This window comes from Humulus lupulus, chromosome 2, assembly GCF_963169125.1.
Source record: "Humulus lupulus chromosome 2, drHumLupu1.1, whole genome shotgun sequence".
NCBI classification, from domain to species: Eukaryota; Viridiplantae; Streptophyta; class Magnoliopsida; order Rosales; family Cannabaceae; genus Humulus; species Humulus lupulus.
The window spans coordinates 218984369-219056457 of record NC_084794.1 but is presented as its reverse complement, the minus strand read 5'-3'; the positions used below and the strand labels follow the sequence as shown (position 1 = coordinate 219056457).

The 72089-nt window shown below is 37.6% G+C and overlaps 2 protein-coding genes and 1 non-coding gene across 5 annotated transcripts; 1 reads left to right on the top strand and 2 right to left on the bottom strand.

The window, feature by feature from the left end:
• Positions 1-17888: 17888 nt before the first annotated feature.
• On the top strand, positions 17889-17994 carry LOC133820788 (small nucleolar RNA R71). Its single transcript, XR_009887187.1, has one exon. It is a non-coding gene; the product is annotated as a small nucleolar RNA R71 (small nucleolar RNA).
• Positions 17995-29254: 11260 nt separating this feature from the next.
• Positions 29255-58505, bottom strand: LOC133818975 (uncharacterized). 3 transcript variants are annotated; one of them, XM_062252112.1, is made up of 6 exons: positions 58317-58505; positions 31112-31255; positions 30810-31021; positions 30248-30529; positions 29974-30096; positions 29255-29748 (listed from the first exon to the last, which is right to left on the bottom strand). In XM_062252112.1, exons 1-6 carry the CDS (start codon positions 58369-58371, stop codon positions 29593-29595), a joined length of 972 nt encoding a protein of 323 aa, XP_062108096.1. In that variant the 5' UTR covers positions 58372-58505; the 3' UTR covers positions 29255-29592. The 3 variants fall into 3 exon arrangements, with proteins under 3 accessions (XP_062108096.1, XP_062108095.1, XP_062108097.1); XM_062252111.1 differs by having other exon boundaries at positions 31112-31258; positions 58317-58488; XM_062252113.1 differs by having other exon boundaries at positions 31112-31237; positions 58317-58488.
• Positions 31202-46888, bottom strand: LOC133818976 (uncharacterized). Its single transcript, XM_062252114.1, has 2 exons — positions 36302-46888; positions 31202-36125 (listed from the first exon to the last, which is right to left on the bottom strand). Exon 2 carries the CDS (start codon positions 32805-32807, stop codon positions 31851-31853), a length of 957 nt encoding a protein of 318 aa, XP_062108098.1. The 5' UTR covers positions 32808-36125; positions 36302-46888; the 3' UTR covers positions 31202-31850.
• Positions 58506-72089: the final 13584 nt, after the last annotated feature.

Here is a 72089-nt window from a genome sequence, read left to right as displayed (position 1 = left end):
AACGTTCGAGGCTCCTGACGGTCAGAGACTATGCTTTATGGGAAAGGTTTCAGGACTACGGACACCGCTTATTTCATCTCTCAAAGCTCAGAGGATGATAGAAAAAGGATGTCATGAATTCTTAGCCAGCGTCACGGATGTGGTAAAGGAAACACCACTAAAGGTTGCAGACGTCCGCATTATAAAGGAATTGCCAGAAGTATTTCTTGATGACTTGCTAGGGTTGCCGCCAACTTGGGAAATTGACTTCACAATCGAACTAGTACCAGGCACCGAGCCTATCTCAAAGGCACCATACTGGATGGCACCTACCGAACTCAAGGAGTTAAAGACGCACCTACAATAACTCTTAGACTTGGGTTTCATTAGACTGAGACATTCGCCATGGGGAGCACCGGTTCTATTTGTGAAGAAGAAGAAGGATGGAAGCATGCGGATGTGTATCGATTACCGCGAGCTGAATAAGGTGACAATTAAGAATAAGTACCCGCTACCCCGGATTGACGACTTGTTTGATCAATTCTGAGGAGCAACCGTGTTTTCAAAGATTGATTTATTGTTCGGGTATCACCAGCTCAAGGTACGGGAAGAGGATATTCCCAAGACAGCTTTTAGAACTCGTTATGGACATTACGAGTTTCTAGTTATGTCTTTTGGTCTTACCAATGCTCCAGCTGCATTTATGGATTTAATGAATAGGGTATTTAAGGATTACTTGGACAAATTCATTGTAGTGTTCATCGATGATATTTTGGTGTACTCAAAAGACGAAGTTGAGCACGAGGAGCATTTAAGAATGACCATGTTGTGACTGAAAGAGCATCAACCATACGCCAAGTTCAAGAAGTACGAATTTTGGCTTTCACAGGTAGCGTTCCTCGGCCAAATAGTATCCAAGGATGGATTTACAGTAGACCCAACTAAGGTAGAGGCTGTGAAGGATTAGCCAAGACCTAAGAACGCGTCAGAGGTAAGAAGTTTTCTGGGGCTAGCAGGTTATTATCGGATGTTTGTAAAGGGCTTTTCAACGATAGCCACTGTTAGATTAGCTTATACAGAATCTTTATTTATTTTCATGTATATCTAATATTAAACAAATTAATACGAGATAGCCTAAAACATGTTTCTAAAATTGAATTCAAAGAGAAACAAAGAATAGAATACTTACAGTATACGCAGCGGAATTAAAGAGTCATTCCTTCAGTTTCTCTAACTCTTGTATCCTCTCTGTCGCAGAGTATTACCAAGGAACTGAACCGATCTTCTATTTTCTTCACAATCTTCCAATGTATCCTTAGAACCACCTAGACAAGTTTGGGAAATTCTCAACAAATGAGATAGATACAGAGAAGAAGAAGAGAAAATAATCAAAGAGGCTTAGAAAATGACTTGTGTTTAGAGAGAATCTAAAACTATTAGAAAACCAGTGATTAAACTTATGTTATGACTTCTCTCTAAGCACTCCTTTTATAGACTCAATTAGGCCATTTAATTTAATTAAAAAATCAATAAAATAATAGCAAATTTGAAGCCCTAGGTCGAAATTATCATGGGCTTTAGGCCCGTGAAATTTCCCATTTGATTATAAGCCCATTGGACTTAAAATCAAGGCCTGTATTATTTTCTATTGATTTAATTAATTAAATAATTATTTAAATCCTTCATCAAATTAATTATTTATAATTTGAACCTTGATTTAAACTTATTTATTAATTTAGATACCAATTTATCTTAATTAATAAATCTGCCATAATTTCTCTTTTCTTCTCAAAATTACACAACTCTATGAAACTAACCAAAATTAACCTGGTCAACTTTGATAATTCTAATTGATAATTAAATCAATTAATTGAGACTATCTAGATGATTTTATCCAAGGTACAATGGGGACCATGGGCCTATGAAATCAAGCTCCAATAATTTATCATAAATCTAACAAATAAATTTACTAACTTATTAATTCCTCGTGACTCCACTATAGACTCGGAATTACACTCTTGAATTCATAGAACGCTCTATAACAAATATAGATACGCTATTAATTATCCATTGTTACAACCATATTTTTCACTCAATCCTCTATAGACGGTCTACAATGAGATAGGACTAAAATATCGTTTTACCCATCATTGTATTTTATCCTTAAAACACTTAGTTCCTTGCAAATGATATTTCAGTAAACTAATTTAATTACTGAAATGAGATCTCTATCATTTAACACCTTGAACCAAACTAAAAGGAAACCATCGTTTCACTTCTTCATCAGAAGTTATAGATGTTCATATCTATGATTAACACTCCCACTCAATTATACTACCGAGTTCCCAAGATGTAAGTATGGGCTAGTCCGTAGGGTAAGCTGGTAACGAACAAGTCAAAGAACTCAAATAATACAATCAGTTAGAATACTATCCACTCAGAATTGAGATTGAATTGACCTATGGTCAACTATATGATATGACTAGAATAGATAATAACGGTATGTTTACTTATCTTATCAACTGTCAATATCGGTCATGTCCGATGTAACAAATACATCCGATCTTATCTACTTTGCTAATGTTCTAGAAAGAACATAACACTGTAATGTGTAAGTAGATCATATCGTAGATTGGCAAGTCAGTGTAAATCATGTGCACTGACTAATCTTAGGACTAACTTATTTTGAACATATAATCGTATTTATATTCCACTGTGATTACGTCACTATAAATATGATTAGCTATATGCTCGGGATTTAATAGAAGTTTATACTAAACAAATAATCATGAAAATAAAACATGTGAGCAAAGTGATTAACCAAGTCAAAAAATTATTTCTATTCTTTTATTGATAATAAAATGAGATTACAAAGAATTTGGGTTTTAATTAGGGCATAAAACCCCAACAGCCACTCCACTGACCAACCTGACCCGGAAACAGGAAAGGTTCAACTGGACGGATAAGTGTGAAGAAAGTTTCCAGTTGCTTAAGGATAAGCTATGCTCAGCACCTGTACTTTGTGTACCGACCCCCAACGACAAGTTTGTAGTCTAATGTGATGCGTCAAAGCAAGGTTTGGGTTGTGTGATGATGCAGAATGACAAGGTAATAGCATATGCCTCAAGGCAGCTGAAGGAATACGAGCAACGCTATCCAACACACGATATGGAGTTGGCAGCGGTGGTCTTTGCATTGAAAATCTGGTGCCATTATCTTTATGGAGAACGGCGTGAGATTTATACGGATCACAAAAGCTTAAAGTATTTCTTCACACAAAAGGAGCTCAACATGAGGCAGCGCAGGTAGTTAGAATTAGTGAAAGATTATGACTGGAAAATCTTATACCACCCGGGAAAGGCAAACGTAGTTGATGATGCGCTAAGTAGGAAGAGTTATGGAAGTCTAGCAACGTTAGCTGGAATAGAAATGCCGCTACAGCAAGATTTGATCAATGCCAAAATAGAAGCAGTCATTGGTCAACTGGCTAAGTTTTCCATCTAGTCAAGTCTGTTAGAAGATATACGGATCGGACAAGGGCATGTGACACATTAGTATCTCACATAGATGCAGTTAAAGAAGGCAAGGCCACAGATTTCTCGATATCTGGACAGGGGTTCTTGAGATATAAGGACCGGGTATGCGTGCTGAATGATCAAGGGATTAAGATGAAGATTTTAGAAGAAGCGCACACTACCCCATACTCAGTTCACCCAGGGTCGAAAAATATGACTCACGACCTTAAGGCGTTGTATTGGTGGCTAGGAATGAATAAAGATGTAGCGGAGTATGTGTCTAAATGCTTAGTATGCCAGCAAGTAAAAACAGAACATCAGTGGCCTGTAGGCTTATTGCAACCGATAAGTATCCTAGAATGGAAGTGGGAAGACATAGCCATGGATTTCGTGATAGGACTACCACGAACGAATAAGCGGCACGACTCAGCTTAGGTAGTAATAGAAAGACTAACCAAGTCATCTCACTTCCTGCTTGTCAAGACTACGTACACAGCAGATCAGTACGCAGACGTGTATGTCCGAGAAATAGTAAGGCTGCATGGAATCTCTAAGACCATAGTATCTGATAGAGGATCGGTGTTTACATCGAGATTTTGGGGAAGCTTGCAGCAAGCTATGGGTACCAAGTTAAGTCTTAGTACGGCATTTCATCCTCAGACCGATGGTCAATCTGAGCGTACCATTCAGATTTTAGAGGATATGTTGCGCGCTTGTGTACTTGATTTCGGAGGATCATGGCATAAGTATTTGTCGCTGATAGAATTCTCCTACAACAATAGCTACCAGTCAACAATCAGGATGGCACCCTATGAGTTGTTATATGGAAGGAGGTGTCAATCGCCATTACATTGGGACGGGGTAGGAGAAAGGAAATTTCTTGGACCCGAAGCTGCTAGAGAAGCTCAGGATGAAGTAGTGCTGATTAGAATGCGTATGCTTGCTGCTCAGAGCCGACAGAAAAGTTATGCGGATGCCAAGCGGCGTGATGTGGAATTCAAAGTCGGAGATCAAGTCTTCTTAAAGATATCTCCTATGAAAGGTGTGAAGCGGTTTGGGAAGAAAGGCAAGCTTAGTCCCCGGTTTATAGGTCCTTTTAAGATATTGGACAAGGTGGGAGCAGATGCATATAGATTAGCCCTGCTGCCAGCTCTAGCAGATAGCCACAATGTGTTCCACATCTCGATGATGCTGCAAAAATTAGGTTATAAATCTTACCTCAATATTGATTTTGACCCCTGAACTGAACCCCAACCAATCCTAGCCTCCAGCCTTCAATTTCCTACGGGAGATACGTATGCCGATATATCGCAGCTATAGGGGTCGATATATCGCCTACGGGAGATACGGGAAACACGTCGACTTTGCACGAACACACGAATGGGGCTCGGGAATTTGGGGGAGGCAATATATCGGCTCCAAGGCATGATTTTGAATGTTGATGATTTTTAAATTTAAAAATACCCTTAACCACTTGGACTTGCTTTTGAACGATTTTGACCGAGTTCTGGGCGTTTGTTGAACGAAAATTCAAATCTTTCTCATTTTATATTCATTTATTTATTCAAATTAAAAGGGTTTAGTTTCACTCCTTGAACTCTATAAATAGGACCTACTACTCATCCATTTTCTTAATTCTTCAAGCAGTCTTCAGAGCCTCCAAGTTGCTAGTGTTACTATAGAGAGAAACACTTGGATTTTGGGTTAAAATTTTTATCATTCTAAGCTTTTCTAAACACTTGGGAAGTGAGATATAGTGTGATTTCGGTATTGAGGTTTAGATCAATCCATAAGATCATTCAAGGTGTTCTTATTCCTAAGTTCAGTTCTTTATGATTCTATAGTTTTCTTTAGTTTTCTTTTACTCAGATCCTAACTCTTGTTTATGATTCTTGATTAGGTATTTAAGTTTCTTGAAACTTAAGGTTCTTCCTGGTAAGTTTCTTCTTGATGGTTTAGTTCTCATTTCTTCTTTATTCTTTAGAGATACTCACCATTTTTACTGTTGGTTTATTGGAGTGTTCTAATCTCGTTCTTGTTCTCAAATATCCCGACTTTTGGTAAGGAAAATAGGATAGATTTTATGTGCTTTTATGTTATGATATGTTTATGTTACATTATGATATATATATGTATGAATATGTCTTGTAGTCCTTGGGGCTTATAGTTGCTTAGCAAGCAAACCCCAATGTTTTTATGTCACTTGGGGCTTATAGTTGCTTAGCTAGCAAACCCCAATGTTTTTATATTGCTTGGGGCTTATAGTTGCTTAGATAGCAAACCCCAAGATTGTCATTTTCATGGTTTAAAGTTATGATTTACCCTACCTCGACTAGTAGAGGACCTAGATGGGTTATCATATAATACCATGTGATCTAACCTACCTCAATTAGTAGACAAGGGACCTAGATGGTTTATCACATGCCATGTTAATGAGTAAATGGCCATTAATATTGTAAACCTATATGATATAAGTTTTTATATTCATATGTTTTATAGTGTATGCTTATATTATAGTCTTATGTTTATGATTTATGATGTATGCTTTTAGTAGATTTTTCCTTGCTGGGCATTAGGCTCACTCCTTTATTTTTAGCTTGATGCAGAAAAATGATTATGGAAGGCGGAAGGATTCTTGGCAGCTTGGCTTGTGTGTTAAGGATGAATGGATTCAATGGACTGCGTGTTGATCGAGGATGACGTTAACTTTTAGTCTTTTAAATTATGTTTTTTATGTAATTCTGCAATTAGTATTTTAAAGTTATGTTTTATGTTTTATAAAAAATGGGATCACATACCATATCTATCACATTTTATATTTTTATATTATCTTATATTTGATACAATATTTTGGGTTTTCAATAAAGAATGTTATTTCTTATGATTGTATCAAAATAGTAGTTATGTCTAGTAGTTTTAATGGTCCAAGGTCTTAGAAATAGTTGGGTCATTACAATTGATCCCTCGGTTGTGGCGGTCGAGCAGCTGCAAATGTACACGCCACCCCTAAACTCTCCAACTCACGGCTGGTCTAGCTTTCCATTTCCTGTACCTGCACCACATAGCACCCGTGAGCCAAGGCTCAGCAAGAAAACTTAAATCAACAAATTCAATAAGTAACAGAATATAAATCATAAGCATAGCAGTAATAATCTACTCAATCAAACACATAATCCAATCTCAACAATCAATACAGTTTGTTAAGTGTAATCAGCACTTCTATTTATTTAAGTGACGTTCAGGCCCGATGCACTTAGGCCGAGTCCTTTGGTCTTATGGTCGAGCCTGGCTCACTTAGATCGGGCTGCGTTCTGAATGCTTAATGTCTGCCCCAGCTCCCTTGGGATGAACTTTCAGATTAAATATAATCAAACGTATAGATAGCACAACACACAATCAAATGCAGCATATACAAGCATGCCTAACTGGATATTCTCAAATATAGTTATATTCATATTCTCACATATAGTCATAGTCATATTCTTTAAAAGGGGTCCAAGCCCCGATCATAACCAGGGTATAGTTTTCTTACCTTGAGTCCCGAGAAAATAAATTAGGGAGATCCCAAGCACGATCCCTATTCCCGAGCCCTAGCGCTATAACCTAGTCACAACGCAATAATAGTAATCATCAAGAAAAAACCAATTCAAAGCTTATAAATTACATACTAGCCTCCGAGACCTCGAATTCTACTAAACCAGGTAGTAGTATCCTTCCCGAGCCCTTAGGTTTAAGTTCCCGAGCTTAAAACCCCATTTAACCAAAAATTCCTCTATTTGATCCATGACGCCCTACCCCTAAAGTGTCGTGGCCCTCTACAAGTCAGAGAGCCTCCCAAGTCATTTCCCTAGACATGTGACGCGACGCAACCCACCTAGAGTCGCTGTGCTAAGGCAATTCAGCGAACCTCCTTAGGCCTCTGAGTTCATGCGGGTCGCAGCACTCCAAGAACAGAGTCGTGGCGCGACCCCGCGAACTCAGAAACCCCAACGTTTTTCTGTGTTTTCCCTTGAGCCATAATCACCAAAATTCACCCTAAACATGTACTAAAGCTAGAATTGAGTCTAAAACTCTCAAAACACAACATGGGCATCATTTATACCCCAAAAACCAACCAAAATCTTACCACAGCTCAATAACCAATGCTAGAATTAAAACTCAGTCAAAACCTAAACTAAACAGATAATTCACAGCAAAAATTAGGTTATAAATCTTACCTCAATATTGATTTTGACCCCTGAACTGAACCCCAACCAATCCTAGCCTCCAGCCTTCAATTTCCTAATCCAATTCCTCAAGAACTTCAAATGCTTCCCAAGGCTCAAGAGAGAGAGAGAGAGAGGGGGAGAATGTAAGTTGAGAGAGAGATTGGGGGTGTTATTTCTAGAAATTTCCCAAGGCTGCCCAAGCCTATCCCTTAACACCAAAAAGACTAAAGGGCCCCTAAATCAAAGCCTTACTCTTGAATGTCTCCAAGCGTGATACCGTCATTTGCCACATTTCCGGCTAATCATCAAATAGTCCTATAAATTCTTAATTAATCCCGACATACCCAAATAATCACCAAATAACTACCTGTTACTCGATAAATCCCGAATACGCACTAAGCTTCCCAAAATACCCCTAGGCTCACCCTGAGCCGGGTAGTTAACCTCGTTGTGACTTTCTAGCTAACCCGTTCACTAGGATCGCCTCGAACCGAATATCGCAAATATATACACATAATAATGTGGTCTCGAAAAACAATAAATAAGGCGTGAGGTTTCTCTCTAGCTTCTCCATGGTGAGGCACAAGAAAGTTCACCAGAAGCCTGCTATGATTGACAAGGGGAAGGAAGCACCAGGGACTGAGGAATTGGGTGGAGAAAAGTTAGCTATTGATGATGAAGAACCTTCGAATGAGATGGAGGAAATATTCAAAGACACTATGGCTGATTTTCCTGAGATTGGAGGATCGATAACTAGAGATCTGAATATGGATAGGACTGGGGTTTACGAATCTGGTCTGAAATGGAGTGAGCAAGAAGAGAGCAACAATGATTTTCTAAATCAGGCCAAAGATAAGTGGTCCTCATTTAGAGCATTGTTACTGAACCAAGGAGGTGCACGATTGCAATTTGAAGAACCATTAGTTCAAGATGGCCATCGAATTGGTCAGGTGGATTTGGAGGAAATTGCTGTTGAAGCATCTATCTGGAACTCAGCTGTGGTTTGTATGGTTTTAGGAGCCAACCCCCCTTTTGCAGTCTTTGAAGGTTTCATAAAGAGAATGTGGGGTAAACTGGGTATTGAGAGGATTGCGAGGTTAAATGCAGGCCATACACTTGTTAAATTCAAAGATGAAGTCACTAGAGACTTGGTGTTAGAGAATGGGGTTTTGCATTTTGATAGAAACCAGTCATTGTGAGACCGTGGACCACTGAATTAGATCACATGAGGTTAGTCAAATCTGTTCCTGTTTGGGTGAGATTACCTGGGTTGGGTTTACAATATTGGGGAACCAAATGTTTGAGTGCTTTGGTGAGTACTCTTGGGAAACCAATTCTTGTGGACAAGGTTACAAAGGATCGATCTATGATGCAATTTTCCAGGGTATTAGTGGAGATTGACGTATGAGATTCCTAAGTCTATTCAATTTTTGAATGAAAGAGGTCAATTAAGGGAGCAATTTGTTGAGTTTGAATGGCTGCCAACACAGTGTAAGAATTGCAAGGTTTATGGCCATACTGAGTCTTTATGTAACAGGAAAAAGGGGGAGATTTGGAGACCAAAAGAAAAGAAATCTGAAGGAGAAAATCTGGTCAATTCTTCTGAGATGCATAATGGCACAAATAATTCAGAGCCAACTGTTGAATCTGGTTCCAAGGCTAAACAGAAAGATGGCCCTATGGAGAGTTCTAGCGTTCAGTTGAAAACAGATGTTGTTGATGTGGTAACTGATCAAATGTCCAAGAAAGTTCAGGTAGATGGGGACAGGGAAACAGCTGACAGAAATACAGATCATGAGGAGGATTGGATCACACCTAAGAAAATGGGTGGGATGAAGATGTTGGCTACCAAGGGTCCAAATAAATGGAGAAACACTTATAGTGTTCTATAGGACAAGCGGTTGGAGGGTTCGAAATTGGCTATCATTGCAGAAAAAAAGTCAAATGGGGGAGTGCCACATTCTTAGCTGGAATGTTCGAGGTCTGAATAAGAGGGAAAAACAGAGATCCCTCAGTGCTTTCTGTAGGCTTAATAAAATTGGTTTGGGTGCTTTTCTTGAGACCAAATTAAGGGGAGCTAATTTGGAGGAGATGATGGGTAGATATTTTGATGGATGGAACTGTTATAAAGGGATTAATAGTGAGGGTAGAATCTTGCTGGTTTGGAAGAGTAATATTCTGTCAGTGGAAGTTTTGCAAGAGAGTGACCAATATATTCATACTTTTATTAAGGAGTTACTGTCGAATAGAGAGTGTTGTGTGACATTTGTTTATGGTAGAAACACAATTCTGGAAAGAGTTCAGTTGTGGCATGACTTATCTTGCCTTAAGTTTCCAGTTACACCTTGTTAATGGCAGGGGATTTTAACTCAGTTTTTTATTTTGATGATAGAATTGGGGGTCGTCCTGTTTCTGCAGCTGAAATTGTTGATGCTCAAAGGTGGAAATCTTTGGGTTTGGCTGATGAACTTTGGTCTATTGGCTCTCATTATACTTGGACTAATAACCAAGCTGATGGGGCAAGAATTTACTCTAAATTAGACCGTATTTTTAAGAATTAAGAGTGGATAGATCTTTTTCCTGATTCGGTAGCTGTTATAAATTGGGACATCTTTTTCAGATCACTGTTTTTGTCTTATTAAGGCAATGACTGAGGTGAATACTGGTTTTAAGCCTTTTAGATTCTTTAACATGTGGATTGAACATGAAGGGTTCAAAACTACTATTATGCAAAGTTGGAACAAACCAGTAGCTACTCATGGGTTAGACAGAGTTATGGTGAAGCTTAAGAGCCTAACCCATGTACTGAGGCAATTTAATAAGAACGAGATTGGTGATGTTGAACACAAGTTTCAAGTAGCTAAGGAAAGTTACAATCATGCTCATTTCCAGCTTCAGCAAGATCCTCACTCTGCTGAGTTTCAAGCTGAGGAACAAAAAGTGTTTGGTAATCTGGTTCAGCATTCCAGGTTCTATGACAGTTACCTTAGACAAAGAAGCAAAGTCAATTGGCTCAGATTTGGGGATGATAATACAGCATATTTTCATGCTTGTTTGAAACAGCGAAAGGAATTAAATCGAATAACCTCTTTTGTTACTAATAATGGTCAGATAGTTGATAAGTATGAGGATGTAGTGGCTCACTTTTTACATCATTTTCCGAGTGTTTTGGGCAGTCAAAGTAAGACTTTGGGTTCTATTCAAAAGGAGTGTTTTATGCATGGTAATATCCTTTCTTTAGAGCAACAGCTAGCGTTAATAAACCCATTTACTAAGAAGGATGTAAAAACTGCTATGTTTAGCATTGGTTCAATCAAGAGTCCGGGTCCGGATGGTTATGGTTTGGGTTTTTTCAAAGTAATGTGGAATGAGATTGGTGATGATATTTCAGATGCAATTTTGGGTTTTTTCAGCAGGGTACACTTCCTAAAGGCCTCAATAATGCTATGTTGTCATTGATTCCTAAAGTTGAAAATCTGACTAAGGCGGTGGATTCTAGGTCCATAGCTTGCTACAATACATTGTATAAATGTATTTCAAATATGATTTGTGGTAGATTGAATGTGATCCTTCCACTGTTAATCCACCAAAATCAAGGAGCTTTTGTTAGGGATAGACTTTTAGCTCATAACATCCTTATTTTTCAGGACATCCTTAAAGGGTATAAGAGGAAGCATATCTCTCCTAGATGTGTGATGAAAGTTGATCTAAGTAAGGCTTATGATTCAATTGATTGGCAATGTTTAGAGGATATTCTTGCAGCCTTCTATTTCCCGGGTTAGTTTATTAATTGGATTATGATTTGTTTAAAGGATTCGTCCTATTCAATCTTGATGAATGGAAGAGTGCAAGGTTGCTTTACTGGTAGGCAGGGACTTAGACAAGAGGACCTGATGTCTCCTCTGTTATTTGTTCTTGTTATGGAGTATTTTACTAGACTACTCATTCAAGCTACTCAGAATAAGGATTTTAGATTTCACCCTAGATGTAAGAAGCTGAATTTGGTGAGCCTGTGTTTTGCGGATGACTTGGTGCTTTTTTGTAAGGGCACTAATGCTTCAGTTCAGGTTATTCAAGATTGTTTTAAATCATTTAGTGGTGTTTCTGGTTTAACAGCCAATTTGGAGAAATCTCGAGTTTACTTTGGGGGTTTGACTGAGAAAGAGACCAACGAAATTATGAAGGATCTTCATTATACTGAAGGTGATTTCCCTCTAAAATACCTTGGAGTTCCTCTGAGACCTACAAAGTGGAAAGCAGGGGATTGTGCTACTATAATAAAGAAGATTCATTTGAAATTACATCATTGGTCTAGTAGACATTTATCCTTTACTGGAAAAGCTCAACTTATACACTCTGTTTTATTGGGAATTAGAGCTTTTTGGATGAGTATTTTCCTTCTCCCAAAGAGTGTTATTACTATCATATTTGCAGGAAGTTTATTTGGGGGACCAGCAGTCGAAATGAAAATAGAAGCAAACTTCACCTCATGGCTTGGGATCAAGTTTGCCTTCCTAAACACTTGGGGGGTATTGGGAAGGGGCCAAGTGGAATATGGTGCTACTAGCTAAATATATTTGGGCTATTTCCTCTAAACAGGATATTCTTTGGGTGAAATGGATAGATACCATTTATCTTAAAGGGCAAAATATTTGGGAGTACAAATTTCAGCCAGATGTGAGCTGGTATTGGCGTAAGCTAATTAACTTGAAATCTGTCATCAATGGTGAGATGTTGGAAAAAGCAGCTACGAACAACAAGATGAATATCAGCAAGCTTTATGTGCAGTTGCTTAACAAGGAAAGGGCTCCTTTTGCTCATGTGGTTTGGTGTAATCTGACTTTGCCCAAGCATCGATTTATCCTTTGGCAAGCTACTTTGAGGCATTTGTTAACCAGAGACAATTTATTAAAATGTCATATACAACTGCCATCTGACTTGTGTCCTACTTGCAAATTGCAGCAGGAGAGCCATGAACATCTGTTCTTTCAGTGCCAGTTCTCTCAACTGGTGAGATGCCGAGTTGCTGAATGGCTGGGCTGGGATATCTGGCCAGTTCACTTTAAAGACTGGGTTACTTGGATGGTGGGGAAGCGAAGGGTATGCAGCAAAAAGTGTTAGCAGCTGGTTTAGCTGCTTCAGTGTATATGATTTGGTGGAACATAAACCATTGCCTGTTTAATTTCTGTTCTTTATCGTTGTTTCTTTGTTGCAAAATTTCTTGAAAGCTAGAATTGATAATTTGTCTAGAGCTAAGTTGAAAAGCAAAGATGTAACTTTCCTTGAGAAAATTAATCTCATGTAATCCTCGGCTAGAGGGGCTCTTTTTGAGCTTGTTTTTGTAATTGGCTTGTGGTTCAATATATTTTTGGTTTCATCAAAAAAAAAAAATGTGGTCTCAATCATATAACACATGTAGTTACATTTATACCCTCAACGGGTCAAAATTACAAATATGTCCTTATTAACAAGAACGGACTCACATGCATATTTAATACACATAAACATGTATATATATATATTCATATCACTATATAAATCATGTATGCCACATAATCACACATATATTCAATTAATCTCACATACAATTCCAATTATACATTTCTGGCACACTAATCAAGACACTAAGCTTTATTAGCAATTCAGGACGTTACAGACATTGTCAATGTATCTTTGCCATAAACTATCATGTCCACAAAATGCTCATAGAACTTTGGTAAAGAACTGAGTAGAATGATGGTTGATCTTCCTCTTCAATTTTGTCTCCAATATTGTTCAAATCAATAAATTATTTATTAAAATCAACTAAATGCTTTCTCAACTCTTTGGTGTCATCTATTCTTAGCATATAGAGTTTCTTCTTTAGGTAAAGGTTATTGCCAAAAGATTTCTTCACGTAAATTGATGTTAATTTGCTCCACAACCCCAAAACAGTGTCCTCTTCTGAAACCTCCCTCAAAACCTTATCTCCCAAACGAAGTAATAAGGCATTGTGAGCCTTTGACTATGTATCCTTGAACTTTTTCTTGCCACCACTGAGTCCATCGAGTGCATCTTTATCTATTGCTTCTACAATTCCCTGAAGCTTCAAGAGTGCTTTCATTTTGATCCTCCACAAACTGAAGTCGATGGCCTCGTTACACTTGTTGACTTCGAATTTTGTCGATGCCATTCTTGAAAGATATCTTTAAACTTGAAGTTGTTCTTGAACACTAATTGAACCTGAGCTCTTAACACCACTTGTTGTGGAATGATCACCTTAACAAGAATAGAACAAAACAAGGAATCAATTCTCAAGAATTTTACAATACACGCACAAAAAAATTTAAATCAAAATAAAGAACAAAAAAACACACATGTGGTTCAACTCTTTTCAGAGTCTACGTCCACGACCAGAATAGCCACAAGTGCTTGAGCTTCTATTATTGATCAAATGATTGAATAGAAACACCACTGAATCAACGTAAGACCGGATGAGTCTCGCTCCTTTACAATATTGCTAATAAGTTGAAGAAAGGATAACTTTCTCTCACACTGAACAAGCCCAATCTCACAATTTGCTTCTCTCTGATTCACGTTAATATTCACAACTCAAAAAACTCATAGTTAAAAGTATCTAACTCCACCTATATATAGCTAGCATCAAGTAATGGAATAGAACTTTAACTAATGAAAGTAACTAATGTCCAATAGAGTGAATGCCACATGTAATGACCTGAACTTAAGTGATTCAACCAATTATAACACTGACTAATGGTCGTGTATTTATTTGATTGTGGTTACTAACCACTTTGATCATTTGGCTACTTTTACAATTGAACTAGCTCATCTAGTGTTGATAGATGAACTCCTAGATCGTGTGTACAAGAACAACAATATATTTGAAGCAAAGAGAGATTATCGCATTTTTTGCACTGGTGAGAATTTGATTTACTATGTGTTATACCTATTTTTGGAGTGTCACTACCCATCGGCCCAAATCATGCCTAAGGTTTAGTTACTGGTAAGTTTATATAATTTTTAGGCCAAGCCCAATAACTTAAGCCCACACTCAAATGTAACTCTAACTCTTCAATATAAATAAGAGAAGCAGGGACCAAGAAATCAGAGAGGAAAAAGAGGCGGCAACTTTTTACAGAGAGAGTTTTCCATCTTCAATAGAGCAAAATAGCTAAATACAAATGTAATCCATAGCTTGCAAGATCAATGATAGTGACTAAGTGGATGTAGGCCATTTTTTGGGGGCTGAACCACTATAAAACTCTCTCTCTCTCTCTCTCTCTCTCTATCCACTATTTATGGACACTAGAAACATCTCATATACTTTATTTAGCTCTCACACATCTTCTCAATATTATTCGTTGGGTATTGGACGAGTTAACGAAAAAACGAGTCAATATTTTGGTGCTTTCATTGAGAGATAGGCTCAGGGAAAAAGACATTGGTGTCACTGAAATTCACTCCAAAGACTAGCTTTCCCAAACCATCTCTGTTTGGCGATATCTCAGACATATCGCTAGAGTAGCGAACGGATCGACTCATCAGCTCCCACACATTGGTGAATAACCTCAGATATGCGCATATGAGGCAGGTCGGATATGGGAACCCATTTCCAAAGGTGTGCTCAGTTATTGGAACCTGCCTAAGGAAAAATATTGTTATTGCTTGATTCCTCGAGATCCTTAGAACCTTGAACATTCATCTTGCTTTGTTCCTAGAGGTCCTCGGAACCTTGAGCAATCGTCCTTGCTTGGTTCCTAAAGGTCCTCGGAACCTTTGAGCAATCGTCTTTGCTTGGTTCCTAGAGGTCCTCAGAGCCTGGAGAATTCATCTTGCTTGGTTTCTAGAGGTCCTCAGAACTTTGAGCTCGAAACCTGGATCAATCATCTTTCTTGGTTCCTAGAGTTCCTCATAACCTTGAGCAATCGTCCTTGCTCGGTTCCTAGAGGTCCTCGGAACCTTATTCCTAGAGGTCCTTGGAACCTTGAGCAATCGTCTTTGCTTGGTTCCTAGAGGTCCTCAGAACCTAAAGCATTAATCTTTCTTGTTGTGATTTAATTTGATCAAATATGTGCAAGTATACACATTCACAAAAAAAAAGTAATAAAGTGATTAAATATTCGAGATCGTCTCCACAGAGATTGCAAATTAAAACTAAATGCACAAATTAATTATCGAACAATTGCAAAAGTAACCAAATTCATTTATGATGATTTTGTAAACTAACACACTTGGAATCAATTAAAAGTGCTTAAAATAAACTGCAATGCCAATTTAAAAGTGAGGTAAAATTAATTGGTCGAAATAGGCTTGAATTATCAAATCCTCTATGTCAAATGACTTGTACGTTTTGCTACAGCAAAACCTCAACCAAAATTTCCCAGAGTTAACAAGAATTCCAAATTAGTTCATAGAATTTTTCCAAATCTTATGGTATTAATTCTTTCACTTAATTTAACCATATTCCTATGCCAATTAAGTTTAAGAACTCAGACTTAAACAGCAATTCATAATTGTTACACAAGGTAAATAACACATTCCTATGCTATTCACAAACATAACCTAACAAGATTATCCACTTGTGTCATTCAAATCTATCCATTATATTCAAACTTCCCAACACAAATATAACTCAATATCTTGCCATTGGTGTCCAATCAACAACAAGAAATCATCAATAAGCATATTTGAATGAACAAATGGTTAAATTGCTAAGATAAAGTGCTAGAAATTAAGAACTAAGACATAGAGTTCATTAATAATCCAAGCCTCAAAATATCTAATTCATGGCTAAAATAAGATAAAAAAATATAAAATGAAATCCGTCTATGGGAGTTCAAACACCAACTACTAAAAGAAAATAAGAAAGAATAACAAAGGAGAAGAAATAGCCCATAAATGATGATGGAATCACAAAGAGCTTTACCAACTTCTCATCCCCCAATAGAAATTGGAATTGTGAAACTGCCCGAATCCTTCAACTTAGGAGGGAATTTTATCTTCAAAATAGCACTACAACTTTTAGTCAAAGCTACCGTTTCAAATTCACCAAGCCTCCTCTTCTTTGTCAAAATATCCTTCAAGAACTTCACATAGTTGGACATTTGTTCCAAAGCTTCCACCAAAGGTATGTTGATGTGGAGTTGCTTCAAAACATCTAAAAATCTCTGAAATTGGCTATATTGTTGCTGCTTTTGAATCATTGAGGAAATGGTGGAGGTGGCTTGCTAATTAGCTTCTCTGATGCATTTTGTCGAGAAATTTGCTGCAGCATTTTCTTCTGGATCAGCTTTTGAAATATTCGAAATTCCAACTCTTTTCTCCTTTTCCACATTACTTTTGATTGAAGTGGGCTCATTCTTTCTCTTAGATTTCTCCTCATTCTACTCTAGATTTTTACCACTCCTCAAGGGTGACTGCCTTGCAATCTCTTCTTGGATTTTCGGTATCACTAGGCAAGGTGCCTTGTGGTCTATTCCTTAACTCATTGGCTAGTTGTCCCATTTGAATCTCTAGGTTCCTCAAAGATGTTGCTTGACTTTGAATCACTGCATCATTCTTGGCCATATACTCTTTCATCAAATTCTCCAAAGAGCTTGTTTGAGAAACTTGTGGAGGAGGAGTTTGAGCTCTTAGTTGTTGTTGTTGAGAAAAATATGGTGGATAAGTAGGCTTGTTTGGAATGGTTGCACCACTTGAACTAGCTTCTTGACCTCCCCAAGAAAAGTTTGGATGATTCCTCCAACTCGGATTGTAAGAGTTGGAATATGGATTGTTGCGATTGTCATTTTGATTCCCCAAGTAACAAATCAAAACGAGATTAGAAGGACAACTATCAAATGTGTGCCCTCCTCCACAATAAACACAAGAAACATTCGCTACTTGGCCCATAGGAGTTGGTTGTAAGTTACTCCCCATACCCATGGTCTTCAAAAGGTTGGTCATAGATGAAACTTGAGCGGTCAAAGCTGTCATAGCATCGACTTCATGAATACCTGCTACTTTCCTTCCCATTGGGGCTCTTGCATTAGACCATTGGTAATTATTTTTGGCAAACTGCTCCAAAATCTCAAATGCTTCATTGTAAGACTTAGAAAGAATAGCCCTATTTGTCGAAGCATCCAAAACGATGTGTGTGGAGGCATTGAGACCATTGTAAAAAGTCTCCATTTGAATGCAATGCGGAATACCATGATATGAGCACTTCCTCAATAACTCTTTGAACCTCTCCCAAGCATCACACACAGACTCATCCTCCAACTGTTGAAAAGAAATAATCTCATTCTGAAACTTAGCATTTTTTGTTGGAGGAAAATACTTCATAAAAAATTTCTCAACTAGCTCATTCCATGTAGATACCTAGTCAGAAGGAAGTGTATTGAGTCAAGCTCTAGCTCTGTCCCTTAGAAAAAAAGGGAACAATTTTAGTAACGCCTTGCAACTTGAAAGAATCGCTTACCTGCAAAAATGAACGAAGAAGGAGATGAGGATCCTCTGTACGCAACCCATTAAATTGATCTACTGTCTGCAACATTTGGAACATCACGGGCTTCAACTCAAATTGAGATGCTTGAATTTCAGGCCTAACAATACCAGGATTTAGCTCATTAAATATTGGGTTTGCGTACTCCCTTATGTCCCTCTCTCTATTATCGGCCATAACAATAGCATTAGCGACGTTCAAAGCATTGGCTGCTTCATTAATAACTCCAACAACCGCATTAAGCATAGGTTGAGCTCTAATTTCCTCAACCCCTTCACCTTCTTGAGCCATAGCAAGGTGAAGTTGATCCCGTTGTTCCCTTAGCCTTCTTCGAAATGTACGTTCAATCACAAGATCAATAGGAGCTAGCTCAAAGTCTTGATGTTCGTTCATGCAACGGAATCAATCTGGCAAAGCACAAGATCAAGCAAACAAAATTAGTCCAAACTAAAAAAAAAACAAATATCAAAGTAATTAATAATACACAAAATTTTAATTTCAGTGCAACGGCGCCAAAAACTTGTGATATTTTTCGATCAATTATGTGCAAGTATACACAATCACAAAACAAGTAATAAAGTGATAAATATTTGAGATCATCTCCACCAACATTGCAAATTAAAAATAAATGTGCAAATTAATTACCAAACAATTACAAAAGTAACCAAATTAATTTGTATTGATTTTGTAAACTAACACTACTTGGAATCAATTAAAAGTGCTTATAAATAAAATGCAATGCCAATTTAAAAGTGAGGTGAAATCAATTGGTTGAAATAGGCATGAATTATTAAATCTCACTATGTCAAATGACTTGTACGTTTTGCTACAGCAAATTCTCACCAAAATTGCCCAGAGTTAACAAGAATTCCAAATTAGTTTATAGAACTTTTCCAAACCCTACAGTATTAATTCTTTAACCTAATTTAACATATTCTTATGCCAATCAAGTTTAAGAACCCAAAATTAAACATTAATTCATAATTGTTACACAAGGTAAATAACACATTCTTATGCTATTCACAAACATAACCTAACAAGATTATCCATTTGTGTCATTCAAATCTATCCATTATATTCAAACTTCCCAGCACAAATATAACGCAATATCTTACCATTGGTGGCCAATTAACAACAAGAAATCCTCAATAAGCACATTTGAATGAACAAATGGGTAAAATGCTAAGATAAAGTGCTAGAAATTAAGAACTAAGACATAGAGTTCATTAATAATCCAGGCTTCAAAATATCTAATCCATGGCTAAAATAAGAAACACAAAAACAAAAATAAATCTATCCATGGGAGTTCAAACACCAAATACTAAAGGAAAATAGGAAAGAAATAACAAAGGAGAAGAAATAGCCCAAAAATGATGATGGAATCAATCTTCTCTTCTTTTCCTCTTCTTCCTTCTTCTTTTTCGTTCTTTGTACTGATGATCTCTCTTGTAGTTTGTGCTTCTCTCTCTAATAGATGGCTCCCTTGGGTAATGGAGGTTGTCCTTGCTTTTTCTTTAGCTAGGGTACACAACCCTCTTTTCTCATGTGCCAAAAATGCCCTCCAAGCCTCCCACGTGAGACACACTATTCTTCCATAATTTTCTCCTCTAAAAAGCACCCCAAAACTCTGGTTTTTTCCACCTCACCACCCTTTGATAAGTCAATTAATGACATGCCACATGTCTCCCCCTAATAAGTTGAATTCTCTTCTTTGAATCCTGCTGAAAATGCTCCAACAAAACTTCTTTTGCTCCAGCAAAACCTGATATTTCAGCACAAAATAAACAATTAAGAGCCATTTCACTTTATATTGTTTTCTTTGGACAAATTCATGCATAAACTTCTTATTTGCTACTTTCAGCTCTAAAACACCAAAAGGGACACAAGAACACAAAAGGAAAGAAATTAACTAAAAATAACAATAATAAACAAACATCACTCAACCTAATTCTATATTTATAAGCTTAAAAGTATGAAAAAAAAATCTATATTCAAGAGTTATCACACCCCCAAACTTATGACATTACTCGTCCTCAAGCGATGAATCTAAAAAATATAACAAAAGACACACAAATTGAACAACAAAAGAAAAAGGAAAACCAACAAGGACAAGACACAACAAGAGAGGATAAACTTTGCTTTGTCAATGCTAAAAAGGGGAAAGCTCTCCATAATTTTATTTTGAATAAGAGAAGTTGAATTTCAAGCTTACATAAGCCTTAAACCAAAATCTTCAAGTGTTAATGTTGCTATCAAAATATGAGTTCAATCACCCAAAATCAAACTAAGTCCTGGTCCTAAAGCTTAAATAATGCCTCCATAAGTTACTTAGTAATTCCCTCTCCACTAATGTAGACAAACACCACACCAAAGATCAAGAGGGCTTTATTAAGCTTGTAATGATAGGCTAGGGTGAAGGTAGGATAAAAGAGATTAATTTTGGCTCAAATCACCCTAAGCACCTCAATCTTTCTACGACCTAAATCAATGCACATATTAATTTCCCCAAAGAACCTTGAGCAATCATCTTTGCTCGTTTCCTAGAGGTCCTCGGAACCTTGAGCATTCATCTTGCTTGGTTCCTCGAGGTCCTTAGAACCTTGAGCATTCATCTTGCTTGGTTCCTAGAGGTCCTCGGAACCTGGAGCATTCATCTTGCTTGGTTCCTTGAGGTCTTAGGAACCTGGAGCAATCCTCTTTGCTTGGTTCCTAGAGGTCCTCAGAACCTAGAGCATTTCTTCTTGGCTTAAGCCCAGTCACTCAGATTTCCAAGCATATGTTCTTGGATCCTTGAGTCACTTGGATCTTCAAGCATAAAATTTGGCTCGGGTCTTCGAGCGTCTCGGATATCCTCGCTCGGGTCTTGAAGCATCTCATCTATCTCAGATCTTGGAGCCACTCGCCTAGCTCGGAAGTGGGGCGTCTTGAACAAGCTCGCCCAAATAGCCTACGAGCAGCTTAGATCTCCTTACTGTCACTATTGAGAGATTGGTGAAGTCAGTTAGTGATATGTCCAAGGCCTAAGTTCTAGTCCTCGTGAAGAGAAACCTGGAGAGTTTACACGATAAGTCAGCCATATGCAAACATGAAGACTGACTTAGGGGCAATTGTTATACCCATTTTTTGAGTGTCACTACCCATTGGCCCAGATCATGCCTAAGGCCTAGTCACTTGTAACTTTGTATAATTTTTGGGCCAAGCCCAATAGCTTAAGCCCACACTCAAATGTAACCCTAACTCTTCAATAGAGGAGTAGATCCCAAGAAATGAGAGAGGAAAAATGGGCGACAGCTTTTTATAGAGAGAGTTTTCTATCTTCAATGGAGAAAAATAGATAAAAGCTAAATACAAATGTAATCCACGGCTTGCAAGATCAATGATAGTGATTAAGTGGATGTAGGTCATCTTTTTGGGGCTAAACCAATATAAAACTCTCTCTATCCATTATTTCTGAGCACTGGAAACATCTCACATACTTTATTTAGCTCTCACAATTCTTCTCAATATTATTCTTTGGGTGTTGGACGAGTTAACGAAAAAACGAGTCAACACTATGGGTTACTTTCTAAAGGCGTGATGTTATCTCGTGAGTCTCTCATACCAACCCCTTCAACCATAAAGTATAAAAAAGTTCAAGAAAAATTCAGTCCTTAGAAGGCAACTCTTTAAATTCACTTCACTATTCCTTTGAAAACGTTCATACATCATCTCATCTTCACTTACTATTGTTGTACAAAGATGGTTCTCGCATTTGTCGGCAAGGTTATGAAGAAAAGAAAAAAGGAGAAGACCATTCCTTCCAAAAGCACCACCTTCTCCAAATAACCCATTTGTATCAACTCTCCTCCAAGAGCTCCTTTGATCAATAGACCATTCAACTTGCACCCTGTCACCAAGAAAGAAAGAAAAAAAGATTCCCCAAACGAGCTATCAAACATGGTACCTGGTAGTTTATTGGATACTACGAGGCAAAACCAATGAGCTACCTAGGAATAAAAGATAGCTCACATCAGACTCGAGAACCTTACTCCACAATTATGTGTTCCTACAAACTTGACCAACCTATACTTGAGCGAAGAAGATCATAACCACATTGAGTCTTCACCTCCCAACGATAGTTGGGTGCAGTGTTCAAAATATCTCCCCTAAAATTTCACTTTGTATGCCATCTTATTCTCTGTGATGCACCAACTTATTGAAGTGAACAAGAAGTTAAAAAAACAGATTGAAGAGTTGCGATCTAAGTGTGATACCATGGGATGCATAGAGAAGCTGCTGTTGAAGAGGCTAGATAATGTAAGCTTATCATTATGAAATTTCTCACAAGAATGATAAGTTTTTCGAGAAGACTACTAGGATCCAAAACCTTCTCAATGAGATTGAGAAAAATAAGACTAATCTACTTAAAGAAGTTTAGGCAATTAAAGATGAGAAAGATGCAGCATATGAGTAGGCCATCAAAAAATACTTGTACTCCATGTTCTTGAAGGCCCCTAACTTCGATTACAAGATCTTTGGTGATGACATGGTGTAGTTGGTTAACTCGAGGAAATCAAAAGGCAAGGAGACTCCACTGGAACTTGTGCGACTGTTGTGGCAGAACTTGAGGCTACAAAGGTCTCTATTACAAGAAATGCAGTTGTACTTGAAGTTATTGCTTAGGAACCGGCATCGCATACTGATGAGATTGAGATTCCTTCACTTCCTCCTACTCTAGCAGCTCCTAAAACTTGAAGATCTCACTGCCTTTTTACTTCATTGTTTTGATGTATCCTCTTTCTTTCTTTTTTTTAACTCGCGGCACGGGTGCTCGCAGTTTGTATTTTTGAGACAATCCTCTTTATGGCTACTTCACTTTTTGCTACGTTGCTCTTTGCTACACATAGACACTTACTGCTGGCTTTATATATATATATATAGTTACGGTAAAACAGTATTTTATGGTGCATGGATAATTTTCCAATAAAAAAAGTTTTTGCAGTTAAGTGTAACAAACCTAAAAGCTTGGATAGTTTTGCTGTATGTAAATTTCTCTTTTTATAATCTTGAATAGGTCGAATTGAAATTAGTACTCTTATTTTAAAATTTTAGCTGAATTTGTTTTGAGTATTAATTTTAATATTTAAATTTTCTGCTTAACAGCTATATAACAAACTTCTGAGCTTTCGCGTGTGATATCTCTCTCTCTCTTCCCATGGCTCAGAAGAAGAAAGGTTTATCGAAGCCGGTGGTGGTTTCCGATGAGGTGGTGGAAGACCTCCCTTCGATCCAAGATGAGGTACCTGTTATGATTCCTGATGAAGAATTTCATGACCCGTGTGACGAATTGGAGTTGGAACGTGGTGTAGAGTTGAATCGTGTTGGAAATGTGAATCGCTCCTCTCCTAATTCAGTGAGTTTGGCTGAGGAGGCTGAGGGATCTGAATTTCAGAGGTCGGCTAAGGATGTCTGGAGTAAGTTTAAGTCGAACCAGATTCTTACCCCTTCTACTCGTCTGAATTACACTGAACCTTTGAAAATGGGTGACCAAATTGTGGCCCGATTAGACATGGAGGAGGTGGAGACTGAAGCCTCGTTCTGGAAGAATGCTATTGTTTGCATTGTGCTGGGAGCTAACCCACCTTTTAGAGTGTTTGAAGGGTTTGTCAAGAGAATTTGGGGCAACTTAGGGGTTGATAAGATAGTAAGAATGCACTCAGGTTTTACCCTTGTTAACTTCAGGCATGAAGCAACTCGGGATCTGATTTTGGAAACGGGAGTCATACATTTTGATAAAAAAACCGGTGGTTCTTCGTCCTTGGACGCTAGATATGGACTCTGTGAGAATGGTCAGGTCGGTGCCGGTTTGGATTAGGCTGAATGGTTTGGGTTTGCAATACTGGGGGAAAAATAGTCTCAGTGCTATGGTGAGCACCATTGGGAGGCCGGTTATGGTGGACAAAGTGACACAAAGTAGATCGATGGTGAAATACGCTAGAATTTTGGTGGATATGGAGATTTCGGATCACCCTCCGAAATCTATTTCTTTTATCAATGAAAGGGATCAATTAGTTGAACAGTTGGTGGAGTATGAATGGCTTCCTTCTAAATGTGCTGCTTGCTCGAATTTAGGTCATGTTATGGTGAATTGTAATAAGAATAATGGTTTGATTTGGAAGAAGAAAACCTCTGTGGAGAATGGCGCTAAATTAGACAAGAACAAAATCAATTCAGAGGAGGTGATTCAACAGCCTTCTGGGGCTGTTAGTCCTGCATCCAGAGAGGATAAATCCTCAAGTTATGAAGAGGAGGAGAGGACCAGTCGATCTCTAGAGCAAAAGGATTCAAAGGTTAGTTGTGTTGTTCAGGCTATCTCTAACGTTGCTCAGCAAGTTGGAACAGGGAGTTCTGTTGATGCTGGAAACTGGATTACTCCCAAGAGGAGAGGATCTAGACAGAGTATGGCAGATTCTCATAAGTCAGATATAGCTCTAGGCAAGGCTATTTCCGGAAATGGTTATGCTGTGTTACAAGATACTGGGGTTGGTCATTTGGTTACAATATCTAACCCAATTAAGTGATGGAAGTTTGTAATATGATAGGGTGGAATGTGAGGGGTATGAATAAAAGAGATAAGAAAAATGCTATTCTTAGCATTTGTAAGGAGAATAAGGTGGGTTTTGGAGCTTTTTTTGAGACTAAGGTGAAACATGAGAAGCTTAAGGAAATTTTTGAGAATAATTTTCATAATTGGGATTACTTTTCTAGTCCTATTGTTTCTAGTAGAATCTTAGTCTTGTGGCAAGCTAAGTTTGTGAAGGTGGATATCTTGCTTGAAGATCCTCAACTGGTTCATTGTAGAATCAGAGTGAGTGGCCAGCAGACAATGTTTTTTGCTACTGTGGTTTATGGAAGTAACTCTATGGGGGAGAGGAAAAAACTTTGGGATAAGTTAGCTAGTATTGGTCAGTTAAAGTTTCCTTGGATAATTTTTGGAGACTTTAATGCCATGTTTAGCCGATGCTCAAGATTGGTTGGCTTTAGGCGAAGTTGAGGAACTTAAATGTGCTGGTGCTCATTATACGTGGTCGAATAAACATGAGGCAGGAGACCGTATTTTCTCTAAATTAGATAGAGTTTTTATTAATGAGTTGTGGCTGGAAGAGTTCCCGAAAACTGTAGCTTGCTTCAAATGGGACTGCATTTCTGATCATAGTTTCTATGTGATTCGAAGTCAAGAAGTTAACAAGGTGGGATTCACTCCTTTTCGTTTTGGTAACCATTGGATGCAGTATAGAGGTTTCAGAGAAGCTGTTCTGTGTTGCTGGAATGCTCCAGTTGGTTCTGGTGGAAGCCTTAACAAGGTGGTCAAGAAGCTGTTTCGAGTGTAACATATGCTGAAAAGGTTCAACAGGGAGGAGGTTGGAGATGTTGTTTTGAATTATAGGGAGGCTAAGGAGGAATTTAGTAGAGTTCAGGAGGCTATGGCAGCTAATCCGACTGATCTGTCTCTGCATTAAATAGTTACTCAAGCTCAACACAAAGTTTCAGTTTTACAGAACCGATATGCTTGTTATCTCAAACAGTAGAGTAAACTTAATTGGCTTAAGTTTAGTGATGAAAATTCGAGATTCTTTCATGCTTTTATGAGGAAGAGAAGAGTTGATAATAGAATAACTTCCTTCTCTTTTGGAGGCAAAATAGAAGAAGATTTTCCTAAAGTTGTTGAGCACTTTCTTTCCCATTTTAAGAATTTTATGGGGAGGAGAAGTTGGACTTCTAAAGAGATTGATAACAACTGTATTCTCCAGGGTAATAGATTGTCTTTGGACCTTCAAGTCAGATTATTGAGACCTTTTACCAAGAGAGATGTGAAGAAGGCTCTCTTTAGCATTCACTCCTTTAAAAGTCCTGGTTTGGATGGCTTCGGCTCGGGTTTCTTTAAGGGGTTATGGTCAGATATTGGAGATGAAATTTCCACAGCTGTGTTGGATTTCTTTCAGGATGGGTACTTGCCGAAGGAGCTGAATGAAACTGTGATTTCTCTTATTCCTAAGATAGCTGATCTGAGCTCTGCTAGTGACTATCGTCCTATCGCGTGTTGTAATACTCTTTACAAGTATATTTCGAAGATGATTTGTTCCAGACTTTCAGAAGTGCTTCCCTTCTTGGTTCATAGTAATCAAGGGGCATTTATAAAAAATAGAGTTCTTGCTCATAATATAATGATTTTCCAGGATCTCCTTAAGGGATACACTAGAAAGAATATTTCAGCAAGATGCTTAATGAAGATAGATCTGAGTAAGGCGTATGACACAGTTGATTGGCATTTTGTGGAGGAGTTGCTTAAGCATCTTTGCTTCCCTTCTAGATTTATTGACTGGATTCTAGCTTGCTTAAAGGGTACCAGCTATAATTTGCTAATGAATGGGAGAATTCAGGGCTCTTTCAAAGGGGAAAAAGGCCTTCGGAAAGGGGACCCCATGTCTCCTCTCTTGTTTGTGCTTGTTATGGAGTACCTTACTCGTCTTTTAGCGCATTACTCTGATAAAAAAGGCTTTGGTTTTCATCCTATGTGTAAACATATTAGGTTGAATAACCTTTGTTTTGCAGACGATTTGATTATCTTCTGTAAAGGAAATGTCAGTTCAGTGAGTAAGATTCATGAAGCTTTCACTGTGTTTTGTGACTCTACTGGGCTTTCTGCGAATAAATCTAAATCCCATATCTTTTTTGGAGGGGTTAAGGATCCCATCAAAGCTCAGATTCTTGAGATGTTGCAAATGGAAGAAGGCTCCTTTCCGCTGAAGTACTTGGGGGTTCACCTTTGGCCTACTAAGTGGAAAGCTTCAGATTGTGGGGTGATTCTGGATAAGTTGAATAAGAAGCTTAATTGTTGGGCGAGTAGAAATTTGTCATTTGCTGGTCGGGCTCAACTTATACACTCAGTTTTGCTTGGTATTAGGAATTTTTGGATGAGTATATTCATACTTCCGTCCAAAATTACTGCTGCCATTGATAAAAGTTGTCGGGATTTTCTTTGGGGATCTAATGGGAATAGAAGCAAGATGCATCTCCCTTCTTGGGAAAAGGTTTGTCTCCCTAAAAAACTGGGTGGTATTGGTTTTCGATAAGGTAAGAAATGGAACATGGCTTTGATGGCTAACTTCATTTGGGCGATAACTTCAAAACAAGACTGCCTTTGGGTTAAATGGATTAGTTCCATCTATCTGAAGGAGTTTGACGTTTGGAATGTTCCTATCAGTCAGGATATGTGCTGGTATGTTAAGAAATTGTTGAGGCTGAGACAAGTTATTGATGAGGGATGCTTGAAGCAAGCTGTTAAGGGAGGTAAATTTCGTATCAAACATGTTTATTCCTCTCTTATTTCTGCTAATACTGTGGGATTTGCTGATACAATGTGGAATAAACTTATTGTTCCCAAACATAGATTCATTTACTGGCAGATTTTCAACAATCAATTACTTACTAGAGATCATTTGAGTCGGTTCTTGCATCTTTCCTCTGCTCTCTGTCCTGTGTGTGAGTCTGATTTAGAAACTCATAGCCATTTGTTCATGGAATGCATCTACTCCAGGAAAGTGTATGAGGAAATTGGTAGGTGGCTAGGTTCTTTCCATTGGCCTGAATCGTATGAGGAACTTAATCGTTGGTGCTTGTTAACTAAGCATAATTTGAAGAACCAGATTATTAATGCTGTGATCTCAGCTTCCTGGTATTTTATCTGGTGCAACAGGAATGGCTGTATTTTCGATTCCGTTTGTAAAATGGCTAGCAGAATTAGTATGGACATCAAGGATTCGGTTAAGTATAGAGTGTTGAGCTTGGGTTCTCTTTCTCATAGGAAAAGGGACATGCATTTTCGTAAGGTAGTTGAGAGCTGGTAGTTTTTTCTGTTTTGTTCTGTTTAATGTCTGGTTGAGCTAGCAGTCTGCTGGTTTGTAGCAACTGTTTCTCTGTTTTGTAATCTTGGTTTGTTTTTTAATAAAGTTTTTCTTTTGTTCAAAAAAAACTTCTGAGCTTTCATCAATTTTTTATGGACTATACTAAAAATATTTAGACTCTTAATTTTTGAGTAAGTTCATAAAATGAATAAAGATACCTTGACTAAAGCTAGCAATTCCTTCCAAGTTTCCAACCTATAAAACATGCTCAAAAAAATTATAAGAACAAAAGCCAAATCACCATAGACAGTTAATTCACACTCTTGAGAAAAAGAAAAAGAAGAAAATGTTAAGCTTCAAAAAACAACATTTTCCAACTCATCGTAAAATAAATAGTAAATTATAGATGACATAAAAGATAAATAACTTATAGGAATCCTAGTATTCTATGTCGTCATGGCTTTACTGTAGGTCATTTTGTTATTCAAAGTGATAGAGTTCAGGGTAACGATAGACTATCCAACATGTTGTAGAAGCTTATGATCTATACATTGTCCCAAAGAATGGATGCTTCTTGAGTTATAGCTCTATTATCACTTCAAAAAAGTCGATCCCTTTTAGGATGCTTGCTTATAAGGTAACAACAAACTCTTTGGATAAGTATGTGCCGATTCTATCCAAAAAAAAATTGTAAAAGCAATTATGACAGTATTTGAAGAAAAGTATATGAGATCATCAAATAATGATGGTATTGCTATTTGCATATTAATAGAGCACTCGGATATCCTAAAATATGAGAATTTTTTATTATATGTATTGGAAGTTGAAGAATCGTCTTATTGCATGGCAATGTATGTATTTACCAACAATCATATTAATTTTAGAAGTTGATTTTTTTATAATCTATGAATATGGCATTCATTTTTTCAGATATACGTGCTCTTCTGGTTCATTATTTAATTGATGGTCATGAATATACAATATGGGATACTATATGGCAAATGGTATATATCCCTCATCTCCTAAAATAACATTTTGTTACATGTCAAGAGTCCAGTGAGCAATTGGGATGCTTCATTCACACTGCGATTGCGCATGGACCAACTCGTTATTGAGATCAACAGAATTATTCTCAACTTCAAACAAATCTTGTTCAACATTTGTGAGAACATGGAGCAAACTAGATAATATAAAACTGCCACTTTTATTACATAATTGCATTATTGAATCAAAGAAAGAGAGTCACTATTCCTTTTGAAAGCTCGGTGTTACTTTGTTTTATAGAAGGAAAATCATCCAAGCAAAGTAGGGAGCTCCTCAAATAGCTAGTTAGCCACTTGCTTATTCCAACCATGAGGTCCATAGTTAAGTTATCACGATAAAAATTTGCATAATACAGATAAAATAGTACATGTCCATCAATGACAAAGCCAATGCCAATGTTAAGACAATTCCATTAACAGTTTAGATGGAAGGATTGCCTTACCATGAGCTTTTTGAGTAGAAAAACACAATGAGGTCTCTCACTCACAACTTTGTGAAGACAGCAGGCTGCTAGTAGCATAACGTTTCTCCTCCTCATAATACCGATTAAAACCGACAATCTCTTTTATCTCTTCAAAAGATGGCATGGTTCCAAGAGGTGGAACATGGCCATTTTTGATACCAATGAGTGCATCCTGCAATTGCAGCAATCAAAGAGCAGACCATTAAATAAAATCGTTGGACTTCCATACCAGAAGGAATCAGCGATATCAAGGTTTTACATACATTGAATTAATGTTTTAAGAACTTGGAATGAATTAATGCATCCGGAAATGCTTGTAAGGAACAGTTTTGTTTTGCTTTATTTGTCTGTTGTTCTAAACAGTAATTAAAAAACAAACAAGGTTTAGATACATAACCTGCATTGCTTTAATCGAAACCCCGAGTAAAGAAAGTGGATAGACCACAAGCTTATATCCAATATCCTCAAGTTCAGAAGGAGTAAGTATTGGTGTCTTGCCCCCTCCTTCAAGCATATTGGCCTAGCAGAATCAAGGAGCTCTATCAATCACCAAAAGCTAAATCTGAACCTGAATTGGACTCTTTCATGTGTATTGCAATTAGGCAAAGATCATTATGAAAGTTAAACGTTTGTCCATGACTTGGCATCCAAGAAAGGAAAATAAATTATACCAATTTAGGAATTTGGGGAGCAGTTTCACAAAAAGCCTTCATTTCTTCTATTGAAGCTAGTGCGTCAATGAAAAGTACATCTGCTCCGGCATCAGCAAAAGCCCTTGTCCTCCAGAGTGATTCTTCAAAAGACACTGCTTGACGAGCATCACTCCGTGCCACAATAACAATGTCAGACCCACTCTCCTCCCGAGCATCAACGGCTGCTTTTATCCGCATCACTGCTTCCTCTCTCGACACCACTTTCCTGCCTCGAGTATGACCACAGGCTTTTGGTAATACCTTTCAACAGATATTTCACAAGTAAGATGGAAACAAAACAAAAAAACATGGATAACAAATGTAAAGATTGGACAGTGAAATGACAAACAAATAAAATCACCCAATTTTAAAAGCATTAATCCCAAGATCAAAACAAGGACCAAATCTCAAACATAAACCAAAACAAGGTTAAGTATGATGCTAAGCCAACACTATGGTCAAAGAACTCTCAAGATATGGTTTAGCCTAAAAATATATTTATATATATATAAATATAAATATATAATTGAATCATGTTAACCTGATCTTCAATCATAATCCCAGCAAAACCAGCTTTAATATATCCCTTGACAGTTCTTTTTACATTCATGGCATTGCCATATCCAGTATCAGCATCCCCAATTACAGGAATCGACACAGCATCGGTAATAAGTCTCCCCTGTTCCACAATTTCTCCATAAGATATAAGTCCCGTATCTGGCATTCCCAGTCTAGCAGATGATATTGAGAACCCTGCAGCAAGCACCCAAAAAGGAAAAGGAACAAATTTCATAAGAGATTTTGAATCAAACTTAGCAAAGAAGTAAAAGTAATAGCACATACCACTAGTAAAGCCAACGTTAAAGCCTGCTCTCTCCACCAACTTGGAACTGAGAGCATCAAAACAAGCAGGGGTCTGTTGAAGTCCTGGTGAGCTCAGAATTCGTCGAAGCATCTTGGCTGGAGACTCTGCAGTACGATCATTTTCTACTGGATAAGCAGTGTTAGAATATATTAGCTGTATATTAGTTGTAGAAATTAGAGTTAATTGTATTTAGTTAGTTTCCTATTTAGTCTCTCTAATTTTGTATATAAATACATACTATTCTATTGAATAAATACACAACTACTTGAAGAGATGTGTGGAAAATGGAGGTGTTTGTTTTATGGGAAAATAAGCTTTGTTAGACTGTTGAGGAGCAAAACGTGAGATTTCTTTTTTAAAGTGCAAAACGTGATTTGAAATGGGAGAATATTGTAGTTTTTGGATGGTTTCCATGGAAGAAATGGCCATTGGAAAGAGAAAGGTTATGGCTACTGCTATGTGCATGCAGTTGAAGCTGAAGATTCATTCTCTCTGATAGATGATTGGTTTTGATGGTTTGGTGTAGTTTGAACTAGTATTTATAGTGTTTAAGTTCTTAAAATGGGAAAAAAAAAACTGCTTATAGTTTCAGACAGTTTTTCTTACTATCTTCCAGATGAAGAAAAAAAGTTGAATGAAAAGAAAAAAGAAAAAAAAAAGATGTTTTTTTTGCATTGGACGTTTAGAATCTTTTTTTTTTAAAATAATCAAACTTCATTACTCAAAAAGATCACTCTGTAAAAGAGTATACAACTCAGGAGAAATATCTGTCTCTTGAATACTACGATTTGGATAAGAACAAGAAGCTCTAGCTAGGAAATGAGCTACCTTGTTGGCAAACCGTTTAACAAACACCAAAGACACATGATTTAAATTGAATAAAAGAGATCTACAATCATCAATCAAAAGCCCAAAAGGGGAGGCCATTGTATAAGGATTCCTGATTGCTTGCACCACAACCAAACTATCTGCCTCAAGCACAACTTGCTGCCAATTGTGATCCTTTTTCCAACTAAGTGCCTCCTTGACTCTTATTGCCTCTACCACCGCCGAAGTCAAACACCCTGCATTGCTCTTCATCTTGGCCTCTATAAGATGACCATCATGACCTCTAGCAACAAAACCGACCCCATACCTTGATTCGTTTTCAAAAATAGCACCATCAAAATTAATCTTAATCATAATAACACTTGATTTGGTCCAATGCTCACTTCCTTCATTAGGAGATAAAACACCTAGAGAAGGCAATAAAGATTCCTTTTGAGCACTAATCCAATGATCAAGAGTCGTTCTAGCTGATAAGACTACTCTCTCAACCGAAGAAGCTTGTTGTTGCCACACAAGCTCATTTCTAGCCTTCCACAGTTGCCAACATAACATACCTGCTTCAGCAATGCCTTCTGAACTACCCACCCGAAATACCTCTTCCAACCATTCCCCAAAACTTGCAGCCTGTCCTGAAATAAACCCAAGAATAGACCTCCTCCAGTATTGTTTAGCAAAAAAACAAGTAACTAAACCATGCATAATAGTCTCGGGTTCCTCATGACAAAAGGGACAAGCTGTTTGCACATTCACTTGCTTTGACGCTAGCTGCACCAATGTGGAATACAACCTGTACTGGCTCTCCACAGTAAGTTTTTTGCTTTGGGCAGGATCTTTAGATGCCACCATTTCCTCCAAAATCCTGAATTATCATCTGGCCTCCACCTACCTTTCAATTCCTGCAATAACTTATAGGCACTCTTGACTGAATACACACCTGAAAATTCTTTAGTCCAATGCCAGTGGTCAGGAATAGAAGACTGTCCACCGTGTTATTTTCCAAGGCCAGATTGTGAGTGACAATGTAAGCATTAGATTCATTAGGCAGCCATGGCTCATTCAAAATTCTTATCTTTGCACCAGACCCCACGCACCACCGCATTCCCACCCTTAGTAGTTGTTGTGATTCCCATATGCTCTGCCAAATAAAGCTTGGATTACTCCCCAAATTCGCATTCAGGAATGAGCTTTTGGGATAGTACCTAGCTTTAAAAACTTGCCCCACTAAACCTCCTTGCCTTGTAGCCAATCTCCACCCTTGCTTTCCTAAGAGAGCAAGATTGAAATCTCTTAGATCTCGAAAACCCATACCACCCCTACTCTTATGAACAGACATACGCTCCCAACTCATCCAAGATATTCCTCTTCTATTTGAGGAACTCCACCAAAATTTACTCATCATTCTCTCTACATTCTTGCAAATCCCTACTGGCAAGAGAAAAACACTCATGGCATAACTAGGTGAGGATTGAACCACAGTTTTGATGAGAACCTCTTTACCTGCTCCAGACAAAAGTCTACCATCCCAACTCTGTATGCGCTTCCTGATCCTCTCTTTTAGAAAGCCCAGAATAACAGACTTATTACGACCCTTAGTGTTTGGCAAACCCAAGTAGCTACTATGATCTCCCGCTTCACTATCCCCATCAGGTAGCACACTTGACTTCTCTCCACACTATCCACGTTGGCACTAAAAAATAATGATGATTTTGCCAGATTTATCTGCTGACCAGATGCATTCTCAAACTGCCTAAGCAACCTCATAACATTCCTCGCTTCCTCCTCAATTGCCTTGCAATAAAGATAACTATTGTCAGCAAATAACATATGAAATACTACTGGTGCTCCACTAGCCACCCTACAGCCATGAAGCCAACCTCTAGACTCAAATTTCCTGATTAATGCAGACAACCCTTCAGCATAGATAATAAACAGATAGGGAGATGAAAGATCCCCTTGACGAATTCCTGTAAGTCACTGAAGTCACAAGCCCGTAAGTCACTGAAGTCATGCAAGTGTCAATAAGCTGCACCCATTTTTCTGAAAAGCCCATCCTGTGTAAGACAGCCCTTAGATACGGCCATTCCAGATGATCATAGGCCTTACTCATATCCAGCTTCGCAACTAAGTAACCTTCATTTCCTTGCCTCACGCTTTAGATAATGCATGATCTCAAATGAGACCATAATATTGTAAATAATGAGTCTTCTAAGAAAGAACGCACTTTGAGCATCTGAGATAATATGTGAAAGCATCGACTTCATTCTATTTGCAATCACTTTTGAGATGATCTTGTAACGAACATTGCAAAGAGAAATGGGTCTTAGATCCCCCATTGTTTCCGGGTTCCTCCTTTTTGGAATCAAAACCACATTAGTATCTGTAGAAATTTTTGAATGATTTTTATTACTTGATTTGAAACTGTTTACAAGCTGTGAATATATACAGAAGGAAAGAAAAGACTCGATCCTCAAATTCTGTTGTGAACAAAATATCCTAAAAACTAGGACAATAAATAATAAAATACCTATACAAGGGAAGAAATAAAAATACAATATTCCTATCATTAATTTCGATATCCTAACAAAGCTTTCTATTCTAATATTTCTACACTCCCACTCAAGCTGGGTTTGTAAGCTGAGTTGTATATATTATACAAACCCAGCTTGGAATTAAATTCCTTAAAGCTTGTTCTTGGTAGAGCTTTTGTTAGGATGTCTGCAATTTGATTCTTTGTAGGAATATAGTTGAGTTGTACAATCTTCGAATTCACCTTTTTAGAGATGAAGTGCCTGTCTATTTCAACATGTTTTGTTCTGTCATGGTGAACTGGATTTTTAGCGATGCTAATAGCAACTTGACTATCACTGTACATTTTAAACCCCTCAGAAGAGTCATTTCTTAACTCATTCATCAATCTTTTAATCCACATCCCTTCATATACCTAGGGCCAATGCAAGATATTTTGACTCTGCACTACTTCTTGAAACAGCTGAATGTTTTTTGCTTCGCCAGGTAACAAGATTACCCCAAACATAGGTGCAGTAGCCACTAGTTGATCATCTGTCAGTTAGTTCTCCAGCCCAACTGGAATCTGTGTAAATCTCTAAGTCTCGATTGTTGTGCCTTTTGAAGTGCAAACCAAGACCTGGAGTCATCTTTAGATACCTTAGAATTCGATAGACGGCTTCCAAGTGCTCCTCACAAGGATTATGCATATGTTGACTAACTACAATGACAGAGAAAGCAATATCAGGCCTAGTATGAGAGAGATAGATCAATTTTCCTACTAATCTTTGATAACTCCCCCTCTCTACTGGAATTGATTCTCCACTTCGATTGGTTCTCAAGTTTGGATCCATTGGAGTGTCTGCAGGTTTGCTCCCAATCATTCTAGTTTCCTTTAAAAGATCAAGAATATACTTTCTTTGAGATATAATAATTCCATCTCTAGATCGGGCTACCTCCATTCCAAGAAAGTATTTGAGTTGTCCTAGATCTTTTATCTCAAATTCTGAGGCAAGAAGTCTTTTGAGATTCAAAATTTCACCTGAGTCATCTCCAGATAGGATAATGTCATCTACGTAAACAATGAGAATTGTCAGCTTCCCTATTGGAGAAAACTTTACAAACAAGGTATGATCAACTTGACATTGAGTGTATCCAATCTTTACAACTAACTTTGCAAATTTATCGAACCATGCTCGAGGTGACTACTTTAAGCCATAAAGGGATTTGAGAAGTTTGCACACTACCCAACCTTTGGAGTGTTTTTCTAGTCCTGGTGGAACCTCCATATCGACTTCTTCCAATTCTCAATTTAGAAAAGCATTTTTAACATCTAACTGATATAAAGGCCAGTCACAATTCAGAGCAAGTGATAACAAAACTCTTATTGTGTTAAATTTAGCAACAAGAGCAAAAGTCTCGTGATAGTCAACCAGTATGATTGAGTGAACCCCTTGACAACCAACCGTCCTTGAATCTGTTGACGCTCCCATTTGAGTTATATTTAACTGTAAAAATCCACTTGCACCCAACTGCCCGCTTTTCGTGAGGCAACTCAGTGAGAACCCACGTACCATTTTTCTCAAGTGCTTTAATCTCCTCATCGACTGCAATTTTCCATTTTGGATCTTTTAAGGCCTCATAGATGTTTGCGGGAATCTGAACATGATCAAGAGAAGAGACAAAAGCTTAGTACGTAGGAGTTAGGTTCCCATAAGCAACATATTTTTCAATAGGATGACGAGTGCAAGATCTAACACATTTTCGATGAGCAATAGGTAAATTAAGATCGTTATCAATAGGAGAAACTAACTCATGAGTTATGCAATCCATACCTTCAGTGTTTTCAAGGTCAAGAGAGCTTGGATGTGTGTCTGAACAGTCCTTGTTTTGCATGTTGACCTCTATATTCCCAACTTTTCTCCTTGTATAAAGACGAAGTTATTTGTTTCCTACGTCAAGTTGTGCTCGATTTTGAAGGGGTGATGAATTTGGAAGTTTGTTGGCATTTTTTGAAGGAGGATTGACTGATGGACTACTGACTGAAGGATTGTTTGTGAAAGGAGAGGTAGACGGGTTGACAACACTATTTGGACCGGGACTTTGTTGGCTGTGCATAGGAGGATCTGGAAGAGGGAAAAAGATCAATTGATTTGGGAATAGTAGGATGCTCATGTGTCATGATATTAGGCTGTGAAAAAACAGCTTGATTATCTTGAAGAGTTTCCCAAAGCTGATATTCCCTTGAATTCTCCCCCTGAATATCAGCCCTTGGAAAGAAAGACTGATGTTCAAAAAATGTGACATCCATAGTGTTGTAGACTCTTTTGGTAACTGGAGAATAACACTTGTATCCCTTCTGAGTATTGGAATACCCAATAAAGGTACATTTGAGACTTGGGATCAAGTTTTGATCTTGCATGATCGTAGATGTAGACAAAAGCAGAACAGCCAAAGACTTTGAATGGTAACTCTAAGGAGAAGGTTGAGATATGAGGATAAAAGGACAACAACACATTTCTTGGGGTATTAAATTGTAACACACGGCTGGGCATACGATTAATTAGGTAGGTAGCAGTAAGTAATGCTTCCCCCCAAGAAAATTTTGGGACATTTTTTGAAAATATAATAGCTCGTGAAACATCAAGAAGATATCTAGTTTTCCTCTCGGCTACTCCATTTTGTTGTGGAGTATCAACACATGAACTAATATGAATGATTCATTGATCCAACAAGTATGGGCCAAGGATGGAGTTAAAATATTCCTTCTCATTGTCAGTTTTCAAAACTTTAATTTTTTGTTTGAATTGATTTTGAATCATGGAATGGAATATTTTAAAAATAGATGCAGTTTCCAATTTTTCTTTCATGAGAAAAGTCCATGTTGTTCGAGTGTGAATAATTAATGAAGGATACAAACCATCTAGAGCCATTATTATTTTTAACTCGTGAGGGTCCCCAAATATCATTGTGTATCATTGTAAAAGGTTGTGAAGGTTTATATTAAGTGCTTGAAAAAATATTTCGAGTATATTTTGCAAATTGGCACACTTCACAATGAACGAAATTTGACCTTTTATCGATTTTCTGAGGACACAGAATCAACTGGAGTGGAGTCAGTAGGAGAATCCATTGAAATTGAGTGGGATTGATGAAGAAAATGGTAGAGAAGAGACTAGGGTTCAGATGCAAGCTCTGATACCATGTAGAAATTTCTGAATGATTTTTATTACTTGATTTGAAACAGTTTACAAGTTGTGAATTGATAACTCTAAGATTTTGAGTTATTTTTATGTCTTTAAACTTAATTTTCAAACCAAATCAAAGAGTAATGAATTGTAATTAGTTGAAATGGTGTCGAATTAGTGTAAATTTATGTTAGGAGTAGTTGTGTTTGTGTTTTCATATTTTTAGTGATTTATGTAGTTTATGTTTTGTTATTCAGGTTAGGAAACAGGAGCTGAGGGAACTGTGAATCAAAGGGAAATGTTGCTGAAAAGGGGAGGATGCTAACTCAACAATGCTGTAGCAGTCAGTCTTAGCAATTAAACAGAAGCTAGAGAAAAAGGACTTCGTGAAAAAAAAGAAATACTCCAGCTGGATTAAATGAAGAGAAAAGAGGCGGCCAGGTGGCAAGTGTACTGAGTACTGAGTCAGCTGAGTATGTGGGACAAAGTACATGTAGGCAAATGATCTGGATTGTCCAATTAGGGTAAAGGAAAGTACCCTAGAATTAAAGGAGGCGGCCGTATTTTTTGGATATTGACCATTTTTTAGAAATGGAGAGAACTTTTGGCTAAGTACAGAGAAGGTTTCAGGGAGAAGATTTAAGAAGAGTACGACCAACAGAGAAGGAAGAAGGCTGATGCCATAAGGAGGATTTGAGCTCATAACTCATTCTTCCTACACCATTTCTTTCTCTTTGTATTAATTTCATCTAATTTCTGCAAACTCCATGGATTACTTCTGTATTATTTTCATGTTTAAGTTTGCAACTATGAACTAATTTCCTAAGGGTTTGGGTGATTATGAACCCTCAAGTATGAACTCAACATATAAATGCAATGGCTAAGTGATTATGTCTTTGTTCAATTGAATGTGCTTTACTGTTATTGAATGTTAATTATTGGCCATTTTTAGCATTTACTAAGCTAGATCTAACTTGGAAAAGGGAAGTCTAGCTGATTTCATTCAATTGATGCAAAAGATTCATCTAGTTTTAGGTGATTTTGAGTAGTAGAATAGGAATGTTTTGCTACCTTGCATAACTTGAGAATTGATGCTTAAATGAATGTTTATAATCTGATTTCATGCAGGAATGTATAGAAGGGGAGTATAGACATTAGATTGCACGTTTTGGGAAAAACTTGCTGGGTTTTACGAAATTTGTTAACACTGTCATAATTGCTGAGCCATTGCTGTAACAACTGGAACGAACCGAGGGGAATTAATCACCCGAATCCATTTTTCTTATATCTGAAAACCACCCAGTATTTTGTCATTTTAATCTCTGATTTTTGGTTTAATTCCTTTATTGTCTACAATTATTTTCAGAGTTAATTACCCACTCTTTCCTTTGTTTTGGTTACTATTTTATAAGTTGTTTTTGGTTGATTTTACATTAATTTAGTTAAAAAGTCCCTGTGGATACGAACTTTGACGCTTTGTCATTGAATTACTTGTTGCCGATTGTGTATACTTGCACATATTTTAAACGTTAGAAAATTCACAACATGAATATATATAGAAGGAAAGAAAAGACTCAATCCTCAAATTCTGTTGTGAACAGAATATCCTAAAAACTAGGACAATAAATAATAAAATATCTATACAAGGAAAGAAATAAAAATACAATATTCCTATCATTAATTTCGGTATCCTAACAAAGGTTTCTATACTAATATTTCTACAGTATCGCTTAACCCCTGAGGAAGCACACCATGAGCAAAGAAATTCCTAGTTAAAGCTATAACATCCTCCCCAACTATACTCCAATACTTCTGATAGAAACCAGGGATCTTACCATCAGGCCCTAGCAATTTATCCGGATGCATTTGAAAAAGAGCATCTTTATCTTCAACATCTTCTATCGGCTTAATCAATTCAAGGTTATCTTCTTCAGAAATAGTCGGATGGATACACTCAGTCACCTCACTCCAATCTGTTTCAGCAGCTGTAAACAAATTATTGAAATAATCCACCATGAGATCAGGCCATCCCGTTTCTTTGTCTACCCAGTTGCCATCGTTCCCTCGCAGTTTCTGAATCTGATTACTCCTAGCACTAGCTGAAGCGGGAAAATATTTATTAGTTTGATCACCTTCTTTCAGCCACAACTGTTTGGATCGTTGCCTCCAATAAACCTCCTTCTGATTCATAACCTCAAACAGCTTCTTCTCAGCCTCCTTATACCTTCGTATAGCCTCCTCACCTCTACGACCCTTCCATCTATACAAAATGAGATTACAATGACGAATTCTCTTGTGGAAATTGCCTGTGATATTCTTACCCCAAACTCCCAAAATGTCACTACAATGTTTAATCTTGCTCTGAATATCCATATCCTTATCTTACTCCCAGCTATCACGCACCACTTGATGGCAAATCGGTTCTCTTAACCATGCATTTTCAAATCTAAAACGATGTTTCAGAACCTGACTGACTTGAGTAATCGGCTCCAATAGCAACGGCTAGTGGTCCGAAGAAGAAAGTTCAAGATTTACAAGTCTTGCCATATTAAATAAATTCAACCAGGTCCTAGAAGCTACAGCCCTGTCCAATTTACATTCAATCCATCTTTCTGTACCCCTGCCCCTTTCCCATGTAAACGGGTAACCCACCAGCTCCAAATCAATTAAATCACAGTCACTCAGAGCTTGTTGAAAGCCTTCAATCAATCATGTCATGGCTAATTAGTTCCATGACAACTGAGATAGGAGAAAAAATTTTGTTGTACACCACAGCAAAAGATATATAGAAAGCAGTACGAGAAACATTCTCTAGCAGCGAGAACACAGCCGAACTATTTCATGTGGAGAGCACCCTCCAAGATCTTTGTCAAGGTGAGAATTCTGTGACAACCTATTTCACGACTCTTACTTGCTATTGGCAGCAGCTAGATTTATTTGAGACACATGACTGGAAGTGTACTAAAGATCGTGCATATTTCAAAAAGATTGTGGAGAAAAAACGGGTCTTCAAATTCTTGAAGGGACTCGACAAGTCTCTCGATGAAGTAAGAGGCAGAATCCTTGGAACCAAACCTCTACCTAGTCTGTGAGAGGCCTTCTCTGATGTACTTAGAGAGGACAGTCGAAAAAGGGTTATGTTGGGGCAATCTAATCCTAACCCATACCCTGAAATTCTAGCATTTGCAGCAGTCAAAGAAGACCTACCAGATTCAGGCGCTTTTGCTGCTCGAAATAATTCCCAAAGTACCTATGATAATCGAGGCAGAAAAGGCTGCCCTTGGTGTGATCATTGTCGAAGACCTGGGCATTTGAAGGAAACTTGTTGGAAGTTGCATGGAAAGCCCGTTGATTGGAAGCCAAATCGAGACCGCGAGGCAAAAGGACATGCTGCCTTTTCTGAAGCATCTCAACATGGTAATCCTGCACCTTTCAGCAAGGAACAATTAGAACTTCTTCAGGAACTCATACAAAAGGTCAATAATCCCACACAAAGCTCCAACAGTTTGGCACTACATGCAGCTAAATCCTCCTCGTCTTGGATTGTTGACTCAGGAGCATCCGATCACATGACAGGTGACAGATTACTTTTTACAACTTATTCATCTTGTACCAGCCTTTAAACAGTGTGTATTGTCAATGGTACAGAGCCAAAGTGATTGGAACAGGAACCATCTGTCTCTCAAATCTGTGTTATTTGTGCCTAAATTTGATTGTAATCTTATATTTGTTAGTAAATTGAATTGTGACTTAAACTGTGCAACTAAATTCCTTCCTAAATCTTGTATTTTCCAGGACTTGAGCTCGGGGAGGACGATTGGCAATGCTGATTTTCGTGCATGCCTATATGTTCTAGATGTCAACACTCCTTCAAACCATTTTGTCAGTTACCAATGTCAATTGAGTCATAGTCTCGTCTGCTAGCCATTCTAATAAGGAAAGTGAAATCATGAAGTGGCACTTTCGTCTAGGTCATCCAAATTTTCTGTATTTGAAACATTTGTTTCCTTACCTATTCATCAATAAAAATCCAAATTTATTTCATTGTGAAGTTTGTCAATTAACAAAGCATACTCAGAACACTTATTTACCACGATCATACAAACCAAGTCACCCTTTCTCTTTAATTCATGGTGACATTTGGGGGCCATTCTGTATTCCTAGTATAACTGGTGCTAGATAGTTTCTGTTGTTAGTTGATCATACTAGATTATGTTGGACATTTCTTATGAAAGACAAATCAAAAACCAAACACATTTCAACAATTTCAAGTCATGGTCCAAACCCTGTTTAAAGAAAATATTCAAATCCTCAAGACTGACAATGCCAAAGACTTTTTCAATTCAAGTCTTGGTCCTTATCTAAAATCTCATGGTGTTGTTCAACAAAGTTCATGCGATGACACACCCCAACAAAACGGTGTGGCTGAACATAAAAACCGTCATGTACTTGAGGTTGCTCAGTACCTGCTTTTTCAAGCCAATGTTCCTAAGAAATATTGGGGTGAGGCTATTCTCACTGCAACATATCTCATCAATCGTATGCCTTCTCACGTTCTCAAATTTCACTCACCTTTGCAAACATTTCAGAATCTATTCCCTACGTCACGTCTTGTGTCACAAATCCCTTTCAAACTTTTTGGTTGCACAGTCTTTGTTCATATTCATTCTCAATTTCGTGGTAAATTTGATGCTCGTGCACTTAAGTGCATCTTTCTTGAATATTCATCCAATCAAAAAGGCTACAAATGTTTCTCTCCCACTACCTGAAAGTTTTATAATACCATGGATGTTACTTTCTTTGAAGAAAATCATTTCTACTCTAATTCGGCAATTCAGGGGGAGAATAACATAAGTGAATCACAAAATTGGGATTGGTCATCACTCATTGAACCGAATTCACCATCACAGCTTTCCTCCACTCTGCCTTCTCTCTCTAATACTTCAATTATTCCAATTTCAAATTCAAGTTCAGATTTGATCCAACATATATCCCCATCTTCCCCATCGAACAATCTCCCACTGTCTATCCTAAACGTCTTCTTCCGGATAATGCTGTAAAAGTTTATGGCAGAAGGAACAATCCTAATTCTCCTGTACAAAATCAGCAAGGTCAAGGGCCTCTCCTAAGCCAAGTCGAACTTGAAAGAATACAAGGTGAGGCAGATTATGGTTCTCAGTCAAATTCAGGTTGTGACCCAAAGTTAGACCCTCCTATTGCACAGAGAAAAGGTGTTCGATCATGCACCCAACATCCTCTTTGTAACTACATCTCTTACACAAATTTGTCTCCGAAATATCAAACATTTGTGACATCCTTGGACAAAATCACAATTCCCAACTCGGTTTACGAGGCTTTAAAGGTTCCAGAATGGCGCAAAGCAACCTTAGAAGAGTATACCGCACTTGAAAAGAATGGTACTTGGGTATTAACAAAACTTCCTCCTGGAAAGAAGATTGTGGGCTATAATTGGATATTCTCAGTTAAACAAAAGGCAGATGGACGTGTAGAAAGATTCAAAGCTCGACTAGTGGCTAAAGGGTTCACTCAATCATATGGGATTGATTATCAAGAAACTTTTGCTCCAGTGGCTAAGCCTAACACAGTTCGTGACTTATTGTCTATTGCAGTTAACCAGGATTGGCCATTGTTCCAACTTCATGTCAAGAATGCATTCTTAAACGGAGACCTAATCGAGGAAGTCTATATGGATATACCTACTAGCTTTGAGACTGAGGAGACACAGGGGAAGGTTTGCAAGCTGAGAAAGGCATTATATGGACTTAAACAGTCTCCTCGAGCTTGGTTTGACAAATTCACAAAGGTTCTTAAAAAGGATGGATACTCCCAGGCACAGGCAGATCATACCCTATTTGTTAAACACTTCTCAAATGGGAGGATCACGGTTTTGATAGTCTACGTTGATGACATAGTTCTCATAGGAAATCATGAAGAAGAAATCTCCTCAAGGTGCAATTGTCTAAGGAATTCGAGATCAAAGACTTGGGTTTCCTAAAAATTTCCTAAGAATGGAAGTGGCACGAAGCAGTCAGGGAATCTCTGTTTCTCAACGCAAATATGTTTTAGATCTATTGCGTGAGACCGGCACGATTGGGTGCAAACCTGTTGAAACTCCTATGGATCCTAATACCAAACTAATGCCTCAAACAGATGAATTGGCAGTTGATAAGGGGCGATACCAACGCATGGTGGGTAAGCTGATATATCTAACTCATACACGTCCATATATAAGTTTAGTTGTCAGCATTGTTAGTCAGTTTCTTAGCAACCCATCAGTAGATCACTTGGAAGCAGTCTACCGCATCCTAAGATACTTGAAGAAGGATCCAGGGAAGGGACTTATGTTCAGAAAAACTATCAATCGAACCTTGGAAGTTTATAATGATGCTGATTGGGCTGGATCTCTTTGTGACCGAAAATCTACATCAGGATACTACTCATTTATTGGGTAATCTAGTGATATGGCGCAGCAAAAAGCAAGCAGTGGTAGCACGTAGTAGTGCTGAGGCTGAGTTCCGTGCATTAGCCTTGGGCATCTGTGAAGGAATTTGGTTACGACGACTGCTAAACGAACTTAAGATTGGAACTTCAGATTCTATCAAAATTGTGTGACAACCAATCAGGAATTGCAATTGCCAAGAACCCAGTCCATCATGATCGGACTAAGCATGTGGAGATTAACAGACATTTCATCAATGAGAAAATTGAAAGCAAGACAATCTCACTCAACTATGTTCCATCTAGACAACAAGCAGCAAACATCCTAACTAAAGCTTAATTTTGGCCCAAGCCCACCAAACTAAGTACTATACTTGGATTGGAAAATATATATCACCTAGCTTGAGGGGGAGTGTAGAATATCAATCTAGGCGTATTACTAGCTGTATAGCTGATTCTTAGGGATTAGTTTCCTAATATATTGATATTTTATATTAGTCAGATTTGTGTATTATTTAGGTCCTAATTTACAGCAGATATTTTAGGCAATATGCACTGGATACTTTGTATATATGTATGTACTCATCTCACGATAAAAATAAGAAGCAGTTTTTCCAAAATATAGAAAGCTTCAATAAGCACCAGCCATCACTCTCCCATTCTGACTTAATCGCGCATTAAAGTCTCTTAAAAGTGGCCCACGATTTATGCTAGTTTCCATAACCGGCGTAGCAGTATCTCTGTTTGACGTTCTGCTGCCATCATTGGCCCGAACTTGCATCTCTCCTCCTTGCCGTAGCCACCTTGCTCCAATCATCAAATGTGGACGCCTTGGCAAAGCTCTCATCCAGGAGCCATATGGTTTTTCAATTTCTTCTAAGGGTGCCTCAAACAAACGATCGCAGTACCATTGGAATGACCAATAATGTCACAGATAAAACAAAAGGTGGGAGCCCTTTCATATTTGAATGAGACCTAGAACCAATTACTTCCACTTTTACGCATCTTCATCTTCCTTTTCAGAGAGGCCTCTATATTGATTGTCACTCTTATACGTATCCTCATCTTCCTGTGAAGTTCTTGGGGTCCGATTCTACATATGTGCCAATATAGTTCCCAACATCCCTTGCAACCCTTTCAGGCATAAACCCAGGTTGTAAATCGTGCAATTGAACCCATATTTCCAGTTTGTTCAGCACCACAGTCCTTGGATTATCCCCTACCTTCATTCTGTCAAACACTAGTTGAGCTTTATTAAAAGCCCAAGGACTACCATCAGTAGTCCTTCTAATATCTACCTTCATGGTAAAACTAGAAGATATACAGATTATGATCTAGTTCCTTCACGTATAAACCCTTGCCTAGCCTCCACAAGGATGCGATCATGTTCTGCATTGCCATAAAATCTATTGCCTTTTCTGGAACAAAATGCCCCACCAAGCACCAACGTGCATCCAAACCCACCTCAATCTCCTCCACCGTATCATATGATAATCCTTCCCTCTCCTCCTCCAGATTGATATTGGCATATTTGATTCCAAATCTTGCATGGGATTGCTACTAGAGGCCATGGAAAGTCACATAGCAAACAACTGAGTACACAAAAAAACAAGGCAGACTCCAAAACATAACCCAAAACCATGTCAATAGACAAGACTTGAAAAAGAGAAACTTGTTTATTCTTGATAAAAAATTTCAACGTGATAAATTATTTCCTCTATTTATAATTACATGATGTTAAAAGGAGTAGGACGCTTAATTTTTGTAAAAAGAAACTATTACTTTGAATTGTTACAGTTATTTCATCAATACCCCAAACACAAATGATGTTCATGGCATTGACAACCTGAAAACCACCTTTACATAGTTTTTCAAATTTCTTCTTCCTCTCTCACATCATCTTGTATGAAATGGGTTTTGGAAGAAAAAAAAACACTCCTACAGTATGGCGTTTAGAATCTTTGTTGGCAAAGAAAAATAAACTTTCTTAAAATGCCCCTATTAGGGTAACTATCTATACACCCATGTTGAGATTGAAAGGACAATTGTGGGTGGGTATATAAATTGGATCAATTACACCTTCTACAACTTTTATAAAAGTATTACAACATTAACGCACTAACTCACAAAATAAAATGAGTTAAAAACAATTAGTTATGTTTAAATAAAATTAAAAATATTTCAGTACAAGATGTGGAAAACCACAGAAACAAAAGTGATACGGATCTTTAAAAAAAAAAAGCTAAAAACAGAAAGAAAAAAAAAACGATTCAATATGAAATTTGCTTATTATTTTCAAAAAAAAATAATCGCTACATTTTTTGTGGAATTGGATACATGATTCAATATGGTAGTTATACCCTTAGCTGTATAGTTTCCTTTTTTTTTCTTTTCCTCAACTTATTAATGATCAAATTCCTATATTAATGCAAACATTAACTCAGAACACAAAATCTATTTTTGCTACCAAAGAGAGAAGAAAGGGTACGCCATTGACTAGATAGGTGATTTTCAAATATCCAGAAAAGTGAAACACTCCAAAATTATTATTTGTTCTAAAAAGATATTAAACAAATACTTTCTTGGTCAAATCGCATTATTTTATTTTTTAAACTTATACAATATATATAATATAATAAACTAAAGTCATTCATGTATACTACTATTGTAGTTTGAAATAAGATATGCAATAATACTAAAAACAAAATAAATGTTCTTTTGTGTTTTCAAGATTTATATTTGATTTTTGAATTCAATAATTATATTTTTCAAATTTTGCTGAAAATTTATTTGATTAGTAAATTTGTTTATAAATTAAAATCTAGAAAAAAAATATGTAACTTTTTAAAATGCATTTGCTGTTTATGATTTATACAATATATTATTTCATAAAATATTTTATTATATTAATTTTATAAAAATATTAAAAGTTAATAGATTTTTATACACAACCAAACATAAAAAGTGATATTCTCAAGAATTAGAAATATGATTCCGATACACAATCAAACACAGTAATATAAGTTTCTAAACTATCATATTACCCTATTCAACTTTCCAAGTAATATAAAAAATTTGTCCTCCTCATACCAAACGGTCGCTTATAATTTTTTAAACTTTAGAAGATAGTGAGTGGGGATTTAATTATTTGATTACCACTTTATTTTATATAGCAGGTTGGGGAAAAGAAACTCCCTTTTATGGTTGTGAAGTGTGATCATAGAAGCAACAAATGTTGCAGAATTTAAGCATACTTTGCTTGTAATTTGGACACAACCTTTTTTTACATTGGGGGAGAAGGGATTCAAACTTGGGACATTCTCTTTGTGAGAAGAAGTGTAGTATCACTAGGCTATGCCTATAACAACATAATTTGGACATAACTTAATATGTTTTATGCTCTAATTATTTTCGAACTATGATTAACCCATCCAACAAAAGAAAGAGAGAGCTCCATCAACATTCAAACATAACAGAGAAGAAAGGCAGTCTTTTTTTAATTTAAAATTACTAAATATTAAAGAACTTTAAGGATAATAATGTAGTGGGTAGAATAATAATTGTAATTTGCTATTGGTTACTATGCTTATTAATCTTCTATGAGAAATTTATTTTGTTGAGTGCTTTAGTACTTTTTTATAATCTTTAATGTTAACTTTCTTTTTTTTTAAAGAGATCTTTAATGTTAATTTGGTAGTGCAAAACTTCAAAAAGAAAATATCATATGTTTGGTACACCATATTGTATTGGGATTATACCATATAGTATTATTTTTAATAAGGTGTGACTATTAGCACCCTCTTTTTTTCACTTTACATCTCTTTTAATTAATTAGTTATTACCAAATATATTATTTTGATAAATTGACATAAATATTCTTATATATTAATAATAAAAATTTATTTTATACCTCCAAAATATTTAATATATCACTTATAATATTAATAAGTTTATCATTTTTAGTAAATTTTACTTATTTTAAATTTTAGAAACATAAAAATTGAATATTTTGATTTTATTAATAACTTTAATTCTAATGATATGATTTTTTTAATTTTAATTTATTTATTTTTATATTTTGTTCTTGAGTTAAAAAAATAAAATAAAAAACGGTGATTTGGATAGAAAGGGATGTAGACAGAAGTACTAACAAATACTATGATATTGATTTTATTAAAGTGTCATTAAATTACACTATTTAGTCAGATTAACCCTTAAATTTTTTGAAAAAAAAACTAAATAAAATTGGTACTTTCATTATATTCTCCGTCGACTGAAGATGATAGAGGCTCGTCCTTGCACTCTTTATTCGCAAGAAGGTTCTCATTCATCTATGCAAAAAACTCTTCTCTTCAAAAGATGGTTATTTCAAAAGTGAGAGCCAGAATGATTTAATTATTGGAAAATCGAAAGATCATTGGAGAATTATTGCATTTCACAGATAATTTTTTTTTTTTTGCTTGATATATTGAGATTTTACTGTTTTAAATTTTTAATTGACAATTTCAGTTTCATAGAAAGTTTAGTTAGAAAATTTATAGAGATTTTACTTTTTCAAGTTTTTAATTGGCATTTTCAGTTTCATAGAAAGTTTAGTTAGAAAATTTAATCATTATTAATTGTTGTGCTTGAAGAAGATATGTTATCCTTGTAAGAGTTAATTGTTACAGTTTTCCAATGGTAGTTTTAAGTGGCCAGTTTTGTTCAGATACTGTTTTTTAGCGGTTAAATTTGAATACTAAACTTCTTCTATATTACTGTTTAATTGTTATGTGATTTTTTAAAATTTATATATTATTTTAGTTTTGATTTTTATTTTTATTTTATTATTATTTTTTTAAAATGCTTTTTAATTATTTTAATAATCATTACTTTGACTGTTTCTTATTTTTCTTAAAAATATACCCTCTAATTTTCTGCTATAATCATATTTTATGATGTACCGGTTATTATATGTTTCATTTATTTATGTATCTTATTATTATTATTTTAGGTGGTATGTTTGTTTCATTTAGTTGAATTTTTTTTCAATTAGTTAAATATTCATTTTTCTATGAACTTTATCATTATCTTGTTGTTTAAGTTTGTAATTTATTTATTTATTATTTTTTTAATCAAATAATTAAAATTAATTATTAATTTTTCAAATGCTACAGATTATTATATTATTATGGTTATTTATCTTCGTCGCAAGTTTTTTGGGTGAAGAAAACGATTTTTTTAGCAATTATGATTTACAAAGAAATTAGGAAATATTTGTTCGATAATTATTTTTAAATTAATATATATTACAAATAAATTTTTATATTATTTTTAATGTAAAATCAATCTAAGTGTGGAAGAGGATAAAGTTTGATGGTGTGAAAGTATATCAAGTATGATTAACATTATGAGAGATTATATCTATTCTTAGTTATTTGTTATTTGTTTGTTATTGGTCATTTGATGTTATTGTGTTATAATTAAGTTATTGGTTATTCTGATGGATCATCAACGGACCAGAAATTATAATTACAAATAAGTTCTGTACTTATTAATTTTTTAATTTCTTCTATTTAGTTATTATTTAACATGTTTATAATATTGCTTTCTCTTTATTTCATTCTTAAAAAGTTTAATAATCATCAATTTTATTTTTTGGTATATTTTGTAGGTTGTTTTATTATCCAGGGAGAATGTGTGACTTTAACGGTGCTATTGATAATAGTTGTACTTCACAAATAAATTTTATCCATTATAATTGATAATTTTATAATTGTCTTGGCATTTAGTATTATTGTCTATTAAATTTTATCATTTATTCAATTTCATTAACTAATGTTTTTTTTTTTTGTTTGTAAGCTGTTTCAGATAAGACCTAACTACCTGCAAGGGGTTAGATGCAATGGAACAGTACACAATACACAGAGGAGCAATGGTATAATAATGAGGGAGTTGTTATTCAAGTCACTAAAGAAAATCCAAACACCAAGTACAAGCTCCACAGGTATTCGAGAGCCTGGTCTCTCCTGATGCAAGAAAGCAATACAAATCTCACATACTCTCTCTCCTCCTACGGACCAAACCTCTAACCAACTCAGAAATGACCAAACTAACCACCCTCACATAGCATATCGCCAAACCAACCTATGCTTGCCCATTGACCCGCTTACCCCTCCTAGCATAGGTGAAACAGATCTCGGGTTTATCATTACCCTCCCCAAAATCCTTAACCTTGTCCTCAAGGTCAAAAGAGGGGACCTGTGTACATATGGTGTCAAATAGCTCCCATACATATGGTGTCAAATAGCTCCCATGTAGCCTCAAACAAGGATAAGTTTCTCCATTGGATTAACACTTCGAGCAACGTCGCGCATCCAAAACCTCTGCTGGTTCTACAATGAGCTCAAGATCTGCAGTCAAAGTCAGAGGCAAAGTCGGAGAAGAATGGGCAGAACCAACTGCAGCTCTGAGTTGGGACACGTGGAAAACAAGGTGGACCGCCGAGGAATTGGGAAGGACCAACCGATAGGCCACTACCCCTATGAGATGCAACACTTTGAACAGACCATAGTATCGAGCTGTTAGCTTCTCATTCTTGCGGACGGCTAGTCTTCTGGCGGTAGTGACGAATCTTGACAAACACCTGATCACCTTCCTAAAATTCGACATGTCGACAGGAGGAATCAGTCGTAGTCTTCATCTTTTGCTGAGCACACAACAAATGCATCTTCAAGTCATCAAGGAAGGAGTCTCGTTCATCCAGCCATTGGTCCACGGCTAGGGCCGAAGTAGGCTATCCGTCTGTGGGTAATAAGCAGTACTGTGTCGCAACTCCGTGCGTCATGAGCGAAAAAGCTCTGCCCAAAAATGACTCAAAAACACCCGATCCCGAACAGAAATGATGGCGCGAGGCACTCCATGTAACTTGACCACATTTTGGAGGAACACCTCAGCCACAATCCGAGCGTTAAATGGGTGCTTGAGGGGAATGAAGTGGTTGTACTTGCTCAAACGATCTACCACAACAAAGATAGTATCCATCTCGTCCGATCTAGGCAACACCTCAATGAAATCCATAGTCAAATCCTCCCACACTCGTTCAGGCAACCCCAGTGGTTGTTATAAACCTGCTGGAGACATGGCCATATGCTTGTTCCATTGACACACCTCGCACTATTAAACAAACTCACTGACAGTTCGCTTCATGCCAACCCAATAAACATCTCCCCTCAATCGTTGATAAGTGCGAGACTCCCCCGAATGGCCACCAACCGGTGAGCAATGGTAGTCCCTCATGAAGTGGGGGATACGGGAGGAAGTGGCAGCCGAAACCAACCTGTCCTTGTATAGTGTACGCCCCCGAGCAACTGTAAAACCTGCGACTTCCTTTCCTTCTGTGAACTCAGTAAAGATGCGAGATTGAAAATGGTCTGGTTGCACTTCTTTGTCGACGGTGTCCCAATCCAACCATGAATTAAATGTAAGCACAATACACTCGCTAGCCCCCACACAGGACAACGCGTCAGCTGCACAGTTGCCCGCCCCCAGACAGTACTGAATGTCAAAGTCATAGCCAAGTAGCTTAACCAGACATTTCTGGTTCTCCGAAGACACAAGTCGTTCCAACAAGAACTTCAAGCTCTGCTGATCTGTGCGCACAACAAATTTGCGTCCCAACAAGTGTGGGCGCCACTTAAGAATGGCGAGAATCATGGCCATGAGTTCCTTTTCATATATGGATTTGAGTTGGGCTCGCGGTTTCAAGACTTGGCTAAAGTAGGCAATGAGCCGACCCTCCTGCATCAATACCGCCCTAATTCCAAATCCTGAAGCATTGGTAGGCCTTGGAGAAATTTGGAAGAGCAAGAACAAGCACTGAGATCATGGCCTGTTTGAGGGCATTAAACGTCTGAGTGGCTGCCTTTGTCCACCCGAAGTGATCCTTCTTGAGCTGGTCAGTTAGGGGTCGAGCAATGGCCCCATAACCTGCTACAAACTTCCGATAGTACCCTGTCAACCCCAAAAACCCACGGAGATCCTTAAGTGTAGTGGGCAGCGGCCAATCTATCATAGCTTGGACCTTGGAAGAGTCCACCGCCACCCCTTCGCCTGAAATGATATGCCCCAAATATTCTAACCGACGCTGGCCAAAACAACACTTCTTCACGTTGACATACAATTGATGGTCAACCAAGGTGTGCAGAACCATAGAGAGGTGCTCCTCATGCGTGGCTTCATCAGGACTGTAGACCAAAATATCATTGTTAGCTATATATATTAGTTGTTCATATTAACTATAAATTAGCTATCAATTAGGACTAATTAATTTCCTATTTTCTCATAGTTTCCTAGAATAGCTTCCCTAGTTTGTATATAAATATATGTTTATTTCTCATTGAAATATAAGTTAATACAATTCTCTTCACCTCTTGTTACATGGTATAGGTGTTATTGTCCAAATCTCAACAAGTATCTTGTCTCCATTGATGTTACCTTCATGGAAAACACACCCTATTTTTCATCCTCCTCTATTCCTACTCGTCAGGGGGAGGATGATGATGATTTGGTGGTATATTCTATCACTTCTTCTGCCCCTGGCCCACTTCCTGAGGAATCTCCTATTTCTGAACTTATCTCAGACACTACTCGCAGTGAGTCTCCTATTACTCACCCTGTCTCAGCCACAGCTCCTGACATGCCTCTGCCTCCTATTAAAGTGTACACCAGGCGTCTGCCTCCTGTTTCATGTCCTGCACCTGCTTCTTCGTTATCAGATACGGTCCCAAGCGATGATCTTCCCATTGCGCTACGCAAAGGTAAACATCAGTGCACTTATCCTATTTCTTTTTTTATTTCTTATAATCACTTGTCATCTTCTTCTTGTTCTTTTATTGCTTCCCTTGATTCTATTTCGATTCCTAATACTGTTCGTGAAGCCATATCGCGTCCTAGTTGGCATGATGCAATGATAGAAGAGATGAATGCTTTAGATGACAATGGCACTTGGGACTTGGTCGATTTACCTTCAGGAAAACGAGCCATATGGTGCAAATGGGTATTCACTGTTAAGGTCAATCCAGATGGATCAATTGCTCGATTAAAGGCCCGTCTTGTTGCTAAGGGTTATGCTCAAACCTATGGAGTGGACTATTGTGATACTTTTTCTTCGGTTGCTAAGTTGACATTTGTTCGATTGTTTATTTCAATAGCAGCTACTCATCATTGGCCTCTACATCAGGTAGATATCAAGAATGATTTTCTTCATGGAGATCTTCAGGAGGAGGTGTATATGGAGCAACCTCCTGGTTTTGTTGCTCAAGGGGAGTCAAGGCGAGTCTGTTGTCTTCGAAAATCTTTACATGGTTTGAAGCAAAGTCCTCGTGCTTGGTTTGGTAAATTTGGTCAGGCTGTTGAGAAATTCAGTATGCTGAAAAGTAAGTTCAATCATTCTGTGTTTTATAAACGATCAACTGCCGGTATCATTTTATTGGTTGTGTACGTGGATGATATTGTTATTACTGGAAATGATACTAGAGGAATCTCATCTCTTAAGTCTTTCATTCATACTCAGTTTCACACGAAGGATTTGGGGGTGCTCAAGTATTTCTTGGGAGTTGAGATAACTCAGAGTAAACAAGGTATTTTGCTATCTCAAAGAAAGTATGTCGTTGATTTGTTGACTGAGACAGGAAAATTGGGAGCAAAACCTTGTAGTACTCCAATGAGTCCTAATGTGCACTTTACAAAAGATGGGGAACTATTTGAAAATCCTGAAAGATATCGCAGGTTGGTTGGAAAGTTGAATCATCTTACCGTGACTCGTCCAGACATTGCATTCTCAGTTAGTGTTGTCAGTCAGTTCATGTCATCTCCAACAATTCATCATTGGGCAGCGTTAGAGCAAATTTTGTGTTACTTGAAAGGAGCATCAGGACGAGGTATCGTGTACGCAGATCGTGGGCACACTCATATGGAGTGTTTCTCAGATGTAGATTGGGCAGGTTCTAAAGTGGATAGAAGATCCACTTCAGGTTATTGTATTTTTGTTGGAGGGAATTTGGTCTCTTAGAAGAGTAAAAAGCAAAATGTTGTGTCACGATCAAGCGCAGAATCAGAATATAGGGCTATGGCACAGTCTGTGTGAGGTAATGTGGATCTATCAGCTATTCACTGAAGTAGGACTTCAGACTTCAGTACCAGCAAAATTATGGTGTGATAACCAAGCTGCTCTTCACATTGCATCTAATCATGTGTCCCATGAGCGGACTAAGCACATCGAAATTGATTGTCATTTTGTTCGTGAGAAAATTCAGCAAGGCTTGATCTCCACAGAATATGTGAAGACCGGTGAACAACTAGGGGATATCTTTACAAAAGCATTAAATGGGGTGCGGGTTGATTATTTTTGTAACAAGCTGGGCATGATTAACATATATGCTCCAGCTTGAGGGGGAGTGTTAGCTATATATATTAGTTGTTCATATTAACTGTAAATTAGCTATAAATTAGGACTAATTAATTTCTCATTCTCTCGTAGTTTCTTAGAATAGCTTCCCTAGTTTGTATATAAATATGTTTATTTCTCATTGAAATATAAGTGAATATAATTCTCTTCACCACTTGTTACAATCATCAAAGAAAACGAGCACAAAACGGCAGAGATATGGCTTGAACACTTCGTTCATGAGAGACTAGAAAGTGGCTGGGGCGTTGGTAAGACCAAAGGGCATGACCAAGAACTCGTAATAGCCTTCATGTGTACGGAACACAGTCTTGTGAACATCCGCTGCCCGGAAACGAATCTGATGGTAGCCCGATCGTAAATCCAACTTGGAGAACACCTTCGCCCCGTGCAATTCATCGAGGAGCTCATCGATGACAAGAATGGGAAACTTATCTGCCACTGTTTCCCGATTAAGTGCCTGGTAGTCAACACAGAAATGCCAACTGCCATCCTTTTTTACTAGTAAGATCGGGCTGGAAAAGGGGCTAGTGCTCGATTGGATTATCCCAGCCACCAACATCTCACCCACCAAACGCTCGATTTCGTCCTTCTGAATTGAGCACAGTGGTAAGGTCGAACACAGATAGGCAGCAAGGATGTTGAAACCCCAAACATAGATCGAAACTGCTCCAGAATGCCTGCCATGGAGTCGAGAATTGGAGGGGAGGCAGTAGTCACCGCCACACTGCCCAGCTCGACCCAAACCCCTTGCCGCTCATGCTGGAGAAGTAGCAGCATGGACTTGAGGGAAACCCGAGTTTTGTGTAAAGAGGGATCACCACGGAGAGTGATGGCTTTTCCATTGACCTTGAGCTTCATAACATGGTCCTTCCAATGGTGATAGGTGCCGCCCAAGGTTTCCATCCAATGGATTCCCAGAAAGACATGTATTGCCGAAGGGTAACGAAAGAAAGTCGTCAATGATTTCCAACTCTTGCAAAATCAGGGGTACCCCGCGACATATGCCTTCTCCTCGGACAGCCTAACCCATGCCCATTTGCACCCCATAAGACTTGGTAGTAGAAATGGGAAGGGACAGCTTGGAAGCCAGCTCGGGGGTGATAAAATTGTGCGTGGCCCTGCTGTCGATGAGGACCACCACCTCTTGTCCATGGATGCTGCCAAGTAGCTTCATCGTCTTTGGTGACGTCAACCCAACCACAGAGTTGAGGGATACTTCGACCAACTGAGCTTCCGATGGTCGGAAGGGGTAGACCCAAAGCTTCGTCAATGGGATCTTCGTCACTCTCGTCTGAGGCCTCATCTTGTAGCAAAATGATCTGGAGCTCGAGAAACTTACATTCATGACCCCAATGCCACCTGCCATCACATCTAAACATACACCGTGCACTTTCTGATCCTTGATCTCCGCCTCCGTCAAGCGACGATAGGCTGTTGTGGGAGTGGTCGGTGAGGAAGCTTTGGACAAAGAAGATGAGAACGTACTCTTCGACCCAGCCACTTGCAACATTCCTAAGGGTCGGGTTGGGCTTCCCTTGATTTGCCCACTACGATGGGCCCGGACAAGGGCCTGATTGGCCTCGATGGCCTCAGCCGACTCCATGGTTTTAACTAACCCAGTGGCTCCAAAATTCGCAATGGGCCTTGTATTTCCATCTTCAAGCCCTTGAGAAAAGTGGACTCGAGTTTTGAGTCGGAGACGATACCCATGGTGGAGGCAAGCATTTCAAATTGCCTCCGATACTCCTACACGTTGAACGTTTGTTGAAGACCAAGAAATTTATCGAACACTGTTCCCTCATGAGTTGGGCGAAATCGGCAAATGAGCAGAGTCTTGAGTTCATCCCAAGTGTCAATCAGACGTCAAAGGGTCTCCCAACAGAACCAAAACAGACATCACCGCTGCCTCAAGTTGTTCCGCCGTCGACAGCCGCTGCAACCCAAAATACCGATCAGTCCGATATGTCCACTCATCCGGGTATCCACCAAAATAAACATGTAATTCAATTTTTCGAGCCCCAAATTCCGAACTACGACCATCCAACCCATCGCGCAGACCACCACTGCTGTCGCTGCCGTGCATCGACCCGGACGATGGTGGAGCATCCCCCGGCCCACGGTTGTTTGGACTGAAGCCACGGTTAGCCAATTTCGTAGCAATGAAGGCTTGACCCTTGAGGACCAAGTCGAGTTTCTTCGTAATCACTGCCAAGTCATGATTATGGGTCTGAACAGTCTCCTTCAACACCCCCACATCGCCTTCAATAAAACAACGCGTGATTCCATCCGCATCGCCGGCATCCACAAGACCGGACTACGTTGATACCACTTGATAAGACCAGACTACTTGCAAGGGGTTAGATGCAATGGAACAGTACACAATACACAGAGAAGCAATGGTATAGTAATGAGGGAGTTGTTATTCAAGTCACTAAAGAAAGTCCAAACACCAAGTACAAGCTCCACAGGTATTCAAGAGCCTGGGTCTCTCCTGATGGAAGAAAGCAACACAAATCTCACATACCCTCTTTCTCCTCCTCCGGACAATATATCAGCTCACCTCTAACTAACTCAGAAATGACCAAACTACCCACCCTCACATACCAGATCGCCAAACCAACCTATGCTTGCTCATTAACCCGCTTACTCCTCCTAGCATAAGTGAAACGGATCTTGGGTCTATCAGTTTCTCAGTTATATAATAAAAATGTGTGGAGTAGATGGTGGTGCTAGATTGGATTCTTTGGCTAGATCTTCCGGATGGATTTTGTGGGCATGTATTATTTAGCAGTTGTGTCTACTTTTGCTAAAAGTTACATTTTACAATGACCCTGGGTCTTTGTTAGAGGTTATAACAAGTTTGTTATCTAGATCTCTAGGAGTGTCACTAATCCATGATTCGTCATTTTATGGTTAGTTGCACATGCTCTTTGAATGGAAAGAAAACTTGTTTAGTTAGAAAGTGTCTCATTTTCTTCGGGATATTTAGACTTTCTAGGTTGTACAACATTATGATCAATGAATTTATCATTGCTAAAAAAAATACAACTTAAAAATTTGGATATTTATGATATATATATATATATAAAAAAAAAATATTATAGAAACAAACATTGTTAGTCTTGCCCTTCACCATTGTTGTGTGTGGCCGAACAAAGAAAAGGCACAATAAAATAATAAAAGAAGCAAGGCAGTAGTTAGTGGAAAATCCATATTGTCTCTGCTTCTCAAAACCAGAGATATGATGAGACAGAGAAGTATGAAATAATAAAAAGGGTTGATCAATATTCTCAGATCAATCTAATGTATATATGCAATCGTATTAAAATTCAAGTCCTAAGGTACGTGTCTATTGTGTCTTGTACTAGATCAATTTAATGTAAATGATCTCTGCTGCATCTCCTCAAAATCAGAAGCGCACGTAAGAGTTTTAACAACATTACTATCTGTTTTCAATCATCTGTGGAATTAATGAGTTTTATTCTTCTTTCATTTACTGCGTTTCCGAACTAGAAATACAATCGCAATAGAGCAAAGGGTAATTGCTAGTTTTACAAAGACGAAAAAATTAAATTTTATCAAGCAGGTGGTAGCTATGCCTAAATATAACTATTGTTTTTAATAATTTTGAATTTTATAAATCCAAAACTAACAACAGTAACTTTCTAACTCTGGTGAGAGATTTGAAAAGTAAATTTAATGATATTATAGGAAACCAAAATCAAAATGAGAGATTCAAATAAGAAAGAATGTTACCACATGAGATACTCTGCTGATGCTCGGCCGGAGGAGATGATTGGTCGGAAGACATTATCAGACGGAGGAGTTGATCGGCGTCAGAGGAAATGGACGGTGGCAGAGTGGAGATCGGCACAATCAATGGATAGAGAAAGTAGGTGAGAGAGGGATTGTGTAGTGTTAAATTAATAAAACCCTTTCAGTACAAGCAAATGTGGGTCCTTTTTTTGGCCATGTGTTACATATGGAAAAAAAAATATCTGTCACTTGCTCTAATCGGTCATGGAACCGGTTGACAAAAATATTTGATCTGATGGTAGAAAGTAAGGGCATAAATGTAATTGAATTCTCAAAAATGTATGGGGCATGTAGTGCACCAATATTTGGAATCTACTCTCATTGTTTGGATTGTTGGGTAAAAATGATGTGAATTAAAATTGTTAATTATTTTATTTTGTGAGTTATTGAGTTTTGGTTGTGTGCACCAATGTGCATGATTAGTAGAAATGTACATTAACACTTATGTGTGTGCATGGTATGCATGGTGAGCATGCATAGTAATTTTATTCGGGAAATTTGATAAATCATGCTTACATTAGCTTAATAATTAAAATTTGAACCAAAGTTAACCACCATATGATACAAATGCTTATCTTTCATTTAATACCAAAAATACCCCTCTCATAACAAAATCCCATACCTTTTCTCTCTAAAATCTTGCAAAAAAGATACACATGAGTAAGTAATTTTCTTTGATTCTTGTTGTTGTTGGTTGTTTTTATGATTTAGATTGCTGTTTAGATGTTGGATCTGTAGTTTGTTGGTATTTTTTGCTGTTTTTTGGGTGAAAATCGTGGTCTGTGAAAATCTGCGTTTTTTTTTGTTCCTTGAATTTTTTTCTAAATGCCCGATAGTGTCCGATATAGGCCCGATGCAGGGACGATAGTTGTTGGGTTTCAAGGTTAGTGATGAGGTCCGATGGCCACCCGATGCTTGCCCGATATGTTTTGGTTACCCGATGGTTGCCCGATATTTATTTCATTCTACAAACCCTTTAAGTACGATAATGGATCGATACTAGTCTGATGCATGCCCGATAGTTGTTATTAAGTTAATGCAGACCTATTAGTACGATTGTACACGATGGTACCCGATAAGTGCCCGATGCTTGCCCAATAGTACGATGGTACACGATTTTACCCGATGGTACACGATAGTGATAAAAAAACGTAATAAAAACCGTACCTTTCGGCTTTTCCCCTGCCCATTTCCCGTTCCCTCCCAAATCCCAACTCTTCACTCCCACAAAACCATCGAGCAACATAAGTACTCACACCCGACGCTTCTCTCTCCCTCACCCACCATCACCCGACGCTGCTCTCTCCCTCACCCGACGGTCGGAAAAACCCCCACCGGAGACGTAGAAAAACCAAGCCCCAACCCCCACTGGAGACGAAGAAAAACCAAGCCCCAACCCCCACCGGAGACGAAGAAAAACCAAGCTCCAACCCCTCACCGGAGAAGAAAAACCGACACCCCATTGCGCAAAAATGTCTAGGGTATGTGTTTTTTTTAATCTCTTCTCCATTAAAAAATGTTATAGTATGTATTGTTGAATTTGACTGTGTTAAATCTGACTGTGTGACATCTAATAAACCGTAAAATTTTGAAAAAAAATTCTGGGTTTTTTTAGAGGTACGATAAGGTACGATAGTGGGTCGATATGGGTACGATAGTATTTGTGTTTCTCATAACTTCAGGTTGAAGATGAGTGTACGATAGGGGTACGATAGTGGTTCGATGGTGGTACGATAGGTTGTGTTTTCTGATAACTTGAGGTTGAAGATGGAGGTACGATAGGGTACGATGTTGGGTACGATGTGTGCCCGATAGTGGGAACAAATTGTTGTGTATGTTATAATACGATGGTGTACGATGTGAGGTACGATTGTGCACGATAATGTTATAGTTCCAGTTTTCCATTGGTGTCCGATATGGTGCGATAGATTCCGATAGTTGCTCGATAGTATATTGCAGAATATAAAATTTGATGTTTTTTTTTGTTATTCTATTTAATTGGGTATTTATTTGTTTTATGCAGAACTTAAGACCTCCACAACTGATAGTTCCAGTAGAGGAACATTTTACGGGACGTATCACTTGGCGCGGCAGTTGGTACTTTCCAAAGATTAAAGCAAAATTTATACAGTGTGGTTTATTGGATAGGGTGAAGGAATCCCCTTTCAAACAGTTCTTCATGGCGGAACCATTAAATTTTTCTGGTGCCTTAGTCCATCAATTGTTGTTGCACAAATTCAGAGGGGAGAAGACTGACGAAGTCCAGTTTTATATTGGGAAAAAAAGATGTAGATTTAGCCAATTGGAGTTCGCTTTAGTTACTGGTTTAAATTTTGAGGCCGGACCGTCTGAAGCTGAGATTAAAGCGAAGACCACTTCGGATCGGTTGATTCTTGAGTACTTCAATGGTCATTCCCCAGTGAGCATAGGGCAACTGCGCAGAACTTTTGAGAGTTGTCAAATAGTTGATGATGTGTACAAGATGGGTTTGTGCTTATTAGTTGAGGGTGTTTTGAAAGGTCGTGAGGAGAAGTTGATGGTTTGGACTGACATGCTGAAGATGGTAGACGACGTTGACTTCTTTTTCCAGTACCCGTGGGGGAAGATATCATACCAGAAGTTGTTACAAACTTGTCAAAAAGACTTTGTTGAAATGAAGAAGCATTTACAGAAGAAGATTGAGAAAGGAAAGACTCAAAAGGAGGCCAAGTACTCTATTTATGGGTATGCTGCAGCATTGCAGTATTGGGCTTTTGAGTCCATCATTGAGTTGGGTCAGGATCATGCTGTGAGATTGGGCCAAGGCATACCAAGAATGATCAACTGGCAGAGCAAGGAGAAAGTAGAGATACACAAAGAGCAACTTATTAAGTTGTTTGCCAAAAAGGTGAGCTTTTACTTTACTTTTGAATGTTCTATATTTTTTTCTAGATATGCAATTTTATGGGTACTGCACGATAGGAATACGATAGAGTACGATTTGAGTACGATTATGGGGTTATTTTGTGGTTTTTTGTCAACTGTTTGAAAACTGACTAAGTGGTACGATGTGGTACGATGATGGTCTGATGGGGGTACGATATGTATTCTTTGTTAATGTAGTAGTAGTGGTACGATATTGGTACGATGTTGTACGATGCTGGTACGATAGTTAACAAGCAATTCTCACTTACGGGTACGATATTGTTATGTTATGGGTACGATATGGGTACGATAATTGCATGATATGGGTACGATATGGGTACGATTGGGGTACGATAGTTTACCATTTTTCACAGATGACAATTACTTATTTTTTATATTGTTTTACTTTCCAATCTAAATATGCATTGTTTTTTGTGGCAGTTGACAGTATACCCCTACCTGTGTGCCCGACCTGCTGAAGAACAGTATGTGAGGACCCTTACAGACAATGAAGCCCCATTGTATGTGGACATGGGGTTAGAGGAACTAGAGGTGGGTCCCGATGGACAGCCTACACAGGAAGCCTTACAGAGCCAGGCTGAAAAGCTTGCTGAAAAGTTAGCTGAGCAAGCAGAAGCAGCAAATATTTTTAAGGAGGTTCCACCAGCTCAACCTGAGGCACCTGAGGTTCCCCCATCAACACCTCATGCCAGCACCTCCTCCCAAGCTGAGCAACCAGGCTACTCTATGATTTTGGCCAGGTTGGAAAAGGTTGAAGGGCAACAAAGTGCCCTTATTAAAGGTCAGTCCGAGATCTTGGGTCAATTGCAGAAGCTTATGACAATGATGGAAGATCTTAGTAGGCCAGTTCCAGATCCACACCCTCAGTCCACTGAAGAAGGCCCTCAGTCTCCTGTAGATGAAGACATTCTCCCTAACGATTACAGACCTGATGATGTAGATGATCACATTTTTCGCACACCAGAGGATATGCAAATTACTGTAATCGGAGATACTGAAGATTCTGAAGTACAATTCTTAAACATAGCTCCACCAGCACCGGAGAAGAGGAGAGAAAGAAAGAGGCCTAGGTGGTTCGATGAGTACACTGCAATGAGGAAAAGGAATAAGAAATCGAAGACAGCAGTGAATGTGGATCCATTGAGGGTTGTTGATGGTAAATTACTTATGACCTTTCACAAGTGGTTGCTTGGCACCATTGGGAATAAATATCCGAGGGAATGCTTCTCAGGGACACACGATGCTGCTTGGTTCCTGAAACTGCATACTCCGAGGACATGGCTTTCTGACTCTGTAAGTTTTCTATAACTTCATAATTAAATAATGTTGAAAATTTATTTAAATGTTTCTATATATAGTGGTACGATATGGGTACGATATAGTACGAATGTAGTACGATAATTATAAGTGTCAAATTATAAACTGTTTATATGTCAATGGTACGATGGTGGTACGACATTAGCACGATAGTGGTACGATATAATTTTTTAAGTAGTTACTATTACCATCATAATTTTAGAATTTGTAGTGGGACAATTTAGGTACGATGGTAGTACGATAATGTACGATTATGGTACGACAGTGGGACGCTAGTGGGTACGATGGTGTATAATACTAGTTTTTGCCATAAAGGTACGATGATGGTACGACATTAACACGATATTGGTACGATAGAAGGTTTTATTGTTACTATATTCATGTACGATTGGGGTACGATAATGGTACGATTGGGGTACGATAGTTACTATATTCATGTCTGATAGTTTTTTGTTTGTTTATTTTGGTACGATATTGTGGTTACTGACTTAATTTTCCTTTAATGTAGCATTTAGATGCAGCATTCCATCTCATGAGGAGGCGTCTAGAATTTTATCCTAACGTGTACCCTCAGAAATGTGTTGTTATGCCTACAATTTTTCCCGAATCATTGAAGGGTCGGTGGGATGCTTTTCCAGGTTCTGACTACTCTAGATTTAGTTGGGATGACAGTATATTGGACCTGGTTAGGGGTGATGCAGTCCAGTTCTTACTGAGTTGGCAGAACAAGGAGTTCATTTATTTTGCCCTCTTCTTGAAAGACCAAATGCATTGGGTAGCTGTAGAGGCAGACCTGAATGGGTGGATGCTCAACATCTTTGACTCCAGTATTGGATCAATTTCCGAAAACGATTTGATCAGCTTGATGGTTGACTGGTGTACCATTTTCCCGTCGGTCTTGCGACAGTCCGGTTTATTTGAGAACCATGACGTTATACTCGCGCCTCAGTTGACAGCATCAGAGAGTCAGGTCAGACCCTTCGATTGGAAACTCATTCCACGTGAATTCGTACCGCAAACAAAATCCAGGTGAACTTTATTAAATATCACATATTAATTATTATTTCTTAATTACAAAACTTTATTAAATTATTGTTTATTTTCTAATGCAGTGGCGATTGCGGATGTTACGTAATTGAGCATATTGAACATAAGCTTCTACAACTACCATTTGATAATGTAACTGACAATAATATGAAACTTTTTAGGCAAAGGTGGTGTGTAGACTTATTCTACCAAAACTTATATTGAACGGTCTTAATTTTTTTGAATTGTATAATTTTTTTGATTGCTCTTTTTGTAATTACTACATTTTAATGTGCTTAATCTTTGCATCGTACTATCGTCGATCACTATCGTACTCTATCGTACCCTCACTTGCCTCACAAATTTCACGAACAGTACTGAAACCATACCATCGTACCATTATCGGACCAATATCGTACATTATCGTGCCCTAATGTCGTACATTAACTATCGTACTACATCGAGCAACGTCGTACCATATTGTAAGATACATTTAAATAATCCTACAACAAACAATATCGTGCATTGTCGTACCGGCATCGTGCACTATCGAACCAACACTGGATTATTACATATTTAAGAGTTTCATAATGGAGAAAAAAACAGAAAAAAACCTGCAAAATCCAGCACATAACAAATATTACTAGTTCAAGCAGAAATAAAACATAATAGGTCAACTAGAATACAAACAAAACAAGTTAACCTCGGTACTTGCAAGACGCTTTGTTGTGCCCTTTACCACCACACTTGCTACAACATCGTTGTATCACAACCTTGTCTCCATTAGAAGGATATCGATTTTTCCTAATTCGTCCGACCTTTTGCTTCTTCGGTCGGCCTACAGGTTTCTTCTCAATCGGTACTCCAACTTGGATGTTCTTAATGTCTTCAGGCAATTCCCAATCATCCTCATCACCAACTGGCATAATTGTCCCCTCATATGTGCTCTTCCAACTCTCTCTTGTGTAATATTGAGAGCACAATGCGTACATGCTAATATTTCGTTCTTGAGCAGCAGCACATGCATGTGGACAAGGAATCTTCATGATTTGGAATAGGCCGCAACTGCATTGTCGTGCCTCCAAATCAACTATACCACCGCTCTGAACTGTTCCTCCGGGGTGGACATTAAATGTATAAGGTCCAGCTCTGTCGACGCTTAAGAACCGAGATTTCTCAAATTGACATGACAAGTCCCCCTCCATAACTGGTGATAGAGTCGTGCTACACTTTTCAGCGTTTTCCTTTCGAGTAGCAAACCATGTTTGAATAGTAAACCTGATGAATTCAACAAAAGCAGTGATCGGGAAGGCTCTTGCGTCCTTAGTTTTGCTGTTGAAACTTTCAGCCCAATTACTTGTCATTACATTGTAACGGTCCCCTGGAAAGTACGCACGAACCCATCTTTCAAATCCAATGCCCTCAAGATATAGTGCAACTCGAACATCCATTGCTTTTATCTTTTCAAATTCTCTTTCAAAATCTGTCTTCTTATACGAGTATGCACAACTGTAAATATGATCCGTGAAGCAATCAGTCTTGAACTTGCTAGCCACGTTCATAATAATGTGGTGGTAGCATGCGCCATGGGGTGCATCAGGGAAGACAAGTTCCAAAGCATGAACAATGCTTTGATGCCTATCCGATACGAATGCTAAGTTCTCAACATCACCAATCGCTTGTTTCAACTTCCTCATGAAATAGGTCCAAGAGTCGTGGTTCTCACTGTCAACCATTGCGAAAGCAATCGGAAATATGTGGCTGTCTGAATCCAATGCCACGGCACACAACATTTGGCCACCATACCTAGTTTTCAAGAAGGACCCATCAATACATATAACAGGTCGACAAAACTTGAATCCCCGCCTACAAGCACCCAGAGAAAAAAAGCAATACTTGAAGCGACCCTCGTCTACCTTGAAATCAGTAATGGAATCGGGATTGTTCAACCGCAGCATGTGCAAGTACCCAGGTAACTTCGAATATGAAGCTTCAGGCGTACCCCTAACTATGTGGAGTGCTTTCTCTCTGCATCTCCAAGCCTTCTCATAACTCATTTCGATCCCGAAAGAATTCTTCATATCTTCTCTTATTTTGGAGGCTAAATAATCTGAACCGTTAACTGAGAATTTATCCTTGATCAGTTCGGCAACTACCAAAGGTGATGCTTGACGGTTATCTTTTTTTCGAACATCGAGGGAACATGTGTGTACATTTTCAAATGCTGTCACCTCGAACATGTTAGAAAGTTGCTTCTTCTTCCCTCTTAACCTCCACCCACAATCAGGATCCTTGCATGTAATATACCAAACATTAGTACCAGACTTCTTAACTATAAAGTCGAATCCCTTCTTCATTGCAAACAAGCCAGCAACCTTCTTTAAATGTTCCTTGTCTCTGAAAAACTTTCCTAAATGAATCTCCCCGCCCGATGTGCCACCCATAGATATATAGTGACTATTATCCTCAATGTCTTCTCTTGTAAACATCTGAGCTTTGAATTTACTATAATATGTCGAAGAAGAGAGTGGATCACTAAATTCTCTAGCATCATTTGTTCCGTCTGGATGACTACTACTAGTACCAGGTGTTTGGCGATCTTCTCTACGGGGTCTACTTCTACATGTTGTTTGCCTCGGTATTTGGTACGACAGTGAACTCAGGCTCAAAGCTTGAGAACGGACCTCTGTTTCTTGGTCGTCATTGCCCTCAAAATCATTTTCAGGGTCAGGACAATCAGGAAAATCATCATGAAATGGCATCTGTGCTACATGGTCAACTGTTGGTATGAAAGGGTTTGATTCAGGTATAGCAGTGGCTACCAGCACCTCCGGATTTGTTTCTGGAACATAAGTCCCAACCTCACTACGAGTATCCTTAACAGTACTTGGTGGAGGATTACGATCAACAATGATATTCTTCTCCACCAAAGTCACAAAAAGGGGAACAAATTCATCTGGCTTCTTCAAAAGCATTGACAAATATAAGCTTACACCCTTGTCATTCCTTATAAGTTCAGGCCGATACATTAACCCTTTCATGTACTTATAATTCACTTCTAATTTCAGGTCATACTACACTTTGTCAACCTCCAGCTCTGAGTACAGAAGTTCAACAAGTTGTGAGTAAGTTATGTCCTTCTCCAACTCGAACGTTAAATTTTCGGCTCCATTAAAAACCCAATCTCTACCTTCACGCTCCCAAACACCATTATACATTAAGTACGCGAACAAAGTTGACCCTATCATGTACAAAGAAAAAAAATCAGTAAATGGCAACAAAATGTCGAAATTTAGTTCAAATGTTTGGGAATCGTACCAGTATCGGGCCATATCGGGCGGTATCGGGCAAAGTTTTATTTATGTTTTTTGATCACTTAAAACACTAATATCGGGCAAGTATCGGGTAACATCGAGTACCATCGTACTATTAGGTTAGCAGTAACTTAATAATAACTATCGGGCATATATCGGACTACTATCGATCCATTATCGTACTTAAAAGGATGTGTAGATTTAAAATAATAATCGGGGCAACCATCGGGTAGCCATCGTACCCTTATAACCATCGGGTAACCAAACTATCGGGCAACCATCGGGTTGCCATCGGACCTTCATCCCTAACCTTGAAACTCAACAACTATCGTGCCTGTATCGGGTCTCTATCGGACACTATCGGGCATTTAGAAAAAAACTCAGGGAACCCAAGAAAACGCAGATTTTCACATAACACGATTTTCACCCAAAAAAACAGCAAAAAATACCAACAAACTATAGATCCAACATATAAACAGCATTATGAATCATAAAAGCAACCAACAATAACAAGAATCAAAGAAAATCACTTACCCATTTAATATCTTCACTATGAGCAAAAATAACACAAAGCTTGGTGTTTCTCCTCAAACAATCCACAATGTCCGAATGTGTATCTTTCTTGCAAGATTTTAGTATAAAAATCTTGTGTGTAAAACGTATGGTGAAGAGAGAGTGAGAGAGAATGTATGGTGAAGAGAGGTAGAGAGGAAGAGGGAGAATAGAGAGGAAAGGTGTTATGAGAGGGGTATTTTTGGTATTAAATGAAAGATGAGCATTGATATCATATGGTGGTTAACTTTGGTTCAAATTTTAATTATTAAGCTAATGTAAGTATGATTAATCAAATTTCCCTTTTATTCTCTATTTATTATTTATTTTATTAATTAAGAAAAAAGAATAATAAGAGATGCAAAGAATGAATATTTCAGAAGACATTTATGTACGATAAAAATGGAAACAAAATGTGTAGATAGAGAGTGAGGGAGTGGCGTGTGAGTGTAGGCCAAGGAAAAAGAAAAAATTTCCTTAATCATGTGTTGACATCTTTTCTCCATTTTAAATTATAGAAAAATCAATATATTTTATGAATTGACATTATTATATTGAGGATAATGACATTAGAGTAAGTAAATTGGGAATTGATAGAGAGAATATTGGGGTCTTGGCCGAGTATTGTAGGAGTGAGAAAGGGGTTGGAGTGGTGAGGTCAACTAGGGAGAGAACTTTCCTTTTCTTTAGCCAATTACTTGATTTTTTGAGAGGGAATCAAGGGGAGGATTTGGACTATGAACTGGGCAATTGATTCATAAGGATTTTGGCTAGGATAAGAAGGGGAAACAAGGAGAACCTTAACCCAGTTTGTGGTGGTTGTCAAGTGTAGGGAGAGAAGGGGAGGTGTGAGGCAAGAGAGAAAATGAGAGAAAGAAAATAAGAAAGAGGAAGAAGAAGAGAAAGAAAGGGGTTTCGAAAATCTCTAAGGGTAAGTATTCTAGTCATGGTGTTATTCGCATTCTTCTTCTTCTTCTTAATTCTAAGAGCAAGTTGTCTTTTCTTTGTTGTGGGTTACGAAAACCCTAGGTGTATCAAGAGGAGGTTTTAGTTTTAAGTTGTAATGGAAATTTCTAACCCTATTATTGTTTTGATGATTTATATGTTCTTTTTGTTTATGTTTTTGGGTTTTGTTTGTCAAAACATGATTGTGATATATGAAGATTTTAGTGCTTTAGTTATCTTTTTGGTGTTGTTGTGTTTTTGGTTCTTGTTGAAATTTTGGGTTCATGAAAATCATATTTGGATTGTGGTGGTTATTTTGCATGAAAAATACATATATTTTAGTTAATAAATAAATGAGATTGTTGGAGGAATTATGGGTTTGATGGGATATATGTTGGAATCACAGTATTATGTTGTCATTGGTATTTTGATTATAATGATTTATTTATAAGGATGCAAACTTGATAATAGAAACATGCTAGGTTTAAATTTTGGATTTTTTGGAAAAATCAATGGGTAGTAACATGCTATAGGTTTCGGCCATGGTTTATGGTGTTCCATGATTGTGTCATTTTTTTTCAATGATATTTTGGTTTGATGAAAATGCATGATAAATGCTAAAAATTATTTTGTATGAAAAGGTCTATAGGTTTCGGCCTTGTGAGTATGGTGTGGTGTAAAGTAGTTTGAATTTTTGTTGTTGTTAGTTTTGCATGTTAGTTGTAATATTAAATATGTGCAAAGTGTAGAAGCATATTAGGGCAAACTATTAAAAAGAATAGTGAGTTTTGAAATAATATGTGAAATTGTGCTTGGTGATTTTATTTTTGCATTCTATGGAAATTCATAAGTAAACAGGAGATATAGGTCATGTCTTAAAATTTATATTTTTAAAATGAAGACAAGAAAAAGAATGATGTTCACATATTAATCATGTATTTTCTTCAACAAATACATGGAGAATTTTTGTTTAAAATTTGAGAAAAACTACTTTTTAAAAAGATGTAAAAAAATTGGTTTATAAAAATATGAGTAATATTAATCTTTGTACCAATTTTTAGATAATTATAAACTAATATGAATTTTGTGATATAGAAATGTTATTTTTTTTTAGAAATTAAATATGTCACTGATAACTCTAGGATTTAGAGTTATTTTTAAAATCTTTGAACTTGCTTTTCAAAATTAAAAAGAGTAATGAACCCTTATTTCATGTAATTTTGTCAGTTTTAGTGTGTTATTCTAGGTAGTGAGTTTGGGTAAGAGTTAGGTTTGTATTGTAATATTTTTCAGTGTTTTTATGTAAATTACTGTGTTGTGTTAATCAGGAAAGGAAGCTTACAAAACAGGAGCTGAGGGAACTGTGAATCAAAGGGAAATGTTGCTGAAAAGGGGAGGATGCTAACTCAACAATGCTGTAGCAGTCAGTCTTAGCAATTAAACTGAAGCTAGAGAAAAAGGACTTCGTGGAAAAAATACTCCAGCTGGATTAAATGAAGAGAAAAGAGGCGGCCAGGTGGCAAGTGTACTGAGTACTGAGTCAGCTGAGTATGTGGGACAAAGTACATGTAGGCAAATGATCTGGATTGTCCAATTAGGGTAAAGGAAAGTACCCTAGAATTAAAGGAAGCAGCCGTATTATTTTGGAAGGGGACCATTTTAGAAATTCAGAGAACTTCTGGCTAAGTACAGAGAAGGTTTCAAGGAGAAGATTTGAGAAGAGTACGACCAAAAGAGAAGAAAGAAGGCTGATACCATAAGGAGGATTTGAGCTCACAACTCATTCTTCCTACACCATTTCTTTCTCTTTGTATTAATTTCATCTAATTTCTGCAAACTCCATGGATTACTTCTGTATTATTTTCATGTTTAAGTTTGCAACTATGAACTAATTTCTTAAGGGTTTGGGTGATTATGAACCCTCAAGTATGAACTCAATATACAAATGCAACGGCTAAGTGATTATGTCTTTGTTCAATTGAATGTGCTTTACTGTTATTGAATGTTAATTATTGGCCATTTTTAGCATGTACTAAGCTAGATCTAACTTGGAAAAGGGAAGTCTAGCTGAACCCATTCAATTGATGCAAGAGATTCATCTAGTTTTAGGTGATTGTGAGTAGTAGAATAGGAATGTTTTGCTACCTTGCATAACGTAAGAATTGATGCTTAATGGAATGTTTATAATCTGATTTCATGCAGGAATGTATAGAAGGGGAGTATAGACATTAGATTGCACGTTTTGGGAAAAACTTGCTGGGCTTTACGAAATTTGTTAACACTGTCATAATTGCTAACCCATTGCTGTAACAACTGGAACGAACCGAGGGGAATTAATCACCCAAATCCATTTTTCTTATATCTGAAAACCACCCAGTATTTTGTCATTTTAATCTCTGATTTTTGGTTTAATTCCTTTGTTTGTCTACAATTATTTTCAGAGTTAATTACCCACTCTTTCCTTTGTTTTGGTTACTATTTTATAAGTTGTTTTTGGTTGATTTTACATTAATTTAGTTAAAAAGTCCCTGTGGATACGAACTTTGACGCTTTGTCACTGTATTACTTGTTGCCGATTGTGTATACTTGCACATATTTTAAACGTTAGAAAATCAATAACAGTCACGTTTTATTATTTGCTGACCCTTGATTTGATCAATGACAAGAGTCACAAAAAAAGATAAAGATTATAGAGTTGAATGTAAGAATATAATCGACACAAGGATGTTATAGTGGTTCAGCCCTAGAGATTGGTAATGACCTACGTCCACTTAGTGATTTTATTAAGATAAAGTCTCAAAAACCTGCGATCAGCAAACAAGGGTTCACTGAGTTTCACAAGTCTCGAGGATGGCTACAAATTTTGTGTATAAACTCACTCTTTCTCTCTGATTGCAAAGTATTGCGTGTGAAATAAATGAATCTTATAAGTCCTATTTATAGGCTCATGGATATACATATGGGCCATGTTCAATGGACTTTGCAAGCATAACAAAATAACAACATAAATAATGATATTTACATTTAAAATAGTTAAATATCTCTTGAATATCTAATTTATAACCATCTCTGAGCATTTGTCTCAGTCCTACGAGCAACTCTAGTCGTATGCTTTGGTATACCTTCTTTTCCTACTTCTTAGCATATTCGTGCGCCTATCGAACATCTTAATTTCTTCCACGATGATTTGTAATTTTTGTACACAAGTATATGTAGTCGTGTCAAGTAGTAAATTCCGGAAGAACGGATATCGTCCCACAGAGACTATCTCCCAAGTACCACTAATTGATTTTCAAATTATATTTGGTTAATTAAAATTTAAGTGAACAATTAAAAATAAAAGAAATACTATAAACTACGAACCAAAATTAAAGAACTAGAAACAAAACAATGAATCACTACTTAAAAATCAATAATAAAAAACCTACGAATTAATTTCATCAACTGTTCATTCTATTAATTTTAATAATCAATTCTAAATCTCTTCTTTATATTCTAATAGCAGGTTAATATAATCGATTCCTATTATTTTTCAATATATAAGATCTCAATCTATATGCAGGTTTTCTACATTTCTGTGATAAACTTGAACATATAAAAGGCATTAAACATGGAAACCTAATTACTACACAAT

Coding starts and splice junctions, on each gene's coding strand:
- LOC133818975 (XM_062252111.1), bottom strand. CDS start 58,371: ATGTCTTCCGACCAATCATCTCCTCCGGCCGAGCATCAGCAGAGTATC. Junction 31,259..58,316: donor TCAGCAGAGTATCTCATGTG/GTAACATTCTTT, acceptor CTGCTTATCCAG/TAGAAAATGATCGTACTGCA. Junction 30,097..30,247: donor CTCCCCAAATTCCTAAATTG/GTATAATTTATT, acceptor TGATTCTGCTAG/GCCAATATGCTTGAAGGAGG.
- LOC133818976 (XM_062252114.1), bottom strand. CDS start 32,807: ATGGTGGCATCTAAAGATCCTGCCCAAAGCAAAAAACTTACTGTGGAG.